The following is a 55,688-nucleotide window of genomic DNA, read 5'->3' as shown; positions in this document are numbered from 1 at the left end:
TAAATTTCATGGCTTGACTTAAAATCTGTTCTAAATCTCTGCTCTGTTCAATTGAGGGACAAATGGATTCTGCATTCTGAATCACACTTTTTTTATTACTAAACCCATAAGTTCATATTTTCTATAGACACTTTAATTGTATGTATACAGCTGTTTAAGTTTTTTTGTCATTTGTTTGTTTGTCTGTACAGTAATATTAATGGAACTAAGCTTACAAAAGATTTTGAGAATCCTGAGAAATGAGGAAAGTGACACCCAACTTCAATTGTGCAAAACTTTCCTTTGTTGCTTATTCTTTCCCGGCTTTGGTTGTGGTCAGCCGGTTAAGGAAGTTAGCTCAATGGCTTCGTTTACATGCAACCTTAACATGTGAAAAAAACATGGAACAACCTGACCCATATATATATATTCAATACAAGAAGAGGGGATTTTCACTAAGGAAATTGTTTAATTTGTTTTGTAATTTTTGTCTTGTACAGTAATTGTAATGGGAACTCAGCCCACGAACGATTTGGTAAAGTCAAAGAAAAGAGGAGTGGTACAAAACATAATTGTGCAAAAGTCATTGTATTTCATTGTCTTTACTGGCTTTGGTTGTGGTCAGCTTACTAAGAAATGTTGTCATTCTACCACACAACTCAGTTTACTTAGTTTACACACGACACTACCTGCAACATTGGAAGTGAATGACTAAAGTATGTAAAAAAATGGCTTTATCTCCTGAGTCAGGATCAATCACACAACAATTGTGTGTACACTGTTAAGCAAATGAACAACTGAAAATGATTTGAGGGTTATTTTTATTTTGGGGGGCGGGGGGGGGGGGGGGTGGTACAGAGGTGATCCATAGTTCTATGGCACTACTTGGTTTAAGACGTACCAACAAGGACATCAGAGTTTATACCAACAGAAACACTGCTGGGTCCTATAGCTGTGTCACTGAGTGGCGTGTGAAAAAGAATGATGGCCTGACAGAATCTATTGACCAAAACAAGCCAGGGATAAATATGCAATAAAATTAGCTGTACAATTTTGTGTCACTTTCCTCTTTTCTTTGACTTCTCAAAATAATATGTGGGATGTTGTTTAGTTGCCTTTATAGTATCCACACATTAAAAACAGAAATGTGGTTGGTTGTTATTTTGTTTGTTTTCCAGAAGCTAAACAAAAAGACTTCATTATTATTATTATTATTATTATTATTTATTTCTTAGCAGACGCCCTTATCCAGGGCGACTTACAGTCGTAAACAAAAATACATTTCAAGAATCACAGTACAAGTAATAATACAATTAAGAGCAAGATAAATACAATGACTTTGGTTCTGGGAAGTACAAGTATGACAAAATACAATTCAGTTACAGAGCAAATAACAGCGTCAGTGATAGTTACATCAGGATATAATTAAATACAAAATACTACAGATTAAATAACACTTGACAGATTATAGTAGTCTAAAGTACATGATTAAATGCAGTAAAATAGGGGGCAGATAAGAGCAAGTAAAGCAAGTTAAGGAAGAGTGATAAGTGTCCAGAGGGAAAAAAGAGGAGTTCTACAGGTGTATGATTAATAGGAAGCCTTTGTATTCCACTTATCAATAATAACAACTAGAATTCAGTAATTGTGTAGTTTGTAAATCTTTATTGTGTGCAAGAATTTAACATCTATTTATACATTAATGCTGTTCAGAAAATAACCACTGAACAGACAAAACAAGTGTTCTTAAACATTCCAAGTACATACAGAAATAATTCAATAAATAAATATTATTTTTAAAAAGAACATTTATACATATAATACAAAAAATGATTTTCCTTTTGATTTAACAAAACAAAGTGAATCAAACTTCTTCCCAGCAAAAAGTACCATGACTTACAGATCTCCTGAGTCAAGATCAATCACACAACAAGTTATTTACAATAAATTAAAATGCGCATGGAAAAATGCAAGATGGCATATGGTTGAAAGTCTCATGGAACTCAAAAGTGTCACATCACAATCGGCTTTCAACCTCGGTCCGTTCACTTCTACCTGACATTCCATCCTACACAGACCTTTGCCATCCTATAACCCTATACTATACTCCATCACAGCCTGTCTAACCAATCAGGTTGCTCCATTGCTATAGATTATGTCACAATACAGACAGTGGTATACGAAATGGAACTATGGGCCCTATTCACAAACCTTGTGATTGTTTTAGGGCTGTTTTTTTAGGACTGTTTTTAGAATGTTTATAAATAAAATATCATAGATTAAACAGTACCATGAGAGAAAATAAATCTCTAAAACAGAAGAAAAAATGTTTCATGAACTATCAACCTGATTAAAATATAAAGGGCTTTAAAAAAATGTCCTTAATAAAACATTTGTTATAACAGTGCCTAAAGTTTTGTGAACATCCACCGCATATTTAGTACTTGTGTAAGAATCCCTCATCAGCTTTACGCTATAGAGTTGATTGCACCATTTCCTTCTGGTATGTTTCTAAAAACATTCCTTTACATCACTGATAGTTTCCGGTTCCAAGCTCAAAGATAGATATATAAAGAGAGAAATGTTTCTCATGGACCCAGATAACGCAGTATCAAGCTCTTTCTGAAGACATCTGACAAACTCTAAAGACATTCATCACAAGATGCCAGAACAGACTGAGCTTATACACACTTTCAATGGCATTCCATTTTCTACAAGAGTATCAAAAGAGCTCCTTCAGTCCCTGGACACCTTTGAAGCCAGAGAAGATGACGTGTTATTAGTTTCATATCCAAAATCAGGTAAGACACATTTTTGAATATTATTTGATATCTTCCCATGTACCTTAATAACTATTTAAAGTTGGTCTATCAGAAACAGGTAGATCAGTATACACAGACTGCTTGACTGATGTGTGTTTTGAAACTCTTCCTAGGCACGCACTGGCTTACAGAGATTATGAAGAATCTGTACCACAGCCACAGTGAAGCCAATGGGGTTAGCAAAGTGACTCTGACATCACCTCTGGAGTTTGGAGATCTCTCCAGATTCGATGAGCTGAGAAACCTCCCCAACAAGAGGCTCATCCCAACACACCTCAACTATGAGATGATCCCAGTGCAGTTCAAAACGAAAAAATGCAAGGTAACAGAAAACAGCCATTATGTTTATTGCTTTATCAAATAACACGACCATGAAATCATAATGGCAAAGTATCACAGCAGTGCAGTAATAAAGGATACTTCTTTTCAACATGACGCTGTGCAAACACTAAATTATTAAGTCTGAGCTTGTGTATGAATTACACAAACTAAAACTATTATCTCGTTCTTGTTTACAGATGATTTATGTGATCAGAAATCCTAAGGACACCGCTGTTTCATTGTACCATTATTACAAGCAGAACCCCAATCTGCCCAAGATTGAGAAATGGTCCACCTTTTTGGAAATGTTCTTGAAAGGAGAAGGTAAATAAGTGTAATGTTTAGATATAGATTGAAAAATGTGAAGAACATGAATTAAATCTGCATGCAGTTAAAATAGTTACCACCATGTCATTTTATATTTTACATGGGACATGAAAGTCAGTTTGATATATGATGCATAAATCTTAATTCAATACAATAATTTGCTTTGCCTGTATTTGTATTGCAGTTGTGTGCGGCTCCTGGATTGACCATGTCCTTAGCTGGGAAAAGAGTAAAACTGATGAAAATGTCCTTGTTCTGTACTATGAGTCCTTAAAGGAGGTGAGTTCAAAATGGAGCACAGACATGGACATCATCCATTTGATATTGTCTTTCATTAGGGTAGAACTAAATCATCAACAACTAAAAAGTCACTTTGAGGAATCAAGTTAACCGGAACAATCCCTCTTATATTTTTCCATAGCAGATACATGTTGGGAAATTTGTAGAAAACATTATTTAGATTCTTTTGAACATGATGGTCTGACTTTTTTCTTTTCCATGCTGTCCCACTGGGGTTAATTCAATCCATTACCACCAATATATTTAGCCATTCCCTCAATGTAAAACTAAACTATCAAATGTATGTTTTTCATAGGATCTTCCAAAACATGTCAAGGAGATCAGCACATTTCTGGGCATCAACGTCACTGAAGATCAAGTCAAAGACATTTCAAAGAAATCTTCCTTCAGTGAAATGAAGGAAAAGGCAGAGAAGGAGAAAGTGAATCCAAACCACACGGTCTGTGTACTGACTTCCAACAAGAAGCTGATATTTAGGAAAGGTAAGAGTTTCATCACCACTGAACTAAAACTAAAGCAGTGTAATGCTAAAAGAGAGGGCATTAATAAGCCCAGAAGGACAGGTTATTCATTGACTTGTGCAAATAATACATTCAAATACTTTATGTCTTTCAGGTACTGTTGGTGACTGGAAAAATCATTTCACTTCCAAGCAGAATGCCAAGTTTGATGAGCTGTTCAAGGAAAAAATCAACTCCAGTGAATTAGCAAGACGTGTGGAATATGAGAGTTAGAATAGAATGCATTTATTATATTAATTGTATTAGTTAATACTTAAAAATTGTAGTATGATTGTCAGGTGAAATGTCACTTGTTTTATATTGCCTCTGAAAAAATTACACTACTTTTGTATTTCCTGATTGTATAGCTGCCACCTCTTCATTATGATTTAGAGACCAAATGCACTTTTTTGTCTTTTGACAACTTGGACTCATAAGGAGGTTCAATATTGCATTTATTTACTTTAGAAATATGTATTTTGTTAGTGAATGTACTTAATTTACTTCAAGTATAAACTTATTTGTGTGAAATTCAACTTTGCAATTAGTATGCCATATGTATATATTTTTGTATTGTTGTGTTAAGTAAAAATCAGTCACTTTAGCTAGCACTTCATTTTTGCTGAACCCAAGAACAGGATAGAGTTTCAAACCACTATGTTTTATATAGTATTATATAATTATATACACCTGTCTTTACATTTACATTTAGTAGCATTAATATATTTATTTTTCTTTGTGCGGGGTACATTTAACACTTGTTTTTTCAGTCCAGTTTGACATTTCTAAACAGGATTAATGTAGATAGCTAAATGCCATGTATTTTATACTTAACTTATTTGTGTAATGAATTAAGATGTATCAACAACATAAAACAGTAAAGATGCTGAATAAATTATTTTGATTTTTATTTAATAATTATTAAAAAAGGGATTCAAATGGATTGCATTGTCTTTACAAAGTGGAAATACAAGGAAGATAGTGATTGTGGTAATCTTTAAATCTTATTACTCATCATTCACTTTGGCCAAGTTTCATAGTTTCATGATAATTGGATAAGCCTACAGAAATCTGAAATTTTACCATGAATAACAATTGCATTAATTAAAACATGTTTTTAAAAATAACAAAGTTTTATTAAAAACTAAAACTCAAATATGCAGAACTGGGGGCGGGGAGTAATTTATAATCCTGTACAGTATGTTTATAAATTACTGGGTCATTCTGAGGAAGCCATTTCTCTTTTTCCTTCTCAAGACGGTATGGTGAACCTCTGTGTTCAGCTGAGCATGTTGATAGAAAAGAGCTTCTCGAGTCACACAACGGTTATGCACTTCAGTTCCACTTGGGACCTCCACCCTTTCGAGGAATCACGAATAATTTCGTGACAGACCCTCTCCAGGCCTCGGTACTTCAGAACGAAGTGGCCGCCTTGCTGTGCGGAGGTGGGGCCTCATAGACCCCACCTCCCACTGAGAGGGGTACTACTCGAGGTACTTTCTGGTGCCCAAAAAAGATGCTGACTTTCGCCCCATCCTAGACCTGAGGCTTCTCAACGGGTTCTTAAAATAAAGGAGTTTCCAGATGCTCCAGTCAGTCCGGCCGGGTGACTGGTTCACCACCGTGGACTTATGGGACACGTACTTTCACATTCCCATCCGTACAGAGCACAGGAAGTATCTCCGCTTTGCCTTTCAGGGAAGTGTTTACGAGTTCACTGTGCTGCCATTCGGCCTCTCCCTAGCTCCTCGTACATTTTCAAAGTGTGTGGACACTATCCTGACCCCCTTGCGGCTGAAGGGGCTCAGAATAATAAATGATTTCTTTGACTGGTTGATCTGTTCCCAGTCTCAACGTACTTGGGGCTCCGGCTGGACTCCAGTACGATGCACGCATTCCTGTCTTACGACAGAGTAGCAGCTATCTAAGAGAGCCTCTCTTTGTTTCAACAGGGATCGCAGGTCACTCTTGTTTTGTGCCAGAAACTACTGGGTCTGATGGCCGCATCCATATCAGCCATTCAGCTGGGTCTACTTTGCATGCGCCCGCTTCAAGTGTGGCTCAATGTGTTCCACCTCCATCCCAAGCGCGACAGACACTGTTGGCTGACAGTGTCTCATACGTGCTTGGCAGGCCTACGCTGGTGGATGACCTCTCACCTGCACGAGGGTGTGTGGATGGGAGTAGTGTTAAACCGCCAAGTGGTGACGACAGACTCGTCCACCTCCCTTTTTCTCCACCACTTCCTCCCGGTGCTGCGGGGTACACATGTGTTGATCCGGATGGACAACATGACAGTGGTGGCGTATGTTATTATTATTATTATTTATTTCTTAGCAGACGCCCTTATCCAGGGCGACTTACAATTGTTACAAGATTTCACATTATTATTTTTTTTTACATACAATTACCCATTTATACAGTTGGGTTTTTACTGGAGCAATCTAGGTAAAGTACCTTGCTCAAGGGTACAGCAGCAGTGTTCCCCACTGGGGATTGAACCCACGACCCTCCGGTCAAGAGTCCAGAGCCCTAACCACTACTCCACACTGCTGCCCTGGCAGTATGTCAACTGCCAGGGTGGCCTACGGTCCCCGGGGTTGGATCGCATGGTCTTAAGGCTACTGACATGGGCTCAGAGGAACTTGCTGTCCCTGCAGGTGACGCACATTCCCGGAGTGGTGAACTGGGCAGCGGACCTCCACTCCAGGGAGGGTCCGCATCCGTCGGAATGGTGACTCCATCCTCAGGTAGTGGAGCGCATTTGGGAACGATTCGGGAAGGCACAGGTCGAGACGACACATTGCCCCCTGTGGTACTCGCTCCACCGCTTTCTCGAAAATGTCGGGTTAGAGAAAGCAGCAGTTCTCCTAGTGGCCCCTCAACCCTAAGTCAGCTCATACAAGGCCAGCCCTGGGAGATCCCACTTCGCATGGATCTCCTCAGTCAGACGAGAGGCACTCTTTGGCACCCAGAAGCGGGCAGGTTCCACCTATGGGTCTGGCCCATGACTGCTAGTTAGCCCTAGGGATATCAGATGCAGTTGTGGGTACCATGCAGAACGCTAGGGCAGACTCCACTAGGTCGTTCTATACCTACAAGTGAAAGTATTTTCAAGCTTGGTGTCTGGCTAGAAGCCAAGACCCAATCTCTTGCCCTATGCCAGTTATCTTACAGTTTCTGCAAGAACTGCTTGATGCTGGTAGGTCACCTTCCACTTTGAAGGTGTATTTAGCGGCTATTTCTGCATGCCATTCCCCCGTAGATTCGGTGTCTCCGGGTGCGCGTTTTTTGTCTACCCGATTTCTTAAAGGTGCTCGGCGATTACGCCCTCCCAGGAGGGCCGTTCTCCCTGAATGAAGCCTTGATATTGTATTGGAGGCTCTCACGAAGGCCCTGTTTGAGCCCATATACTCCACAGAGTTGAAGTATCTGTCTATGAAGACAGCTTTCCTCATGGCTATCACCTCCGCTAAGCGGGTCAGTGAGCTGCAGGCGCTGTCCGTGCACAGCTCCTGCAGCTCTCCTGCATGCGTATTTGGGAGGATGGCAGCAGGGTGTCTCTGTGCACCAACCCTGCTTTCCTCCCCAGGGTGATCACAGCCTTCCACATTAATAAGTCTGTGGAACTGGAGTCCTTCCATCCACCCCCGTTTTCTTCAACAGAGGATGAGAGATTGAATTTCCTCTGTCCAGTCCAGGCATTGCATTGAGATGCTACATGGATGGGACAAGAGCTATGCGACAGTCTGTCCAGCTCTTTGTCTGTCACAGGACATGGACACTAAGACAGCCCCTCTCAAAGCAAAGTCTGGCACATTGGATTGTGGACACAGACTTGACTTCGTATGATGGTGCTGGCTTGCCCCCACCGGGGTCTCACTGTCCGATATTTGTACTGTGGCAAGCTGGGCTATGCCGCATACTTTCTCCAGGTTCTACTGCCTTAATGTGGTAGATCCTGCCCTGCCTTCATTAGGCATGAGGGTCCTTGAGGGTGTAAGCTCACACCGCTAACCCTTGGGTTATGTGGTTCTGATGCGTCCCTTATATGCTGCCATTCCTTCTCCCTTGCGACAGCTCTGGTATACATTATTATTATTATTATTATTTATTTCTTAGCAGACGCCCTTATCCAGGGCGAAATGTCTTTGGTGGTTGTCTTTGAATTGAAAGGGAACGTTAGGTTACTTACTGTACTTACCGTAACCCTGGTTCGATGGAAAAAGAGGAAACCCTGGTTCGATGGAAAAAATGGCTTCCTCAGAATGACGGTTTTAATCCCTCCGTGGGCGGGACAGCGTGCGTCATCCCAGGAAGGGGCCTATTGGCAGCTCTGGTATAGAGAGCTCAGCGATACCTACCCAATGGGCAGGCATATCCCATACATAATGTCGTTGGTGGTCGTCTTCTCTTTCAGGGAACCAGGGTTATGGTAAGTAACCTAACGTTATTTGAGAACAGTAGGCATACACAGCGCAGTTCGCTTGTGTCAAGCAAATACAGCGAAACAAGTTTTAATCACATTTAACCATAATTGATGTCTCCTTTATTGTAAAATAATAATAATAATAATAATAATAATAATAATAATAATAATAATAATAATACATCTGAATTTCAAAGGTTTTCAGTCTTTAGAAGACCATGAGCTATCCGCCGCACTACAATCTAGTCACCGGGGCTATCTCCGTTTTCGGGAGTCATAAGGACAGATTCCCCAGGTAGAAGCACGATTTTAGTTCAGTTAAAAAACAGAGCTCTGTGCTGCTGCTGGGAGTTGGGCTACGATACATTTTATTACAGCTGCATTTCTATTAAGTCGAGTTACAAGAACACGAATCACAGCATCCCCATGCAGTTAAATAGTCATTATACTGTTGTTTTATTTCTGTTTAGATTTGCCCGAATGTATAAGAGGATCAAAATAAATTGCTCAGATGAAACTAAACAGAGTCTGCGTTCACGTTAATATTTATGCAAATGAGGATTGATTTGCGTGGTTTGTTTATTTAATTTAGTAATACGAATAAATAAATAAATAAATACAAATGCAACGCGTGTTTAGCTAAATCACAATACATGTATTTTAATTCAGTTTGCCTTAGAATGTGCGCTAGCAGTCAATAAAGTGGCAAGCAATTAATAGGGGGGTAGTTCATGGCATAGTCTATGAGAATGCCTGCTTGTACCACTGAAATTTACTTTATTTTGAAGACAAATGCCCGCATTAAATAAAAGGATACCACACTTGGCACATACAGACTATCAATGTGATTTCACCCTTTGAGTGTGAGCTAATTCCATAAGTAACTGTGCGAATAAATAACTAACTTCAGCCCGGTTTAAAACAAAAGGCCTGTCAAGTCAACATTAACTGCTTACCTAAGCTCTGTCACCAAGACTCGTAAAGTTGTTTTGTTTTTTGGTATTTTTTTACTAGATCGGCACCCATCCTTTATTCAGGTCGTAATAAGGGTCTTTCTGATTGGCTCGTGTTATTTAAAGCTACATTCGATTGGGGTCATTTTTTTTTTGTCTGCGAGGTGGGCAGGCTTGTTGTGTTTGGAGAGAAACAACGAAAGAAAAAAATAAAACCCAGGATACAAAGATTTTATTAAATATTTATGTTTTCATTTTATTGTTAATTTATTAAATTTACTTTCGGAAGACATGTCAGCTGCACGAGGCGGTGAAAATACTAACTTTTTGGATCTGCTGAATAAATTTGAGAAACTGTCAGGGAGGCCTTCTCTGAGAGCAGCAGGTCAGTTTAAAAATGATGTCTTGCTATTTTTATTAAAATATGAGAGAGATTTCTTAGTCACTGAACACTGGAAGTATACTTTACATGGTTTTTTTTTGTTTGTTTTACGACCAGCGCGGGCCTGTAAAATTTGGACTGATGAGGCTTCAGTCAGGCTCATGTGAAATTATAATTTAATCATTGCTTGTTTGCAGCATTTACTAAATAAAATTATACATTTCTTATTTTTATTATGCTTTATTTGCACATGCTCTTTAAATACCGGTTATTATACAGTACCTGCACACTGTAGTATGTTATATATTGGCCAATGTAATGACAATGGCAAGAATTACATTGACTTTTGTTGCTTCGTTACTTTATTTTTCAAATATTTAATAAAAATAAACACATTTGGGACATTTAAATATAAAGCTAATTGTGTGTCAAGTTGTAGAGTTTTAGCAGAAGGGCATATTCATTTGTTAACTTGCTTAACAATTACCAGAATCTGGTGTTAAAAGAAGGTGCAGGTGTGTTAGAAATTGGTATGTTGTCAGAATGTGGTACCTGTAGCACAACTTGGCCCCTGTAATGTCAAAAAGTGATACTGTCACATTGAAAGTGGTACGCTGTCAGATTTTGGTACAGGTGCAATCAATTACGATCTGATGGGTGTTTTCCTACTGTCAAACAGAGGTACATTTACCATTAATTATACATATTTATTTTTTTGCAAACTTAAACTAGAAACAATTTCTTTAAAGAATAAAAAACTATTCACTAGGAATAAGACTAAATGACAAGTCCACCGCAGAGTTGCACAAGTAAAATAAATGTGCAACACCCAGTGTATTGCATATGATACATATAAACATGCTGTTTTCTTAATCGTGAAAAAATATGATAAATTATTTTTAAAAACAATGTAAAAGACTGGAAAATATGGAAAATTTAATATAAAAAGATGTGAAAGACTGAAAACAGCATACCGTACCAGATTTGAATGGGCGATTCCCTGTTTTTCTTAGCAGATGGTGTTTAGGCATTCACGAGCAAGCGCAGTGCACTGCATACCACTTTTTAGCACGTACCTGAAAATAACACACCAGTTTCCTTTGTATGCCACATTTGCCTCTTTACATTCAGAACTACCACAATTGTGATTTAAACTTCTTAGGACATTCTTTACCACTATATATATATATATATATATATATATATATATATATATATATATATATATAAATAATTGAGATCTTTTATTTCATAATTGTAGACACTACTGATGTAATGATATTGCAAGTGTCTACCGGAAGGCGTAATAGTAGTACAGTATTTCATGTTAGATTTTGAAATGTCATGTTTTTCATTATATGGAGAACTACGAAGTGGTGTAATTCAACATGTTAACGTAGCATTATTCAGCAGGTTTTATTCGACTTTATTAAGCAAAATTAGTTAATTCTTTAGGGTGATGCAAAACATCTGGCCATAGCTGTAGGTCATGGTGGTCTATACTTTGAGGCCTCACACTATATGTGAACCTTTATGCAGGGCTCTCAAACTTTCCCATTGACAGTCCTGGACTCTCAACTAAAAAAACTGAAGGGAAGGCCCCTTATAAACTTGGGGGTCCCAATAAAGTACAAATACCGGTTTATGATATAGTATTGATGGTTCTAACTTTACCCAAATGCATTCTGTTTTGAACTTACAAAGGCCTATACCTCAAACAGGCCTTTACCTATAGAATTATTGGTGAAAATACATGTGCAAGACAATCTGTTGGCATTTAACAAATATTGGCACATGCACCAAGGGTCAGGTTAAATATGAATATACATTAGGTAATTCTGATCATAGAAACATTGTTAGAATTTGGAAAGCACCTGTATCGGACCAAACAGCTAATGCTGACATTGCATAACAAATATGGGGGGAAAAATTGTGTTTAACTTTTTACATTAATCAGTCAAGAAATGCATGTATATGGGCTACATTAATACTTCCTTGTTAGTAACTAACTAGCAGCTTTCCCCAAGATGCTATGCAGCCAGTATGATGCTTGACCCCAGACACTGCTGAAGTGAAATGACCCAGGGAGCTCAAGTGTAACAGATTTTATGAAAGGCAAGCAAACTGAGTACTTTTATCTATTTAATGTTGTGTAGTTCAAAATAAAAAAATATATTTGTAGTGCTGGGACAAATATCTGAATATTCAAACAAATATTTTTTGACGTGTATTCGGATACAAAAATCAGATGTTCGTATTCACCTAGGAATGACAAAAATACCTTGCACTTACTTACCGCCTCACCAGAAAATGAAAAACAGCTCTTTTGAGCCTCTTTTAAAAGTTTTAGTCAGCAAAAAGTAAAACCAGATTTGTGATCTCTGTGGAAAGCCACCTGGGTCAAAAAAGCGTTGCGCTCCTTTTAGAGCAAATCAGAATCTCATAGGACAGAAAAAAGGCAAGCATTCTGAAATGGCTCACTTAAACCGTGCTCATCTTGCTGGAAGTGTAGTGATATTTATATAGATTGTATATGTTTTTTGTTGCAACTTTTATGTGGAATGTAATAAGTGAGAACCAAAATGGTGAGGTTTTTTTTCCCCTTCGCTTTACAACACCATTTCCACGTTTTTATTTTATTTGACGTGTTTAAAATTAAATTTCAGTTTTCATTTGCTTGTGCAGCTACAAAAAGGCACAAGTAAACCTCATGTTGTTACTTAATGAAAACGTGCCTTTGGCCACTGTTTACTGTGAAGAAACGGCAATGGCAAGGAATGAAAAAAATAAGTAAGCTTTATGTACTATTTATTTTGGGAATGTAGTTTTGTAGTTAATCATTGGGGTACAGTAAGTCCTACACAACGTATTCTTTACTCCTGGGATATTTTTTTTACTTTAACGTGTTGCATAGTGCAACGTCTTGCTGTAAAATAAAGGCACATATGGGCCACGCCCTCTGCCTCTGCTGCTGTGCTGTCTCTGCCTGCGTTCTGAACAATATAATGGCTTTTATTACTTTTTGAAAATAAACAAATATTTAAATTGAGCGAATATCCGAACATGAAAATCCTGTGTTCGTCCCAGCACTAAATGTTTGACGTATTGTTTCTTTCTAAAATACACATTTATTTTAAGAACATGCATTATTCAAGGTAGTCGTCTCTTATAAGTTAATAACTTATTTTGTTGTGTTTTACAGTATAACAAATAGTCTGGGTATACTTGTATCAGATTTCTCTTTGTAGTTGAGCCAGGTGTTGTAAAATGGTAAAATAGAGTTCTAAAAATTGTTTCATATAATTTAGAAATTGTGAGAATTCTGTACTGTAAAATGACTTGTGTCCTTTTCATTGTGCTTCCCATCACAGTAGATCTGTATCAAATAAATAAAGTATAGGTGGAGGGTTTCTTGTGACTCCTCTTGTAATGCACTACCTCGTGGAGAGCAGAGTTATGCAAGCAGGAAATTGCTGGTTGCCAGTCTTGGCTGTGGGGGATTTTGACTGGTAGGCCACAGGGAGAGCTGTATTGTGATTCAGTGACCACTACTGGTGGCAGGTACCTGATGAAGATAGGCTGAGCGTAGCCAGGTTGGACCTTGCATCCATGTACATACAGGCATTTAATGTGTTAATTCCAAAACACATTGGTGCATACAGCACAATAGTTGCTGCTGGAAATTGAAAGACATGCCGCCTCCAAGGTTTTGCATGTATAACCTAGTAGGCAAAATCCATGAGTTGTTTCAAGGAGTCTGCTCCTTAAAGGAGTTCCAAAGGCTGATGGGAGATGAGCTTCTGAGATTTTAGTCCTTTTAAATTAGGTCCTCATCTCTGCCCCACCTGTCAAAGTTGTCCTAGCTTTAAAAGACCATAACTACTGTACTTGTCTCGCTTTAAAATAAAAAATAAAAAAGCATGCAAAACCTTTAACCGTTCTCCTGGTTTGTGGTATGTTTTTTGATGCCCTGCTGTCTGTGTGACTGACTCATTACTGGTAATTGTGGTGACAGGCTCTAAGAAGAGAGTACGGTGGCTGCCGGCTAGGAGAAACTTCAGTCAACCATGCCCAAGCCTCAGGATCCCTAAAAGGTTTTTAAGAGAAGGTGGGTGATTTTTGCCAGATGAAAAACAAAAAAATCAGCACTTATTGGTGAGAGTCACTGCAGCTTTTAGTCGTTAAATATACAGTAGGGCATTCTTCTATTGCACTGGTCCTTATTTTTTATTTTCTTATGTAGGGCTATTTTTTGTTTTAAATGTGCTGTCTGGTATTTAGATATCTGCTGTTTTCCTCGACTTTCTCACTTTTCCACTGAAGTAATGAGAGATACTGTACTGCCTCCAAATGCTTCCAAATCAAAATTGTCATCCTCTAGATTGCTTCAGACGGTTGTTGATTAATAACTGATCACTATTGAAATGTGTTATCCTGAGAATTGTGGACTTTGGGCAAAATTACTAGGATTATTGGTAGACTTTTTTTGTGATGTTTTGATAAACTGCAGTATTTAGTGGCTAATGTTGAAACATGAAAGGCTGTCTTCAGTAGCACTATTGTAATACTGCCCTCTGCTTAATTGGCAGCATGCTTGAATGCTTTACATACAATGTGTTGCAACAACTATCTTTTTATCTTTTTTTCAAGTTGTCGGGTATATGTTCTAGATGTGGTTTTTAAAGCCAAACTGGTGTGATTCAGGAGATTAAGAGGTTATTTTTAGTATGTTTAATCCAAAGTTAACACACTCAATGGTGCTAACAGATAAATGTTTTGACTAAGTCTCAATGTCAGCAGAAAGACCTGTTGTCGATTTAGTTTGCCATTTAATTGAGTTTAAAGGTTGAATGTGTAATTTAGCTGTGGTTAAGTGTCTTGTTTAGCAAGGAAATGCTATAAATGTTGATGAGGAATCTATGATATACTGAATAACAGGCCTATATACAGTAGTAGATTCAGAAGGTGTATTTTGCAGTGATCGGTACAAGTAATCAACATTCTTAACTAAGTAGCAGTATTTGGATAACGGGGCTTTAACCTTTCCATCCATTTAACCATCAGTGCTAATGGATGGGGAAAATCCACTGGCCCCACACACATTCTACTGGCCCAGTATAATGTTTATTGATAGTTCACCAAAAAAGCAGAGTTTGCATTGCAATTTATGTTTAATATATTAAATGGGAACAAGAGAAACATTTTTTAAGAACGTAACTATTGGAACATGTAAAACTTAATTAATCGTGACCAACTTAAACTCTTGGAACTAAAGTGTTCAAATCAACAAACGCTTAAATAAACCATTTACAGTTGTGCTTGTCGCTACTGTAACTCAAACAAGACTGAAAAGCTGCTATAGACACTTGCTAAAACTATGTACTACTGGAGGCTGTATGCTGTGGCTACATATTAACATTGATTATTTCAGTTTTCATGTGTGTTGATTTGAAATACTTTAATACTACAGTAGCAATTACTAAAAGGCATACAGTGTACAGAATAATAGTACATGGCAGAGAAGACAGCAGCACTAAAATAGTGTGAAATTTTGGTTTAATTAAATAAGGAGTATGGATCGATGCTTAAATGTGAAAAGGAATATGGCAATGTTATAGTATCCTTTGTTCATTGATAGATATATTGACATATCATGTTAATAGTTAAAATATTCTTTACTCTGGGTTGTTCTAAATGTGGTGCTGGATGCTACAAAATATTTACGATATTATTGCAGGCAATGCAGAGTTCATGCTCGTACATAAACTAAGGTTAACAGGAGAAAAGTTGTGTGCAGTGCGGTGTCTGGGGGCAAGGCCACACCTCCAGCACTCCCACTTCCAGCGTCCTTGGGCACAAAACAAAACAGCAACAAAAACAGATACGCCACTGAGGTGTGTTTGTATGTGAAATTTACCTGCCACAGGTAAATTAGTTGGGGTGCTAATTTCGAACTCTGGGATACTAAAGGTATTTTATTACCTCCCATCAGCATTCCTAGGATTCTATACTGAACATATCTTTCATTTTGGAATGTATTTGCATAATTATAAACAGGATGTTACTGTAGGTTTTCGGTATCCGTTTGAAATATGTTTCTTCTCTTCCAGTTGTAATAATACTTTGTATCCTCTGCAAATATTGGATTGTACATTGGAAATGTCACAATAGGTCAGAACGTGGGGAGAATAATAATTAAAAATAAATAAAAATCAGGGTTTGTTAAATGCATTTCTCTACCTGTTTCTTGTAACATTTTAATGTGGTTGTTATTTACATTTAAGGAGCCTCCCTCCCAAAAGCTGGACCCTACCAACAATGGTACATGGATGACGAGACAGCGTTAAACATTAACCAATTGAGGCTCACCGTTCTGTGCAAACAACAGTTGCACTATAGAAAATGTGGTTGTCCTATTAAAAGAACAGTGCATCTCTTGTATTTTAATGTTTTGTTTCTCTCCTCCTCTCTCCAGGTAACCGCCCGCCCCCTGCTCGGAGCGGACACCGCTGTGTTGCAGACAATGTTAACCTGTACGTGTTTGGAGGGTACAATCCTGACTTTGACGAGTCGGGAGGATCTGAAAATGAAGACTACCCCTTGTTTCGGGAGCTCTGGAGGTATCACTTTGCAACTGGAACATGGCAGCAAATGAGAACAGAAGGGTACATGCCCAGAGAGTTAGCATCCATGTCGGGTAGGTGATACTTGTATATTAACTCAAGGTGTCTCGCACTCAAGTTATACTCGTGTATCCTGCCGCAGTACTGTTCCCTGTGTTACACGTAATGGGACCTCCACCTGACAAAACATAACTTCCTGTGCTCAGCAGAACGTAGGGTCTTAACGGTATTACCTGTAACACAGGAAGTTAACCTATGGTGTTGTGGCTGGAACAGTTGGCTTCACCTAATTCAAAGTTAATGCCAGTGTCAGTAACATCAGTAACACCCCCCTCTGTATCTCTCATTACTACAGCAGCTCTCTTGATATGATAGTTGATGACCATGACAGTATGTACAGAATAGTATACAATAAGAATTAGTAATACCATTTTTAATCACAATTTGCAAAAAAGATATCATTTCATAATTAAACTCAGTAGTGCTCAATTTATACTAGAAGAACCCTAATACATTTAAATGAGAAATGTTTAGACTAGACATTGAGACAGATTTTGACAGATACATTCAATGGATGGGTATGTACTGCCATATACCCCCAGAATCTGATGCTCTAAATATTGTTAATACCAAGTTTCATGACAATTGGATAAGCAGCTGTCCAGATATATGCAAAAATGTATCATACAGGCAGATGGATTCAATGCCCTCTGGAGCCAAAAGCATCTGAACTGTATCCAGTGTGGCGATGGCTTTATTTTGTGGTAGGAGGCTCTGGATGTTCAGTTGTCAGATTATCCACTAGTCTTTTTTAATAGTTTGTATCTCTTCGTTACTAGTAATAAGTATCGAGTTACAAGTAAAGCGTGGTGTCAGATTAAAGAGGCAGGATGCATATTTTATATAGAGAAAATCTGGGACCAAGACTGTCAAATTAAGCAAAGGTGTTGAGTTGTCCACCAGTCGAGTTAACCGTGTTTTTTTGACAACAGCTTTTTTAAACCACTCACTGTTGCAAGTCATTCTTTTGAACCTTGACAAAGTCCATCATAGTCTTGTTTCAGTGAGGCAAAATATGTTTGCTGAGCTTCACCAAGTAACTGCCTCAAGATAAAATAATTTTACAGACTCCTTCTGCTGTTCATACCAAGACATGAATCCTCGCATCTGTAGCACTGCTGTCTTGTTGTCGGCTCCATAGGTTAGACTGACGCATGCGTCTTTGAGTGTGTGTTTGTGTGTGCACCACATGCATTAAGTCTAAACTGACAATGTACTGGATTTCAGAGATAAAACTCGTCGGGAGCCGTGGATAAATGAGGTTCTACTGCACTTGTATGTCACTTGGTTTACCTGAGTGATGATGATTTACAGAACTGAGAAATGGAGCATGAGAGGTGGACAGACTTATGGAAGGGACTATACAGGAGGCTGTGTGGTCCAGTGGTTAAAGAAAAGGGCTTGTAATGAGGAGGTCCCCAGTTCAAATCCCAGCTCAGCCACTGACTCATTGTGTGACCCTGAGCAAGTCACTTAACCTCCTTGTGCTCGGTCTTTCGGGTGAGACGTTGTTGTAAGTGACTCTGCAGCTGATGCATAGTTCACACACTAGTCTCTAAGTCGCCTTGGATAAAGGTGTGTGCTAAATAAAGAAATAATAATGATAATGATCATAACTAGAACTGCCAGACAGTTTTACGGTTTCCAAGGTCAGTACCAGTTGGAAATTTTGGCAAGCTGCAGCATTGCAGCACAAGTGTCGACAACAGATCAGTTTTATGAATTTCAATTCAAAATACTGCATTAGTTCATTATCTCACAATGCTTTATAACTTTAAACCATAGTAACAATGACCCTATCTACACACAGTAAGGAGTTATAAGCTAATTTTACTTTTAACCTTAAGGAGAGGTCAAAAGTCACGATCAAGGTAATTTTTGAATAGAGCATATATGGGTTCCTCAATGTGTTGTGTAGTAACCATAACCCTTTGTGCACTGTAAGGAGTTATAAGCTAGTTTTACATTTGATCTTAGAGATCAAAGGTCACAGGCAAGGTGATTTTTGGATAGAGCATATATGGGTTCCTATCTGTTCTATAGTAACCATTAACCTATATACACTCTGTCAGGAGTTTATAAGCTAGTTTTAAATTTTAACTTGAGAGGTCAAAGGTCGCAGGCAAGGTCATTTTTGGTTGGAGCACATATGGTTTTCTGTATGTGTTCCATAGTAACCATTAACCTATCTGCACTTTGTAAGGATTTATAAGCAAATTTTACATTTGATGAAAGATTTTTGAAAGGTTTTTAAAGAAATGTGTCAGGTGGCCATATTGGTTTACGCACAAACACCATTTTTGAAAAAGTCAATTGTATTGACACAGGGATAATGCTTGTCAACTTTGGAGTTAATCAACTAAACTGTGTTCAACTGAAGCGGTTTTAAAATTACAATTTTTCCTTTCCAGTCCGATGTCGGACCCTGTCATCAAAAAGATGTCATGTCCCTAGTCGTTTTTTTCTCCGGAAAAAGTCGAGAAAAGCTTTCAATGGCCGAGAGAAGCTGAAAAAAAAACAAAAAAAAGAGGCGGACCTGAGCAATACACATAGTCCCTTCACCACAGATATTAACACGGAAATAAACAAACAAGATAGCTGCTTCCGCATCCAGCGCTCAAAGAAAATCGCGGACATTTGCCAAGCTTTTTAAGATGTTATAGTAATAAAATAATTACTTGGATAGCATTATTGAGTGATAAATCGAGTGATCAGGAGATGATTTATCAGTATGCACTACTATGAAGAGATATGTGATAAATACTGCAAACAAAGAGTGGGGCAGGGCTGGAGATGCAGTACTGAGTTTCCTTTTGATATGCAGTGCCGTTTTAAACCTGTTTTACTGTGAATAAAATTACTTTTAAACAGCAAGTGTAAAATAAACGGCTTGTGTGAAAAATACTGAATAAATGGATCACAAAGGGTTAAATTTAAGAACAAAACGTAGGTTTGGCCACCATCTTGTTTTACGAAAGAACACCATTTTGCCATATTTTAATTCCATTGTCCTTAGGATGACGCCTACCAAGTTAGGAGTTAGTTGGTTAAACGGTTTGCAAACATAAGCAGTTTGATGTTTGGCTGCGTTTTGGTGGCAGCCATTTTGATAGTAAAATATATCGCAGCAACTTCTGCTTCGCAAACTTTAAGTGGGTTTGGTTGCTGATGACACATGCAAAGTTTCAGATCAACCGGTTCCCAAGAAGAAGATTTTGAAAGGTTTTTCCAAAAAATTCCAAAAAATGTGTCAGGCTGCCATCTTGGTTGACGCAGAAGTGCAATTGTTTTTGCATCTGAACTGTAATCTACACAGGATGATAGCGGCCAAGTTTTCATGTTGATTGGTTACACCGCGTGCGAATAGGAGCAGTTTAAAGTTTTGGTAGGAAAAACGACAATAATACTTATTGTGTTTTTTTCTTTTTTTTTTTTTTTTTTTTTTAATTAAAAAAATAAATTAAATAATAATAATAATAATAATAATAATAATAATAATAATAATAATAATAATAATAAATTTAAAAAAAACTCTTTACAATAACAATAGGCTTCCCCAGCTAACTTGGAAGCCTACTAATAATAATCCTGCACCTTTTACTAAACTTCGCTTTGCATTGTAGATAATATTGCCTGTCTGGTAGCTACTATAACTGTGCAAGTCACATGCTGAGTAGTATAACTGCAGATGTTATTGACTACAGCTGTAGGGCTGTGTTAAAAGGTTTGTTCAAAGGAATTCAAAGGTTGTTCTAAACCTTCGATGGTTCGTCAGGCGGCATTAATGCATTGTCGGATGTTTTAACAGAAACCGTTTGACAAATGAGTATACTATAAATAACACATTAAATGTCACTCGCATGCAAAAGTCGATATTTTGATTTGTATAATGCCCATTAAAAAAAAGTTGTATTAAAATGCACTACCAAATCGTTCTATGTAGCTCCTATTTTATCAATGACATCCCTGCTGTGCATTGGAGCCAGGGTATTCCAGGGTATTGCACCAAATATCTGAGGGAGTACCTATAGCGGCTGTATTGCTTCAATAAAATATGTACTGAATACATAGTGTGCAAGATGTAAGAAGTGTTCTGGTAGAATAAGTATGAAACCCAAAATATACACTAATAATTTTTATTTCGAAAACTGAGCTCTGAGTAGGCTAAAGCAATTAACCTGTTAAAATAAATAAACCAGAGTTGAAAGGTCACAGCATGGAGGCAGGCACCTCTACAGTGTCTAATAAATGGGTTTCAGAAAGGATTTAAGACAGAAAAAAAGACAACAAATAAGGAACCTCTCATCTACAGTTTGCAAAAAGATGTTCACCCTGCCTGGAGTATTTCATGTTTCGTTCTGGAGAAAATTGGCATTTATTTTCAACAAACTGGGACCAGGGGAATAAATATTGTTCGAACCTTCGTTCAGTAATGTGTTGTGAACCTTTAAATGTCAAAATGTACCTTTCGTTACAGCCCTGTGCACCTGTACCTTAAATTTTACTTGTAACGAAAGTATAAGTATTTCTCTCCCCCCACCCCCCACCCCCCCCCCCCACCCCCCCCCCCTCCCCTTCAGCTGTTTTACACGGGAACAACTTGCTGGTGTTTGGTGGCACTGGAATTCCATTTGGTGAGAGCAATGGAAATGATGTCCATGTTTGTAATGTTAAATACAAACGTTGGTCTCTACTCAGTTGTCGTGGAAAGAAACCTAACCGAATTTATGGGCAGGTACAGTGTTTAATTTTGTATTGTAGAGTTTGTTATTGCTGTTTTGTAGTGTTACGCTACTACTAGGGGTGGAGACAAGTTTTTATAAATGTGTTCTTGTGGTGATTTGACATCCACAAAGCATTACTCAACCTTGATTAGAAAGCAAACGTAATTTATGGGGAAAGTGTGCAGTTATATTTATTAATTGCATGAATTCACATTGACAGCATAGCTCAATCGAGAGAACTCCTGCAGAAAGTGTATTTGTCCACATTTTGTAGAATGTGACTAGAGGTTGTGGACAATTTTAAGTTGGGATAGTAATATATAATTTAAATGATTTATTTTTTGTTTTTATTTTGAAGGCAATGGCAATTATAAATGGCTACTTGTATGTATTTGGAGGAACAACAGGTTATATTTACAGCACAGATCTTCATAGATTAGACCTGACCACACGTGAGTGGATTCATCTTAAACCAAACAACCCCCCAGATGACCTGCCTGAAGAAAGGTGAGAAATGCTGGGTTCTCATCCAAGCTAACATGTAAACTGGTATTTTTAGTGTAAATAATCTGTCAGTTTTTGTATATTTTATGTGCCAACATATTTTTTTTTGCTACAAAATAGTCACTTATGGTTGTCCTTATCTTTTTATACAAAGGTACAGACATGAAATTACACATGATGGACAAAAGATATACATCCTTGGAGGGGGAACATCGTGGACATCTTATCCTTTGGATAAGGTACTGTACGAGACAGAGGTTTTACCTGCCTGCTCACTGAAAGAGAAAACATTCTACAAACTTATTTTGCCTCAGATATAAATGTGCATTGATACAGTGCTCTGGACAAATCAAGAATATTCAGAGATGTGTATAATACGTGTGTTAAAACATCCCAGGTCCTTTATTGAACTAGTAGCTGACACATTTTTAATGACTTGCAATGCTTAATATGAAACCATCTCTGAAAATCCCTTTTATTGTTTAGAGCGTGTATAAACTTAATTTCCCTAGTATTTTAATCAGTTCGCATCAGTCAGTAAACATTATTGGTTCCAGGTATAAAAGAGCAGGGTGTAGAAAGAAAATTGACTTGAATAGCTACAGTGCTGTGAAAAAGTATTTGCCCCCTGTCTGATTTTCTGCATTTTTGCACATTTTTCACATTCTATTTGGTCAGATTTTTTTGTGGGTTGTAGTACTATATAGGGGGTCTGAGAGAAAAAATGACACCAAAGTTTGGTGCTTCTTTCATTTGTTTGGTGTGCAAGGTAATCAAACATGCAATCTTCAGGTGTGAAAGTTATTACCCCCCCCCCCCCCCCCCCCCCAGTTAACTCAACCCAGTTAAAGGGATAATTAGGGTCAGCTGTTTGAGTACTTTGGTTCATGACTCCACCATCAGAAAGACACTGGGCAAAAATGGGATTCATGGCAGAGTAGCAAGGCGGAAACCATTGCTCACTAAGAAGAACATGAATGCTCGTCTCAAGTTTGCCAAAAAGCACCTGGATGATCCTCAAGAGTTCTGGAACAATGTTCTATGGACAGGAGTCAAAAGTGGAACTTTTTGGCCGACATGGGCCCTGTTATGTCTGGCGAAAAACAAACACTGCATTCCACAGTAAGAACCTCATACCAACTGTCAAGCATGGTTGTGGTAGTGTCATGGTTTGGGGATGCTTTGCTGCATCAGGACCTGGACGCCTTGCCATCATTGAAGGAACCATGAATTTTGCTCTGTATCAGAGAATTCTACATGAGAATGTCAGGCCATCCATCCGTGAGCTGAAGCTGAAGCGCAGCTGGTTCATGCAGCAAGACAATGATCTGAAACACACAAGCAAGTCTACATCAGAATGGTTGAAGAACAAGAAATGTAAAGTTTTGGAATGGCCTAGTCAAAGTCCAGACCTAAACCCCATTGAGATGTTGTGGCAGGACCTGAAACGAGCAGTTCATGCTTGAAAACCCACAAATGTCACAGAGTTGAAGCAGTTCTGCATGGAGGAGTGGGCCAAAATTCCTCCACGGCACTGTGAGAGACTAATCAATAACTACAGGAAGCGTTTGGTTTCAGTTATTGCTGCTAAAGGTGGCGTAACCAGTTACTGAGGCTAAAGGGAGCGATTACTTTTTCACACGGGCATTGGGTGTTGCATAACTTTAATAAATAAATGAAATATGTATCAAATGTTTGTTTGTTTATTTGTTCACTTTTATCTAATATTAGGTTTTGGTTGAAGATCTGATGACAGTCTGTGTCAAAAATATGCAAAAATGCAGAAAATCAGATAGGGGGCATATACTTTTTCACGGCACTGTATATTGTTTATGCCTACACTTTAGGAGCATGGAATGGTGTTATATGTTGTGAAATGAGACTCTGAGTCAGGAAGCTGCAGTGAAAGCGTTAATGCACACATTTATTAATAAAATAAACAAAAACACAAGATCCACTAAAATAAAAGGTTTAAACAAAACAAATCCTTACTTTCCAGGCTGGGCAGCACCTTTGGAACTTCTCCTTTCAAATTCATCCTGTTTAGGCTGGGCATCCCTTTTATACCAAGTGGCTTGGACTTGATTCGTGATCAATTATCCAATTAAGACCCAGCAACATTACACACGTGCATTTGGCGGGGATAGAATTAACTCCATCCCTGCCAAACTTCAATACAAATACAGTAATCCGTCGCATATCCGACTGTGATGGGAGCAGAGTAAGGGCAGATATGTAAAAAGGCAGATAAATGAATCCTCTTTTAAATACCATTATACACAGCTGTAACAATTTTCTGTACTAATATTATTATTTTGAGATTCATTAGGGAGCTCCCCTAAATCCCTTGTTTAGAAAGATACAGGGTATTAATGCATGTGACAAAGTAGCCGTCTGGGTGCACGAATTTGCTGCCGAGTGAGGCAGGAGATTGAGACGTAGGTTGAAGTTGATATGCCCCGCAGGCGAACAGGATTTATTTACATCAGGGGTGTCAGACTCAGTTCCTGGAGGGCCGCAGTGTCTTCGGCTTTCATTCCACCCAAGCTCTCAATTACTTAATTGGTCTAATTATTTGATTAACTGGACACATTTAACACTTCTCTAAAGGCTTCAAAATATTTCATAGTGTACCTTGAATCAAGTGCATTTTTAAAACCATCAACTGTAAAAGACCTTGAAAAATATGAAGTATGTCAAATTCAAACAAATAATTAGATCAATTATGTTAATTGAGAGCTTAAGTTGGAATGAAAACCAGAAGACCCTGCGGCCCTCAGACTGGAGTTTGACACCCCTGATTTACATTGTAGCGCTGAGCTGCGAGGTTTTCAGGATATAATGACAGACAAGAGTTGTGGTTCAAAGCAGTAGGAAATCTTTCTTTCTTTCTTTCTTTCTTTCTTTCTTTCTTTCTTTCTTTCTTTCTTTCTTTCTTTGTTTCTTTTCTCCTGCTGCCAGGTCCCTCTTCTGTCTTTCAAGCTTATCGCCACCCACCCAAGTCCCTCCCCCTTCCTCACTCATTGGTCCAGCACTCCCTATTTCTGACTGGTCGTGTCAGACCCTCAGTGACGCACTCACACAAACACCAAAACACACACACAGCATATTATTTATGCTGTGTGTGTGGCAATGTAAAGTTTATCCTAGTGACTAGATTTTATTGTTGTTGACATTTTATAGATTTCATTTTTTTCAGATACATGCCTACAATTTAGAAACCAATTCATGGGAAGAAATAACAACTAAGCCACACGACAAAATAGGTATGTGTCTAATGAAACATTAGTGATAAGCATGTACAATGGTGTGAATTTTTTTTTTCTTCTTTTGAGCCATTTGTTTAGGAGGCCAATTGGGACTTTGATGTATTTGTTAAAATGAAGGAATTTGTTTGTCTGACTCTATGTATTTATTTATTTATTTATTTATTTATTTAAGGATTTCCTGCAGCAAGGAGATGTCACAGCTGTGTACAGATAGGAAGTGGTAAGATGCAATTTAGCATTCTCTGTCTGGTAAACATAATTAGTGGTCTTGGTGAAATAATGTATGAATGAAAGCTAAAATTGTTTCTCAGATTATGGTGTTTGAATACTTTTCAGACAATTCAGTTGTATAACAAAATAGTGTGCTGTAAACAGTCATTTTAGCGTGTTTAAAGCTGGTTTTACAGAGCTTGGTTAGCAGTAATCTTGGACCACCTAATGTGGTAACGTAATAAGATTAGTACTAATCGGCGTCTGTGAAACCAACCATTAATCCTTTTTTTTTTTTTTTTTTTTCTTTTAAGATGTATTTATATGTGGCGGCTATAATGGGGAATTGATACTAGGAGATCTTTGGAAAATGAATTTACAAACATTCCAATGGACAAAACTACCAGCAGCCATGCCGGAGCCTGCCTATTTTCACTGTGCAGCTGTAACTCCAGTAAGTAACACCTGCAGTGTATGTTGGACCACTTTTGCATCTGTGCATTTGTTGCTTTTATAAACTCCCAAAAGATTTTTAGGTGATATGATTGGACTTTGACAAAGTGAACACAAGTTAACTCTGTAGGCTAACTTGATGTACTACAAACTCTTAAACGCCTGTTTTATCACATTTGCTTTCAGGCTGGCTGTATGTATGTCCATGGCGGAGTGGTAAACATTCATGAAAACAGGAGGACTGGCTCCCTGTTTAAGATCTGGCTGGTAGTACCCAGCTTGTTGGAACTGTGTTGGGAGAAACTTCTGAAGTCTTTTCCCCAGCTAGCACAACTCTCTACAACACAGCTCATAAACCTTGGCCTCACACAGGAACTCATAGAGAGATTGAAATAAAACATTTTGGGAGTGTCTTCAGGAGTAAGCTATACATGTACAGCAAGGACAGACTATGGGCACTATATTGGGGGGGGGGGGGGGGGGGAGCTATTTAAAAAAATTACTTTCCAAGCCTTACTACATAAAAACATTGGAGGCCTTTTTTCGTTTGCACTTTTTTTTTAAATTAAATTTTTTTTTAGGAAGTGGAATGTACCTAGTTTGTTAAATCAATTGACAACCTCGCCTATTTTTCTAGTATGTTAAAGTCCATGAAAACTGCTTGTGTTAACTTTGGTGCATACCTACAGAATGACCTCTGAAGACTGGTAGTCCTTTAGGTAGGTGTGTTGAACTAGTATAGTTCAACCATTCATTTTCCTTCTGGTTTCTCTTCGCTGTTAATTAAGGAGACCAATGCAGAAGTAGTTTGCACTTGATCTATGCCTGCTTAACACCAAATATATGATTTGCTGATGAATTACCTGTGAACTGGTAGGAAACATGATTTTATACGTGCTGCTTCCAGTCTTGCAGGTTACAATGAAATCTTCAATTCAAGTCTAAAGATGTTTTGGTTGGTTGTGCCATTTAACTAGAAAATTACACAAGCTTAAATTTTTTCATTGGGCAAAGATTTGGAGAATTCCAAAGCTTGCTTACTGTCGCAAGCATTTTATTTCCACATCTTCCTAAATTTTGTAAAAATGTGATTAAGCAAACTGCTGGTGTCTAGGGAGAATGTTTTTAGATTGAATTAAGAATATGTGTAGATTAAAAGGCATGCATGTTTGGCTGGTACTTTTCAGTATACACATTCAGTAGAGACAAATTATTGATGAATTTACATTATTTGCTCTAAAAAGGGAAACAAATGACTGCAGTTAACTGTTACCTTCAAATTTTTAAAATTGTGCTTCTTTCCATTGCACTTTAGCTATATGAAAGAAACGCTCCAATCCAACACTGATATTCTAATGTACTGGTGGTTCCTGTACTGCCCCCTTGTGGACAGCATTTTATTTTGTCTACCTCCGTTATCGTAGCAACTCCCTTCTGTCTCCTGATTACTAAAATATCCTGCAAATAAAATATCACTGTGAACAAGGTGCTTCTAATTTAAACATGTATTTTACTTTTTCCTTTAGCCATAATTAGAAATATGCTAAGGACATTTAATAGCATTTTATTTTCATATACTTTTTAAATTCAGTTCAACAGTTCAAAGTTTTACTAAACAATAATTATGGTTATGGTATAATTTGATAGTTAAGTTTTTAATGTGTGTGGTTTTTTTTTTTTTTTTCCCCCACGCAAATATTGCCTTTTTTCAGTGCCTATTCACACTAACTTTTTAAAATGAAAATAGTGGAGCAACTTTGTTTTTTTGTATCTGTTCCTTTTAATGTTTTTAAATAATTGAATGGGTAGATACCTACTAAAAACTAGCGTCCTTTTAAAATATGAAACTAGGTTTTATATTTCTAATATGTGCATTGAAACAGCGGAGGAAGACAAAGTGAGCCAGAATTGGCAATTATGTATGATTAGATGATGCTATCTGATTTATAAAGCAAAACCCTGCACAATTGTATACAAACTAAGATTGTTTTTAAAATCTTTTTGGCATTGATTTATCCATAGGTGTTTCCATTGATTTTACGCTGCTACTGTAAATTCAGGTGTACAGTAATACCATCTTTTAAGTTGAGATATAACAATTTAACAAAAATGTAATGCAAAGAGTGAAAGATTGGATTGCAAGTATCCATGCAGCACACCTCCCCCCCCCCCCCCGTTAATGTTAGAGGGGCTATTTGTATGATATTGTGCACCATTTATATATATTTTTTTTTAATCTACCACTGTAGGCATATATGTCTTGCATATATTTAAACACCAACATTTATTTTCAATGCTGCATGACGTGTATAATGTTTATATTCAACCAAAGAATTGTTTTAATTCTGATCTCTCCTGGGGAGATGGATTCAAACATAAGTTAATGTTCCACACTAGAGAAGTGTACTGCACATTGTAAAACTGCAGTAGGGACACAGCACATAAGAGCTTTAAACAATGTTCTGTCAAAACAAGAAAAATAATTGCATATGCCACCTAAATACTTGGAACCTAGACTCTTCACACATGTGCATTTGTTAGAGGTAACCCTGCCAACCCCCACCCATCACCACCAGCAAGAAACAGCAGTAAAAGTTGAGGTCTAATTTGACATGTATGTTTATATTTAAGTACCCACAAGCATGGTCTTCAGGAAGAGCTCTTCAGTGGCAAATCTGATGGAGGTTATTTCCAGGATTGATAGTGGAAAGAGTTAAAGGGAACTTACCTCCACTTCACTTGTTAACTTCCAACCAGGGGGTGACCTTTAGACTATACAGTAATTGTCATGTATTGGTAGATAAAGTGTTAAGTACTAAGTGTTTAAAAATCAAATAACGGATTCATAGCTTCCGAATATGCTGAAATATTTGTAAGAACAAACCTTTTATTTTTTTTTATTTTTTTTTTAATTTTATCTTTAAATGTCAGTAGTCTCTAAACAACTGATCAGTTTTAGTTGGGAGTAGGAGGGTTCTTTCTTTGAATACGATGATTGGTCTGCTCTGCTTTGTGGTAGGACTGTACATGCCAAACTGCTTACCTTATTTTTGTTATGCCATACCTTTAATTGCTGCATGGGAACTAAATTATAACCTGGAGTCTCTTGTGCTTGAATCCTTGTGGTGTACAGAAAGGTTCTAAGTCAATTGCTAACTGTTTGTGTGTAATTGTCCAGTGTTTTGGCTGTTTGTTTGTTTGTTTGTTTGTTTGACAAATCAATAAAAGATATATTGTAAATCATTGTTCACTGGTCATTTGTAAGTTTTTTAGTTCTTCAGCATCTAAACATGGTAATAACTGATTTAAAATTAAACTTTGATTACTGCTGTAGTATTGGACTCTGCTTTTTTAAATGGCTTATAACTATCCCAGAAATGTTCATTTGAACCTGTCTGTCATTTATGAAGGCTGTATGGTGCTTTGCTAGCAGGGATGTGTTTGACTTTTATTCGCCCCATGTTCGGTGAAATCAAAAACAAATAAAAGCACAAACGTGCTGAACCAGTAAACCCATAATGTCAGCAAATACAGTGGCTCTCAAAAGTATTCACCCCCTTGGACTTTTCCACATTTTATTGTGTTACAACATGGAATCAGAATGGATTTAATTAGGAGTTTTTGCCACTAATCAACACAAAAAGTCCATAATGTCAAAGTGAAAAATAAAATCTACAAATTGTTCTAAATTAATTACAAATATAAAACAGAAAATAATTGATTGTATAAGTATTCACTGCTTTTGCTATGACACACCTAAAAAAAGCTCTGGTGCAACCAATTGTCTTTAGAAGTCACATAATTAGTTGAATGGAGTCCACCTGTGTGCAATTAAGTTGTTTCACATGATTTCAGGTTAAATACACCTGTCTCTGGGAGGTCCCACAGTTGGTTAGTACATTTCCTAACAAACTACATCATGAAGACGAACGAACATTCAAAGTAAATCCGGAATAAGGTTCTTCAAAAGCACCAATCGGGTAGGATATAAGAACATTTCCAAGGCATTGAATATCCCCCGGAGCACAGTAAAGTCCATTATTAAGAAATGGAGAGAATATGGCACAACTGTGAATCTGTCTAGAACAGGCCGTCCTCAAAAACTGAGTATCCGAGCGAGAAGAGTACTAGTCAGGGAGGCCACCAAGAGGCCTATGGCAACTCTAAAGGAGTTAGTCTTCCACGGCTGAGCCGGGAGACACTGCATACGACAACAATAAGCCTGGGTGCTTCACAAAACTGGCCTATATGGGGGAGTAGCAAAAAGAAAGCCATTGTTGAAAAAAACTCGCATCAAATCTCAGCTAGTGTTTGCCAGAAGGCATGTGGGAGACCAAGTGGAAGAAGATTCTATGGTCTCATGAGACCAAAATAGAGCTTTTTGGCCTCAACGCTAAGCGCTATGTTTGGCGCAAGCCTAACACCGCACATCATCCTGAGAACACCATCCCTACCGTGAAGCATGGTGGTGGCAGCATCATGCCATGGGGATGCTTCTCTGCGTCAGGGCCTGGAAAGCTCGTGAAGATAGAGGGCAAAATGGATGCAGCAAAGTACAGAGAAATCCTAGAGGAAAACCTGCTGAAGTCTGCAAGAGACCTGGGACTTGGGAGAAGATTCGTCTTCCAGCAGGACAATGACCCCAAACATACAGCCAAAGCCACACTGGAGTGGCTTAAAAACAAATAGGTCAATGTCCCGGAGTGGCCCAGTCAAAGCCCGGACCTCAATCCAATTGTGAATATGTGGAAAGAGTTGAAAATTGCTGTTTACCAAAGGTCCCCATCCAACTTGACGGAGCTTGAGCAATTTTGCAAAGAAGAATGGGCAAGAATTGCAGTGTCCAGATGTGCAAAGCTGATAGAGACTTCTCCAAATAGACTCATGGCTGTAATTGCTGCCATAGGTACCTCTACCAACTATTGATTCAAGGGGGTGAATACTTATGCAATCAATTATTCTCTGTTTTGTATTTGTAATTAATTTAGAACAATTTGTAGATTTTATTTTTCACTTTGACATTATGGACTTTTTTTGTGTTGATCAGTGGCAAAAACTCCTAATTAAATCCATTTTGATTCCATGTTGTAACACAATAAAATGTGGAAAAGTCCAAGGGGGGTGAATACTTTTGAGAGCCACTGTATTGTTAAATTCACTTAAAAATCTTTCTTTGTAGCTCTAAATTTGCAACAGTGGGTTTACCTTACTCATTTACATCTAATCTGCATATATTCACTTTTTTGAGATCTAGAACACAATTTCGATGCAATTAATAAAGTGCCGCCTGTTGGTTCATATATGAAATGGTGCAGTTTTGTGTTCGTTTCAACACCACAAGAGGTGAAATTACCAAATTTAAGCTTTTCCTGAAACCACACCTACCTTTCTTTTGACGGTTACCTTGAGTTGGTGAATTTGTAAAGTTCGAACAGCAATGCTGTTCTCCAATTTATTTTATTTATGTTTTTAATCACAAATGCAAATAGTTAAAAATTTGGAAAGGTGATCAAATTCTTCAAACCTGTCCAAGGTTTCGCTATAGTGGCAATAGAACCGTTGAAATAGCCCCTCATCGATCCCAAAAAGCTAAAATATCTCATGTATTTAAAACAACTGTTTTCTGGAATTCAGCTGCCATTTCATTTCAATGTACATGGGTAAACCACACCTCAGTTGCCAAGGAAATCTGCAAAACACCTGCAATAACCATTGCAGCACCCAAAGCAGGGAGCAAAATACCAAAACGATGCTTTGTCTGTCTGGCCTTCACACAACTCACAAAGTAGGTTATGAAGGTCATTAAACATACAGTGTATATAGGGATTGTGAGGAAAAGGTTGACTTTTTAACTCCAGAGCAAGGTCATAGAAAACCAAGTTGCTTCTCTGTTTGACGTTCTCACGATGGGAGTAGAACCGATGATCCAATTTAGATACAATTTATGAAGCTGCTAGCCCATCGTCCTTCTGACCAAGACTAAGCATCATCTTCAATACAAAGTGACCCCAAGGAGTAGAGAATCCAGCCCTCATGCTGTTCAAGACAAATAACCTGAAAGCAATGGCATATTGAAGCTGAAAAGGAACATGGGATTTCACAAATAAACAAGTCCTTGGATGCAATACAAGAATCTCCACTGAAGAGAAGGAAATTGTCACAACAAGTATATGCAGCTCACAAGGTAAAGAAGGTCAGAGAAGCAATGAAGAGAAAGCTAAGAAAGGTTTTCCCACAAACAGAAGTGGAAGACCGTGAAACAATCAAGGAGCAGGCTCAGTCATATCAAGAGATGATGGACCAGCTGAAGGAATAATTTAATTCAAATATCAGTCGAAGTCAGCAAGTTCATATTTTGAAAGCTGTCCCAATGTCTTGGTCTATATATACAGAGGACTGCTGCTGAGTTTGGTGCTACCTACCAAATGTCCAGGACAGCCAAGGCTTTACAGGAAGAGACAGGATGCCTATCGGATCCAAATCCAAAAATCGAAGGGAGAACGCTAACAGAGGAGATTGCTCAAATGGTAAAATTGTTCTACAAGAGGGAAGATGTTAGCCGACTCGTGGCCGGAAAGAAAGATTTTGTTTCTGTTTACAATAAAGAGTCGGGAAGGAGGGAGCACCAACACAAACATGTGTTCACTTTAATCTTTCAGAGGCCTGTCGTTTCTTCAGATTACAGCATCCTGACATTACGATTGGAGTGTGTATTGGCAGGCAGTAGCCAGAATGTGAAGCTGTTGTTAATTTGTTCTAAGCTTCCACAACTGAGTGCGTCAGAAGTGCCTTTGAATCACTACTGGCATTGCTTATCTTATCTCATGTGTCTCCCACCTAACGTCGATTGTCACTTAGGAAGGACAAAGGTCACAGATTCACAAAACTTTATCATCTTGTATTTCACATCAATTTTGATGTAATGATGTAAGTCCTATATATAGATAGTCCTATTTCAGACCTTTAAAATTACACCAACACCAGCTTTCTATGTCAATTACGGAGGAAGTTATGACCATGTAAAGGTTGGGTGGGTGTCCAAATCAGGTCAGGCTTTGATGACCTGTATCTCATGAATGGGAGGTCACAGGCATACAATTCACAGTGTAACCATTTCTTTAATATGTGCAAAAGTTTATTAAAATCAGAGGCGGTCAAGTGAAAAATTTGAATTTTTTGATTGATTTCATATGGAAATACCCTTCTCACTTAATTGTTTAGTAAGAAATGTACCTTTAGTAAGAACTTCCTAATTGCAGAGGCATACATTTTTTGTTACTAATACTAAAGCTGACAATATTTTCTCTAATGCCAGATGAGAGTTTGTGGGTTACACGATCAAAGAATCTTGTTTTTCAGATCCTGATCAGGGCTGCTGGTAAAAATAAAAGCTGGTAGTAAAACACAAATGTTTATTCTCAGGTTACTAAATTAAAGTGGACTTATATTTTTTTCAAGCTTTCAGTAGGAGAGCCCCCTGAACAGAATTGGTCAGGATGAGAGCACTGTAGATGAAAACAGTTTCTTCCCAGATGGATTTTCAGCATGCCTCTGGTCTTCAACACTGAAGAGTTGATAGTCTAATGCAACCTACAACAAACAACTTTCCCCTAAATCAGGCAACAACCCCAAAAAATTTGTTTCAGGTCTAATGTTGGCAAGGATGTCACCCCAAGGAGTGGTTACATGTACATTCCTACAAGTCTTGGGGTGACACATCTGCCTGTAACAAATGGGCTAAATACAATAGCCCAGGACAAAAATAAATAAATAAAAAAATAAAAAACAGTGTATGCGAGAAAAAAAACTTTTCCCATTTTAATATTTTAGAAATCAGGCGGAACTTAATAAGAACCACGGAGATCCATAAATTCAGCTTGACATAATAGGAACAATAGACATTGCCTCAAGCTGTTACTCCAAGTGAGAACTCCTGTGGGTCTGTCGAATGAGAACATGCACCAGACCAAGCAATAGGTTTCAAATCAACTGGAGGCTGTGTGGTCCAGTGGTTAAAGAAAAGGGCTTGTAACCAGCAGGTCCCCAGTTCAAATCCCACCTCAGCCACTGCCTCAGTGTGTGACCCTGAGCAAGTCACTTAACCTCCTTGTGCTCCGTCTTTCGGGTGAGACGTAATTGTAAGTGACTCTGCAGCTGATGCATAGTTCACACACCCTCGTCTCTGTAAGTCACCCTGGATAAAGGCGTCTGCTAAATAATAATAATACTGCTTCACATGCCAAAGTTTAGCTGAATTGAAAGCATGAATGGCTTTATCAGATAAACAGATGATGTAATAATCACAAGGCTAGAGTAGTCCAGAATGAATTGTGGAACAGCTGCAACCTTCTTAATGAGGGGGATACAGCGATACAATTCTGTTACAGTTTTTAAGTATTGACTGGATATTAGGCTATACCTGGCTAGATTCACACACAAATTGGAAGACAAATTCCATGATCTCAGTCAGGGCTGAATACCAATCCTTTTTTTTTTTTACCTGAATTAAGACTAGTAATAATGTGGCTACGAAAATTAAAACAGAAAAGTACCAAATCTCCTAGCCAAGCTAACCATACACTCAAAGTCAAATTAAATGCAAAGGCTTTGCTCCAACACCCACAGATAAGAAACAATTCTAACACTGTACCTCAGTCACTGCTTCCTGGTTTGATGGCCTACGCATAGAAAATTCCAGCCGCAATGAAAATGCAGACAAATAAAATTGCAGAATTTTTATTTTAATAAAAATTCCAAATTATTGGGCTACCAAATTAAATTGGGTAGTTTTGAGCTCTCCTCTGCTGGGGTAATTTGAGGAATTGGCATTTTTGCTCCATACAGAGACCAATATCAGCAAAACTTTATCAGGCATGTTTTTGGTGCAAATCTAATATTAGTTGCTAGATTGTTAACAATTTAACTCTGCTGTATGTAACTTATAGAAAGACTAATGTAAATTCTGGAAGAAAAAAATGGGCAAATAGTGGTCTGCAATTTTAAGTGGCATGCCTGAAATACAACAATATCAAAATCTAGAATGCAAAATTCATATTTTCTGCCGACAACTGTATTGCACTAGTCCTAACTTACTGGTTACATAAATGGGTGTAAATTCCTATTTTAAAAAGTAACAGTCATTGCTGAAATCTGGTGACCCCATACTGTTTAAGACTGTAAAAATTAGGTGATTTGGATATTAAATTACAGATTTCTAACACTCTATATATTATTATTATTTGTTTATTTAGCAGACACCTTTATCCAAGGTGACTTACAGAGACTAGGGTGTGTGAACCATGCATCAGCTGCAGAGTCACAACAACATCGCATCCGAAAGACGGAGCACAAGGAGGTTAAGTGACTTGTTTAAACCGGGACCTCCTGGTTATAAGCCCTTTTCTTTAACCACTGGACCACACAGCCTCCTAAAATTATTTTTAAATATTTGGATATTAAATTACTGATTTCTAACACTCGATATATAATTATAAATGTTGAATGTAAAAATAAGGATATTATTGTAAATGTAACGTGATGCTATTGCATGTCACTACACATTTCTAATGTATGTGATGCTAAATGGCATTGCAAATGTCTAAGTCTGTGGGATGTTAAATTCAATGCATCTTAGAATTCTGTTTCCTTCTTGCCACACACCCATAATACTGACAACGAACATTAATGTAGCATCCAATGAACACTACAAAACGTTATAAATGATTACAGAACATCGCTATTTTTACCTAAACATTTAAATATTTTTCGGATTTCGAAAGACATTCAATATTTATATAAACCATACTTTTAAAAGAAAAACACAAACACTTGACTTGTTTATTCAGTCTTACCTTGCCAAGTCTTTGCTTTAGCATAACTTGTTTTAAACAATCCAGGGAAAATATTTTAAGACTGTTTATCTTCTATAGGATCTTTTCTGTTCGTTTTGTTGAATGTGTATTTAATCTCAATTAGATTACACAAACGACACGAGATGAATATGGGAACTGACAAATATGACCACCATCATTTTATTAAAGGAGACAATTGTCTAGTAAGGCTGCATGTCAGATTCAAATCTAAATGAAAGGAAATCTATTTTTAAATCATTTGATGTTAAAGAAAAAATGGTCTAAACACATCTTGTCTGTTTTTTTTTTTCTTCATATCATGTACAAAACTCCTATATAAACTCAAGATAACACAGTTATCCCAATAACACAAAAACAGGTTATGGCTTTTCCAAAATGTAATACTTTCAAGTGTTCTGTTGTTTTCAGTTTATTTTTATAAATGAACATTTTTAATTTGAGTTTACATTTCTCTTGCCTCGTTTTATAAAAATGTACCATTAACTCATACAAGAGTGCTAAAAGTTGCCACTGCCCCAAATGCCACAGGTTTGCACAGTAGCTGTGTGTAAAGTATTAGTTTCTACTATGCATTTCTAACAAATTACATATAATAGGAGTAAGTGAAAGTTGTTTAGTTTATGGAGTACTTATACGAGACATTGGGTCCTATTTATAAACATTTTCTAATGAGTTGTTATGTGTGCCTTTATATTTACTATACCACAGCATTATCAATGTGGAAGTATACAAAGCTTTTTTGTTTTACTGCTCTTTGCTCAGACATAAAATGTGTAATTAGTGATCATGTGCAATAATTTAAACTTTAATGTTGTTTTGCCATCTCTTTGGTTCCTTAGAAACATGTGTTATCGTGACCTTTCAACTCTGCTGGCAATCATTTTTTCATAGTACAGTATAGTGTGGAAGCAGGTGGAGAAAAAAAAGATCACAATATCACATGGTTTCTTAAGAAGGAGGAACCAAAGAGACATGGGAATACAGCAGCCAAGAACAGGTGCAAACATCATAAAAAGACCAGGAAGGGGTTTGAAGAACACAAGCAAGGCAAGTTACTCAGCCTTCACTATGTTTATGAATGGATGAATATTTGTGTTCCATGTATTCCTTTAAGAGTTAAAACGGTCTACAGCTTTGGTTTGAAAAACTCCACCAGGCAGGGTGAGATATCGGCTTCGATTGATTCAAGTACGACTAATCGGCATGAGTGTCAAGGTGTTTCCAGTAAATACAACGAGGTGGGCAAAGAAATCTGCAAACATTCAGTGCAAAAAAGAACTTGTCAATGCTCGCACTCATACTCACTTGCTGCTGTTATATTTTGTTACATAAATAAAGATCTCCTTGCAGTCCTTGAATATTGTAGTTGATACATCCTTTATATTGAGAAAATCAAACACCAGTGACTCCAACTGACTCCTCTTAATAAAAGGCATGTCATATGCAGACAGGCTAAAAGAATTGAATCTATTCAGTCTTGAACAAACAAGACTACACGGCAATCTGATTCAAACATTCAAAATCTTAAAAGGTATACACAATGTCGACCCAGGGGACTTTTTTGACCTGAAAAAAAGAAACAAGGACCAGGGGTCACAAATGGAGATTAGATAAAGGGGCATTCAGAACAGAAAATAGGAGGCACTTTTTTACACAGAGAATTGTGAGGGTCTGGAACCAACTCCCCAATAATGTTTTTGAAGCTGACACCCTAGGATTCTTCAAGAAGCTGCTTGATGAGATTCTGGGATCAATAAGCTACTAACAACCAAAACAAGCAAGATGGGCTGAATGGCCTCCTCTCGTTTGTAAACTTTCTTATGTTCTTATGTTCTTATGACAATTTCATATTTTGATGGGAGGCAGGGTCAGTTTTTGGAATATCATTACATTATAAGTGCACAGAAAATAAAAGGTCTACAAGGACAAAGAAAGCTATTTATTATTTACATGTACAAAAATACAACTGATTTTATATAGCTTTAACAGTACTTGTGAAAATTAAATTATAACAAGGGATTGACAATGAATGCTAGATTTATTATTTGGGGTAAATGAATAAAAACAATATACAGCCCCAGGAGATTACCATTTTATTCCATATTGTCAGCAGTTAAATCTTATATTCTGTTTTTATGTAGTTTTATCAGAAAGAACACAGATCAAAACAGAATTATGAAAATGTGTTCTCCCTACCTTGAAATAACCCCCCTGATACCCTTAAGACACATGACTTAGGACATACTTCACTCCGATTTGAATTTAACAACAAAACCACAAACCAAAAACAACAACAACAAAAAAAAGGATTATTTTGTCCTTGAAAAACCTTTTTTTAAAATAAAGTCTTAAGGTGGCATTTACATAGAAAACATTAACATATTATAAAAAAGTGAAGAATACTTACAGTAAGATTCGATGTGTTTCAATTTGTATTGTTAGTACTGAAGGACACGCTACGATAGGACTTGTGAAAGTGTAGACCACTCTTAAAACATAAACCTCTGCATTATAGACCAATCTTCTCTCATATACAAACATTTTAGGCTTTTGTGGCTACACTCATTTTCTGAATATGAAACACACTAGGACTAAGCGGGCCAAATGGACCAAACCACTACAGCAAGTTATTAGTTTATTTAGCAGACACCTTTATCCAAGGTGACTTACAGAGACTAGGGTGTGTGAACTATGCAGAGTCACTTACAACTACATCTCACCCGAAAGACGGAGCACAGGGTCACACAATGAGGCAGTGGCTGAGGTGGGATTACAAGCCCGTTTCTTTAACCACTGGACCACACAGCCTCCAGTTGATTTGAAACCTATTGCTTGGTCTGGTGCATGTTCTCATTCGACAGACCCACAGGAGTTCTCACTTGGAAACCAAAGCTACATTTCCACTGCCCAGTGCTGCTGGGCTTTTTTAAACTAAACCTGCAGTTAAAAGTAATTATTTCCATTTGCAGGTATGTTCTAAAAGGAGAACATTGATGGGCCAAAAATGTAACATATGGGACCCCTTTCATACCAAACTGACACATGTTCCCCGTTGTCCTGCGTGTGCTCACTTAGCTTGCACCGGAATGCTTTACTGATCATTCTCATCTAAATGCGCGTGCTTGCAGAGGCGAAAGCTATCTCTGGGACGTCCCGCTCACTGAGAATTATTTCTGGAATCAGGTTTCGGGCAGAAGAAACACAATTACAGTAAATTCTTTGCTTTTCTGTTTCAGTGATTGCATATTGGAACTCATTTCCATAATTCATAACATATAAAAAGGGGTCTCTTAAATTGCGCTGCTGTTTAAATAATTGAAAAGAAAAAACCTCTTTGGGTATCAAAGTTAGACCCAACTGCGCATGTTAAGTCTCTTTAGTGTATTTCTGTCTGTAGAAATATGTAAAATGACAGGGATGTCCAAATTTAATAATTTAAATGAAGGTGGTATTTAGATTAGCCATTGAGAAGAATTGATTAAATAAATGTACCTAGCTCTCCTTATATAGATTAATTACATCCCTTTAAAAAAAAAACATTAGAATGCACTGTGTTACTACAGACACATGCATATTGATTACAACAAAAGTTAACATATAAAAATAACCCTTTTGCTATAAACTTTTACAGGTACAATCTCTGTGTACCACAATATCAATATGACATCACACACGCTGTATATGAACTGTATCTGTAGGTCAATTTCACACTGCCTTAATAAAAGGTCATTAATAAGAATGACTACGGTAAAATTGCCAAAGACACCATTCAGTTTTCATGGTAGAATCATTGATTGCAGACATGACCCAGGCCTGATTGATCTGCTAGTGCCTTTAAAATGAGGCCTCTGCAGATGACTGGCACTGACAAAGACATCAGCTGAAACATTTGCCTAATTTGCCTAATTGTTTATGGATGTTACAAGATGGTTTAGCTTCAACAAGCAACCATAGTCTATTCAGCTGACCAAGTGAACAGGCTCTAGAAGGGATTCCCATCCCTAAAAGATATTATCACTGTGAAATATTCACTTCACTCCTACATTTTTAAACAATAAATTATTAAAATAGATTTTTGTTTTCCCTCACTTTCAATGCTGTGGTTGTGAATGCCAACTAATGCCAAATTGAAAGTACTGGTACTTGTGATCAAGCTGTGTAGTCCAACAAACAGTAAACCCAACTGAAATAGCATAACCCAATTATGCAACTCATTTAAAAAAAAACTTAATTTGTTCTGTTCTTCAGACTTTGTCTACACTAGCCTAGCATCTCAATTCCTACTACAGTAACATCGGTAATATATTATTTACTGCACAAAATAACGGGTTTATGTAAACTATATGAAATACATCATATACAGAGAAAGTAAAAACATATGGCAATACAAATGAAGCCTCACTCAAACCATTATATCCTTAAAAGTTAGATCAATGAACAATGGTCTTATTTTATAAGCCTAATTATTCTATCATCAAGCAAAATTTAGGACAAGTGTACGTTTATACACAGCTCCAATTAGGCCTTTGAACAATTAGGCCTTTGAACATTCTTCAATGATACTGTTTTGAACAGTTAACCATATGCCTTCGAACACACTATATCAACTTGCATTAAACTCTTTGTGAAAAGAAAGCTATCCACAGACCTGTAATGGAGCAAGATTCATCCAATGCTGAAACTCAGAGCAGTTCATTCATCGTCAGTTACTCGTTTCCCTTCATCAGCAAGCAAAAGGGGATCTCAACTGTTCTGAATGCAGAAGTGTGTACACAGCTAACTGCTCTCATATGACACAATTGGTTGATTGTTTGCCACCTTGCAAGGCATGTTTCCAGCAAGTTCCACTTCCTTAAATATTTATGTTTTTACTGTATTTTAACAGCAAGACGTTGTTTAAAATAAACCACAAGGTGGCGCTGCTAAATACTTTTTTTGTAATCCTCAGTTGCCAGATACAGTATCTACAGCATTTCTACTAGGCTTTCCAAGTCACCAAGTATCAAAAAGCACGAGTCACACTTCTGGAAATTAGAAAAAATAAAAACACCAGGCTCTGTCTTAGAACTGTTTGTTCGTTGAGTTTTTTCCTTTTGCTAGAACTGTAACCCTATACATTTTTAAAAATAAAAAATAGGCAGCTCTGTTTCATACAATACTAAATAATTGGATAAAATGAAATCCATAATCTAAATATCCAAAGTGAAAAGACAACAGACAATCCTAAGCAAACATAAATCTTCATGACAGGGCAAAGCAAGGTTGTGGGTTTCCATGATGAGTGTCTTCTTGTCACAGAATAAGGGTCCAGCAGCCCAGAGCTTCAACTGTAGAAATGGTTCCAAGCTGTCATCTTCAGCACATGACTTTTGCATGAATAGAAATACCTCTCTGGGCTGTGTAAACCTAAACTGACACATCAGATCAAACATTAAATATTGTTAAGGATACAATTATTATTACTGATAATCCTTGTTTTCAAACAAAGATTGGCTGTATATTGGAAGTCTCCTGCCATGCTATGTAATGACGTATATAGTTTAAAAAAAGTACTGGTCCCTTTTGAGAGCTTGAGTGAGAAATCTGATTGTTCGTAGCACTCTGGTATTTTCCTTTATGGCTTCACCAACAGTTCACTGGGTGTAAAAATCAACGTACTGGCAGTTTCTTCTGTATTCAGAGAATAGATGTGATACACATATTTTTGGTAGTTTGAAGTGGTTACCTGCAACCCTTCCCTTTTCTACTGGCTAACCTGGCCTTCTAAAACTACCCCCCGCCCGCCCAAATCGTTTCAGTTTGTTTTTTTGTTTTTAATATATTGGAAAAAAGGGAGGGGTCGAACTAAAAAGCATCCAGCGCTTTCTGCTACAGCAAAGGGCACTCAGAAGTCTGAATCTGTATCCATTAGTTCTGCATCCATTAGGTTGGTTCTGGAATGGATGGGTGCCAGGCCAGCTCTTCTCCCTTGAGTTCTGGGCACATAAGACATATTCCCATTGGGCAAAGAGGCAGGCTCCACCTCCCCAGTGGAGTGGCGGAACGATCCATTGTACTGCCTCAGTTGGGGGTGGAAGCGTCCACTGTTCACAAACCCGAGGTCCTCCTGGAACCTGCTGTCCGCAGACAAGGGGTTTGCAATCATGTTCAGCGCAGTATGTCTTCTGTAATCTGAAGGGCCGCTGAAGACTGCATTGGAATTTTGCTCCTGGTATGGTGGTGGTGCGGTTGGTCTGAACTCTGGGAAGGAGCCAGGCAGGACTTCCTCAGGGGAGACAGGCTCCCAGGTCTTGGCCACCAGGCTCTTCTGGCAGGGCAGCCTGGGGAGGCGCGGTACGGCGCTGGAGGCCCTTTCATAACCCATGTTGTAACCCTCCGCCGTCGGGCCCAGGGGGCGCACTTCCTTTTTCCTCCTCTTTTTCTTTTTCTTCTTGTGGAGCTCAGGAGGAATCTCTGCTTCCACTATCCAAAGGTTCTTCCTGCTGTCCTCAGGTGGCGCTATTTGAACCAGAGAGCAAACAGCACATGTCAACAACACAGGTTACACTGAATAACATTTGTAATGCTCTGCTTTTCCAATATATTAAAACATGTTAAACAGTTCTACAGGTGGCAAATCCTAAATTAGAGAAAAAATTTAAGTGTTAAGGACAGACATCTCCAAGGTTCTGGTGCTATAGCAGTTTTTATTGCAACTGGATATGCATTTCTCTAGATATATGTAAAATTCTAAAGTGGGATGTGTACATAGCCACCTCCACTTTATCCCAGTCACAGGAGACACGCATCCGTAGCAGGGAGTAGGGTATATTCTTTCCAGCCAAACAACATGTACCCAAGGCTGGGTGTCTAATTTCCCCTTGCCTAATCCTACTAACCAAACAGCCTTTAAACTCTAAATTTCTGATTAGCTTACTTGGTGTTCCTGTGGGAGTGACAGAGATATCTTGAGGCAGAATGGCTCCTCGCCTGGCAACCATCTTGGTGACATGTTGGGCCCAGGCAGAGGACATTTCCACAGAAGGTTCATTCAATTCAAAGTTTAAACCAGCTGTGGGGCAACACAAACAATGTATGCCGATTACATACATCAAAACTGTTGCAATTAATTGTTAAACAATAGGACAAGTCTTCTGATACTGAATCATGCTACTACTGCCTGCGATTCTGTAGAAACAATATATTGGGTAGTTTGTTTGCAGTTTACAGCACTCAGGTACCACTACTTAACTCTCAGCTCCTAACAATGCTTGTAATTAACTGTTAAAGACCATAATAAGACCAGATAACTGTGCAGTCTTTCAGCCAGACAGCCAAACCTGGTTGTGAATGTATATGCTCACCTACAGGTCCATCATGAGAGACAGTCTGCATGCTGAAGGACAGTTCTTTCTCAGGATTCTTCATTAACTCCTTTCGTTTGGAGAACGCTTTAGCAATCATCTTGCTTTTCTTTATCCGCTTCGGTTCATCATCGCTCCGACCAATAACCCTAAAAACCCAGGGATGGAAGTGAACATCTTCAACAAGGGCAGGCTAAATGATTAAAAATCACAATGTACAGTGAATAACTTTCAAAACGCTGGACAACCATAGTTTGTGGAATGTGAAACCAATATAAACCTTTAATTTTTATCATAGATGCCAAAATACATTTTGCACTGGATTCAGGTTATTTGTGTAGTTATTGAATATTGTGACCAGATTAACAGGTACTCGACCATGGGAAATACATTATTAAGAACAGAAAATGTAAGTAAAAGCAGCTGTTTTCCTCAAAGTTCAAGTTCCCCAAACACAGCCCTTTGGGTCAGATGCAAGTCGTGATGCTCGTAGATTTGCCATGGTTATTGGGTCTCCATGGGAACCGCTGGTTACCTGCACCAGGTGCGTTTCCAGATGAGGACTGTGGCTTTGGTCCACACCCACGTACTCATGGCGATGCCGGTCCCAAACATAGCGAAGAGGTTGATCTTCTCCACCAGCAGGCTAGGCCGGTTCTTGATGGCACATTCCGGCACTGGCTTGTTGGCTTGGTGTGCAATTGTCACATTTGCTTCACACCTGGGTATGGGTAAATAAAATAAAAGGTGTCAAATTAGAAATGTAGGTACTGTATATACAATCTAAACTACATTGGCATTGGAAATGCAAAAAATACACAGTTATGTCCTCTCCAATAGGGTACAGTAATTTGATGACCTGACTAACTGTTTTTTATTGCCCCTGCCCCCATAGCACCACATCAAAAGCATTCATACAACTTTTCCCAGGGCTGACATTCAGGGGGGTTCCCTGTGCATTTTTGCAATAATTATTATAAAAATAATAATTAATAAGAAAATCAAGGAACCAGGCAAAAAAGGCAACAAACAAACACATGTACAACCCTTACGTGGTTCAAATGGTTAATATTGTGGTGAAGGGAGTAGGCCCAGGGGGTCTGCATCCTGTGTCTACCCACTTCACTAAATGAGCAAAACATGCACTCTGAAGTCATGTTGGGTGCCTTCCATTAACACAGACTTTGTTTGTGAAGTTCATGCACAGCGTTGCTATAGATACACTTCTCCCAGTGGGAGGGTAGATTCCAGATCTTAGAGGTCTGGATAGACGAGGCAGCCATGCTTTAGATGAAACAAAAATAGTTTTTAAACATGTAGACTGGGAGAACTCTGGAACAACCTGAATAAATACTCAGACTTAGCTGTAACTGGTTTTAAGTTAACATACTCAGAATATTAATGTTTAATAAGTTTGAGAGTTCCAAAAAAATAAAAAATAAATAAATACTTGTTTTCTCAAATAGGTTTGAAAATGTTGCTTCCCTGGCATGCATGCATTTTGAATGCCAAAATAAACATTTTGACATCAGTTCCAGTTTGAATAATACAAATATTATTATTATTTTATTGAAATCATTCTGACTTGGTTATATACTTACAACACATATTCTCTAAAGCTTCTCTCCCATTCAGCCTGGTTGAAGAAGTCATAGAAGTGGCAGCCAAATGTAATAAAAACAAAGCCGAAGGCCAGGAATCCAAATATACCTGATACAACACAAAAAATAATAACAGAACCAAGAGCTGCTTTCTAAAATATAAACTGACCAGCACATTATCTCTAGTCCCAAATAACAGGTCAGAGTTTAATATGAAAAGCAATACTGGAAGAAAAGATCAAAATCAATGCTCTTCCCCCCCACCCCCCCACCCCCCCTTTGAAAAAGTGTTACATAAACACATTTTCCTCACCATGTTAGGCTAAACCAGAGGTCAAATAAAAATGTTTAGCCCTTTAAAATACTAGTTTGCCCAGATTCTGAATTATTCACTGCCAATCAGATAATGAGAATGAAAACAACAGAATAAGGACAGCAGTCAGGATGAGTGTTCTTCTGTGTGTTGCAGGTTGGGATATGCATATGGATTTTTTTTTTTATATATATTTGCAGATTCATTACCTTTTATATTACTCTTGCCTGACCATATACTGTATATCAATATACAATATCTGTTCTTTGGCTTTATTAGCAGGATAGACCAGTTTTTTATTGGAGTCCCATAGTTGTAAATATAAAGTTACATATACATGTCATATTATTAAAGAATCCATTTCTACGCTGTACATTTATTTATCATTGAAAACAAAATGGCTTCATTAAACAAAACATGTAGAAAACAGTAAAAATCAGTAACGGCAATCAATAATATATATATATATATATATATATATATATATATATATATATACACACACATACATATATATACACATACATATATATACACACACACACATATATATAGTACTGTGCAAAAGTTTTAGGCAGGTGTGAAAAAATGCTGTAAAGTAAGAATGCTTTCAAAAATAGACATGTTAATAGTTTATATTTATCAATTAACAAAATGAAAAATCTACATCAAATCAATATTTGGTGTGACCACCCTTTGCCTTCAAAACACCATCAATCCTTCTCGGTACACTTGCACACAGTTTTTGAAGGAACTCGGCAGGTAGGTTGGCCCAAACATCTTGGAGAACTAACCACAGTTCTTCTGTGGATTTAGGCAGCCTCAGTTGCTTCTCTCTCTTCATGTAATCCCAGACAGACTCGATGATGTTGAGATCAGGCTCTGTGGGGGCCATACCATCACTTCCAGGACTCCTTGTTCTTCTTTACGCTGAAGATAGTTCTTAATGACTTTCACTGTATGTTTGGGGTCGTTGTCATGCTGCAGAATAAATTTGGGGCCAATCAGATGCCTCCCTGATGGTACTGCATGATGGATAAGTATCTGCCTGTACTTCTCAGCATTGAGGAGACCATTAATTCTGACCAAATCCCCAACTCCATTTGCAGAAATGCAGCCCCAAACTTGCAAGGAACCTTCACCATGCTTCACTGTTGCCTGCAGACACTCATTCGTGTACCGCTCTCCAGCCCTTCGGCAAACAAACTGCCTTCTGCTACAGCCAAATATTTCAAATTTTGACTCATCAGTCCAGAGCACCTGCTGCCATTTTTCTGCACCCCAGTTCCTGTGTTTTCGTGCATAGTTGAGTCGCTTGGCCTTGTTTCCACGTCGGTGGTATGGCTTTTTGGCCGCAAGTCTTCCATGAAGGCCACTTCTGACCAGACTGCTCCGGACAGTAGATGGGTGTACCAGGGTCCCACTGTTTTCTGCCAATTCTGAGCTGATGACACTGCTGGACATCTTCCGATTGCGAAGGGAAGTAAGCATGATGTGTCTTTCATCTGCTGCAGTAAGTTTCCTTGGCCGACCACTGCGTCTAAGGTCCTCAACCTTGCCCGTTTCTTTGTGCTTCTTCAAAAGAGCTTGGACAGCACATCTGGAAACCCCTGTCTGCCTTGAAATTTCTGCCTGGGAGAGACCTTGCTGATGCAGTATAACTACCTTGTGTCTTGTTGCTGTGCTCAGTCTTGCCATGGTGTATGACTTTTGACAGTAAACTATCTTCAGCAACCTCACCTTGTTAGCTGAGTTTGGCTGTTCCTCACCCAGTTTTATTCCTCCTACACAGCTGTTTCTGTTTCAGTTAATGATTGTGTTTCAACCTACATATTGAATTGATGATCATTAGCACCTGTTTGGTATAATTGTTTAATCATACACCTGACTATATGCCTACAAAATCCCTGACTTTGTGCAAGTGTACCTAGAAGAATTGATGCTGTTTTGAAGGCAAAGGGTGGTCACACCAAATATGGATTTGATTTAGATTTTTCTTCTGTTCACTCACTTTGCATTTAGTTAATTGATAAATATAATCTATTAACATGTCTATTTTTGAAAGCATTCTTACTTTACAGCATTTTTTCACACCTGCCTAAAACTTTTGCACAGTACTGTATATTGTACTAAGTCTACCTTGGGCAACTTTACCTCCCACTACAGCCAAGTTGACAAGAAAACAAAGTCCCTGCTTGAACCTTACCGAGCCTGAGCATGGTTTCATTAATTTTGCTGGCTGCCTTTTCACTCAGAAGCCCAGGATGGTTACTCTTAATTGAGAACAACGTCATGACACCTTAAAAAAAAAAAAAAAGTACATTGTAGAATACTGTTAAAAGTGTTCAAGGCTTGACAGTAAAACAATTAGAATAGGTGGTGGGATAGAAGGGTCGATCTTTGTCAAAGGAAACTCACCTCGAATAAGAAAGTAGCCACCAACAATCAAGACAAGCCCAATGGGAGCCAGCACAAAGCCCGCTCTGTAGTGGTAGTGCTTGTAGCCAACAAAGCAGATTCCACTAACTGAGTCTCCATCCACCTGACACAAAAAAATAAACATTGCAGTACAAATAAGCAGGAGGTCGAAACTCAACTTGCCATTAGTTCCAGGAACGGTCTTCCTTCTTTGGGATAAAATTAACTTTGACAGTCGTTTTAGTTTGCAGTATCCCGACGCAGGTTTCTAACAATGGGTAGGTAGGTAGGTAGGTAGGTAGGTAGGTAGGTAGGTAGGAGATTTTTTTTTAAATATATTTTCTTTCTGTTAAGTTAAACACATGAATATTAAGTTGTCCGTTTCAGGTTTATTGAAAACTGTAATGGGAGAAACTGCCTTTACAGGTTTATTTCATTCTAATAAAAATAAGAGAAATAAATAAAATAAACACAGCGATCTGCAATTCCAACTCGGAATCCCCCAACTCTTTAAAAGACCCTCTTGCTTTACCTGGCTAGCCCGGCCACATTAAGTGCTTGGTCAACAGCGGTAAATAATGTTTTTATTTTTATGAATCTCAATATTATTACTATTTTGACTCTGCTATGTATCTAAGCATATGTTTTTATGATTGATTTCATTTTTATTTATTTACTTCGGTACAGATTGTATATTTTATTCTGATGTTTTGCTAATGTAAAAATATAAACAAATAAAAAATTGTTCACAAAAAAAAAACACTCTTGCTAATTTAACCAAATAGAGAAATACTACTACACTATAAAAAGCATTACAACACTTACAGCATGTAATGGGGTTGCCAATGTTCATGTTATTTAAATATATAACAAAAGGCAGCTATAACAAAATGAAAACTGGTATACGCTCGGTACGTACCTCAGCCATTGCCAATATTGCCACAGTCAGCACAAAAGGAATGGACCATGTAACCAAGTGGAAGTAGGACGTCTTGCCAGCCAGAGGCTGGTAAGTGGTGCCAAGTGCTTTAAAGGAAGTGTGCCAGGCATAGGTCAGTATAACGAACCAGATGACCCCCGACATCAGGGAGTAATAGACGATCACAAAGATAATCACACAGGAAAGAGTCTCTGTAGACCTGAGAGGAACAAGGATTGTTAGATTGGGTTCTATTGTGAACAGTTTTTATAGTAATAAAACCACGCTTTAGTTTATACTTTGAGGCTAACCAGGAATCTGCATTTTCAATTAAAAACTGCAAAATTATTATTTAGCAGTACAGGTAAATTAAGAAATTACTTTTTAGTAGTACTGGAAAATGATTATTTAGCAGTGCTGGTAAATTAAGAAATGATTTTTTAGCAGTACTGGAAAATGATTATTTAGCAGTGCTGGTAAATTAAGAAATGATTATTTAGCAGTGCTGGTAAATTAAGAAATGATTATTTAGCAGTGCTGCTAAATTAAGAAATAATTATTTAGCAGTGCTGGTAAATCAAGAAATGATTATTTAGCAGTGCTGGTAAATTAAGAAATGATTATTTAGCAGTGCTGGTAAATTAAGAAATGATTATTTAGCAGTGCTGGTAAATTAAGAAATGATTATTTAGCAGTACTGGAAAATGATTATTTAGCAGTGCTGGTAAATTAAGAAAACAGTTTCTGTAAGAATACACAGCAGACAAACCAGTATCTAGTTTTCATAATATTTCAAAAGGACATTGATAAGCAAATTCATTTTAAATACAGAACACAAAGTAGTAGAAACCAAACGGTTTGAAATGTAGTATTCATTTTGCCAGTCAGAACTTATCTAGGTATTGCAACTCCTCTGTTTACCACACGTACGTTGGCTCGCCAAGTCTCATGGTCCCATCTCCTTTACACACAATCTCTCCACGGGCACCGTCCATGAACTGTGCCAGCCAGCCAATACTTCCGATGAAGAAACAAGCGTTGACATAAAACAGAATGACGGCAGGATAGCGGTTTGAGTTCTTCCAGTCAGCTACAAAAGTGGCCTAAAGGAATGAACAAAAAGAAAAGTGAAGAGATCAGATCAGTGCAGTGGATCAGCTGGAGGTGATTCCATGTTTCCTATACCCCTTTCTCTAGCAGCAGAGAGGACTACTGAGACACGACATGCTACGACATGATTTGTAAAACTAATTGATATTGATATATATATATAGGCTATATTTGCATCCTGAGCCATTCGAAGAAAAGGCATAATACCACAGTAGTGACGTCAAAAAGTGATAATTCCTCTAGAGACCCATTCGACTCCTCGAGACCATGACTTTCAATTCAAACACAACATTTCTCGTTTCAATCATTCTACAACACCCACAGTACAGAAATGTTCATTAATGATCAGCAAAATGAGAATACGTTAAAAAAAATGATGTAAAGCTGATACATTCGTATCTCAGAGAAACTGGAGAGGAACGGGGAATTAAAACAAGGCAAAGGCAATCACCCAAATAAAGCTGAAGCACTACTGGATAACGACATAGAACATCTGTACAGCACTGAAACACTACGTTTAAAAAAAACTCAACTGTACCGCTGAACCTCATCTTCTTTAATATTAGCATCACAAGGTATCCATGTATTATAATATAAAAAATAATAGACAGGCCTCTTCAGTGAGATACAGGAAAACAATTCCATCTCGGGTTTCTGTGACAGTTTATAAATTACTGGACCTTCAGTCTCATAATTTATGATGTCACAGAAACCCTAGATGGAATTATTTTCCTGTAACTCACTGCAGCCCATCTCTATTATATATATATATATATATATATTAATTTAATTTAATTTAATTTAATTTAATTTAATTTAAAATATATATTTATAAAAGGAAAGAGTAGAAATTCACCTACATTGAATCATAAATCAACATCTTATTCTAGTAGGCAATTGAAAAGGATATAAATAAAATTAAGTAATAAAACAAGCACCTCCCAATAGGAGATTAGAAGTCAAACTGTCATTTTTTTTCAGAAGCACACATTCAGATAGGCAATTTGTTTCCATACCAGTGTGAAGAAGGTACAGAAGATGGTGATGGAGCCAAAGATAGCGATATAGACGTGCATGTCCCTGTGCTCTTCCTCAGTGAACAGCGGGTTATGACACTGAATACCACAGCCCTCCACGTCCTCATACCAGCTGTTCGGGTTGTCTGTCTTCACCAGAGGGGACTCGCATTGCCCGGAGCTGTTGAACTTGATGTTCTGAACCTCATTCTGTGACAAATAAAAGTGTGCTGCCATTACCGATCTGTTTTTACAACTATATATATATATCTTCACAATGCATTGTGTCACAATGCACAGCTGAACAGCAATAATTTTATTTAAAGCATGATAGAAAGCCTGGCCAGCACTAATGGCTCGGGATGAGGACTCCAGGTCAAGATTCTAGAACTTGCATAGAACCCTACATGCATCATGTCTGACAATAGACAGTGCTATTAGACCCCCATCTTTCATAAGAACTAACTTCACAAAACATACATTAAGAGTCAAAACATGGTGACTGTATAACACATAAAACACAGTTTCTGTTTCTAAGTGATCAGAGAACACAAGATATTGAACGCACCGGACATCCTACGGGAAATTTATCAGTAGTGCACTTCAGGAAGTCTGGCCAGCCTCTCTCCCGCTCCACAATGGCGCAGGGTCCTCTGGTCTTATGGCAGAGGCTCTGGCTGGGCAGTTCCACCTTCCCATTGTCACACTTGGGCATGTAGACAGAACACAGCAAGGGCTGAATGACTTCCCAGCAGCGAGGAGCGTTCCTCAGACCTGAAAGAGTCACAGAAAGACAGTTTGGCACATCAGCAATGATTTGCATTATTTCTGATTTAAGGTAATACAATATTTACCCATGAGATGTAATTTTAAAAATGTGATTTTCAGTTTTGTACTGCAGTGGAATTTGTATATTTTGGTTAGCTTTAAGGTTAGATTTTCTCGCATGCAGAGAAAACTTTAAGGACTCTTTTTTAATCAAGTTGACTAAACTAATAACCTTGTCTAAAACAGAAGAAATAGGTTTTATAAATTGCAAACTTGATTAATCAAAATTACAGTAAAAAAACGTTCTTTTTTTTTAAAATGGGCCCATAGCATTATTTGTTTATACTTTGTTCTTAGAATTTTTGCATTGTTTATTTAACATATTATTGTAAGTGCAGCTACAATGAAACCTCGCTTACAGGCCACCCTTCAATAAAGGCCTTATTTTTACAGTCCCAATTGCATTAACTTCAGTGCTAATAGAACTTTAATATTTTACGAGAACATTTAATTTTTTTAAGTATTATTTAACTATTAACTGTTGGATACAACAAACCCAGACCTGGAACACAGACAACCTTGCCAAGGTAAATTTCGATTAGTGTCATGTAGATGTTGTGGATAATCTTCACAGGAGAACACAAATATAATCTGAGGATTTGTTTTATGTATGGCATTCTCCTGTCACAAACACCTTATCTCTAGCTCAAGTGTTTATCAAAGTAATCTCACCTTGGTCATTCCAAATCAAATGGACTAATGGTCCCCACTGCTTTCCTTCTCCTGAGACCTACAATGTGAGATTGATTTCTGGTTGGATAGCCTATACTAAGTCTGACCACTTACTATAAGCGTATATTTAGCAGGATTGCTTCTATTGCTGGCACATGCTTATTTTTTATATTATTAAAAAAATAATAATAATAAATAGCAGACTCAAACTTTAAGAAAGCCCTTTCTGTACTTTTTCTGTTAAGGACTGCTTTTAAGTCCTTTTAATTGATTAAATCAAGTTTGCAGTTTGCATTTTCAACCTTTTAGGACAGGGTTAAAAAGGGTTTAACCTAAGCGACTGTTTATAAATACTCTTCAAAAATCATTCCTTAAACAGTCCTTAAAGTTTAATGAACAGGGCCCTTAAAAATTAATTACCAGTTGATTGAACCACTGACAGCTGTATATTCTTGGGAACTGTTCTTTCAGTTTGTAAAAAAATATGCAAGTGATTTTTATTATTTTTTTGTGAGATGCTATTCCTCTACTGTACATGCCATAGATCACAGTCATGGTGAATAATTATTATTATTGTTTGTTTATTTAGCAGACTATGCATCAGCTGCAGAGTCACTTACAATTACGTCTCACCTGAAAGACGGAGCACAAGGAGGTTAAGTGACTTGCTCAGGGTCACACACTGAGGCAGTGGCTGAGGTGGGATTTGAACCGGGGACCTCCTGGTTACAAGCTCATTTCTTTAACCACTGGACCACACAGCCTCCTATACTAATACTAACATGTGTACTATGTTGTGTATATGCTTTACAAATGATCATTGACGTTACTGACACCAAAAAAACAGCACTGGTTGGTTTGCTGGGTATAGTAAATTATTGTCCAAGTAAAGTTATATGTCTACAGTACAATGTGTCTATTCAGCACTGATGCTGAATGTGCAGTACCAGCAATAATTTATCCTCACAGATTTAAATGGGACTCTGACAAAAGGATGCTGCAACTCAGCAGTGTTTTTTTTAAACTTTTTCATTCACAGTGCTGTTAAAACTATTCACCCAGGACGGGAGTGTCCTACTGAGATGCATCCTATAGTTTCCAGTTTACAACAGGGTTGGGCCAAGACAAAAGGATATAATGACTTTCTACTGCTAAGACAAGACAACTTATACAATCTGCTGTTGTCATCAACCATACAATCCAAAATATTTAATGACAGCCATCTGCAAATAATTAGTTGGCTTGTGTAATTAAAATGTACAAAATAACAAAACAAACAACTGCAACTATGGTGTTTTTTGTTGGGGTTGCACTGTTAGAATTAAATAATTGCACATAGCTACAATGTTTTTGGGGTTTTTTTTTTTGTTTTTTTTTTGTTAATTGATAACTTATCTAGTATAAGGATAGCAGCGCCATAATTAGAATTGAATCCTGGAGTATTAAGTGCAATTGTGATACTGCATAGTTTTTCCAAAGATCATGTAATTTTATACAAACACATTAATAAATACTTAAGCATTTTAGTCAATTCAATAGACTTGCTTTAGCTTTGCAAATTTGAAATGTGTAATTCGCTAAATACATACATACATAAATACACACATACATACATACATACATACATACATACATACATACATACATACATTCATAAATAAATAAATAAACCAATTTTAAACTTTTATAAATGTAAGCAGATAAAGTTGATAGAATTAGAACATAAGAACATACAAAAGTATACAAACGGAAGGAGGTCATTTGGCACATCTTGCTCGTTCGGTTGTTAGTAGCTTATTGATCCCAGAGTCTCATCAAGCAGCTTCTTGAAGGATCCCAGAGTGTCAGTTTCAACAACATTACTGGGGAGTTGGTTCCAGACTCCCACAATTCTCTGTGTAAAAAAAGTACCTCCTACTTTCTGTTCTGAATGCCCCTTTATCTAATCTCCATTACATTTGATCAGTTACATTTGATTCCGAGTAACTTCCATGCTCAATACGTTCTATAGTTCTAAAAAGACAATGTTTATCAACAAATCACAAGAAAAAAAAAAACTTACCTGACCACATGGTCAGTTTTTCCAATGCTTCTTCTTGAGAGTTGGAATCTTCAGCCAGAATAACAGAGGTGTAAGTGTAGGGCAATGGCGAGCCAAGACATGTGTTGTATTTCAAAGCTTCACAAGTTGACGTTTTCTTACAGTGTTCGAATAACCCACTGTTGTTTTGCAGCGCTTTGCCCAAATAAATTGGGAAAAAGAAATACCCCAATACCAAAAACATCCCAAATCTTTCAACAAAGGCACATCCTCGGGAAGACATCTTGGAAAGCCTAACTATGCAACACCGTATCCACAAGAATTAAACTTCCCCTTTTCTGTTGTAGTGTATGGCAAAATATTTCTTCAACCGCGTTGCATGTCCTGGGGATAAAAAAAAAAAAAAAACTGCTTCTAAACTAATAGTACCAATAAAGGAAATCCTGTATTTTCTCCGAGCTTCCCATTATCCAAACTTCTCATCAACGCCATATCAATCAGTTTTGTATACAAGTCAACGACACCCGATTTTGGTCAATTTACTACTTTCTCCAGAAAATGCATGTGAAGTCAGGTTTGAAGTTTTTGCAAAGTTAAGCATAACAAATAAAATAAGTGTATCGGCGACGCCGTGCATTGTTGTAGTTTGAATCGTTTTCCAAACTCGCAGAAGCATCCACCATCCCCCACTTTTGTGGAAGAAAAGAACTTTTGACATGAGAGGTCTGGAATACTGTAATACGACCCCTAGACGGTTTACTCCTTCCTAGAAAATTATTTTCTTTACGTTAGTAAGAAAAGTTACTGTAACTTTACAGGGCGATTTAAAAGTTGGCAAACCCTATATATTTTTCTGACTCTGATACGAGGATTTTTACTTTTTTTTCTTACTCGCTGCTCTGTCTGCTATTTTTTTTCCCTATGGAATGTACATGGTGCGGTGAGACAAACAAAACCCGCTCCCCTCCCCCTCTTTAGAAAAGAGGGAGGAATTTGGGAGAGGGATGGATATTAAAACAATCACTTATTTGAAGATGATCATTATGTATTTTCATGATCTTCGTTTCAGAGTTGTGTTGGTTTTGTTTAGCTTTTTATTTCTTCTGTCAGTTATATTGTGGATAAAAGTTATGCCAATTTTACTTACAATAAAGTATTTTAGTTTGGGAACCAATTTCATGCTTTTAAAATATTCAGTTGAATATTGTATTTGTAATCGTTTAGATACAGACATTGCTGCTTAAGGTATGTTGAATTCATAAAGGATTAATAAAATATCATACTGGTAGTTAAAACTATCAATGCAGTTAGATATTTATAACAGAGAGTACAGCGTGTGAAATAATCAACCAGTTTAAAAGGTTTATCTGGGTTTTAAAATGTAGAAACATGGTAGTTTGCAATATTTTCTACACCAGTCAGGTTGTAATGCATTCTAATTGGAAAATCCTGGGCCCCATTGCTGATTTTAATTGTTTCTATTTTTTATTTTTTTTTTCACAACAGTTACAAGTAAAATTGACAATATTGTCTAGCCTCTGACAAAAACACGAGGCCAAATATTTATCGTCATGTTCACAATTGTATACAAGGGGAAAACAAATACCGAGTTGGGAATTAGCATTTAATACTACGTACAGTGCTCACCCTTTATAACGCTATAGTGGGGAGCCATAGTAACAAAACCGTGCTATTTGTG

At 37.6% G+C, this 55,688-nt stretch overlaps 3 protein-coding genes across 5 annotated transcripts; 2 read left to right on the top strand and 1 right to left on the bottom strand.

Moving 5' to 3' along the window:
• Nucleotides 1-2,436: 2,436 nt before the first annotated feature.
• On the top strand, nucleotides 2,437-5,092 carry LOC117419336 (sulfotransferase 6B1-like). The gene is made up of 6 exons (XM_034031991.3): nucleotides 2,437-2,780; nucleotides 2,915-3,123; nucleotides 3,320-3,446; nucleotides 3,634-3,728; nucleotides 4,045-4,231; nucleotides 4,365-5,092. Exons 1-6 carry the CDS (start codon nucleotides 2,642-2,644, stop codon nucleotides 4,481-4,483), a joined length of 876 nt encoding a protein of 291 aa, XP_033887882.3. The 5' UTR covers nucleotides 2,437-2,641; the 3' UTR covers nucleotides 4,484-5,092.
• A 4,677-nt stretch (nucleotides 5,093-9,769) lies between these two features.
• On the top strand, nucleotides 9,770-29,101 carry LOC117420158 (kelch domain-containing protein 10-like). Of its 2 annotated transcripts, XM_034033737.3 has the most exons (10): nucleotides 9,770-10,016; nucleotides 14,029-14,121; nucleotides 16,489-16,710; nucleotides 21,277-21,431; nucleotides 21,779-21,927; nucleotides 22,079-22,163; nucleotides 25,124-25,190; nucleotides 25,366-25,413; nucleotides 25,718-25,857; nucleotides 26,043-29,101. In XM_034033737.3, exons 1-10 carry the CDS (start codon nucleotides 9,923-9,925, stop codon nucleotides 26,250-26,252), a joined length of 1,263 nt encoding a protein of 420 aa, XP_033889628.1. In that variant the 5' UTR covers nucleotides 9,770-9,922; the 3' UTR covers nucleotides 26,253-29,101. The 2 variants fall into 2 exon arrangements, with proteins under 2 accessions (XP_033889628.1, XP_033889629.1); XM_034033738.3 differs by lacking the exon at nucleotides 14,029-14,121 and having other exon boundaries at nucleotides 9,772-10,016.
• LOC117419379 (protein smoothened-like) lies at nucleotides 22,747-54,932 on the bottom strand. 2 transcript variants are annotated; one of them, XR_009307270.1, is made up of 13 exons: nucleotides 54,011-54,932; nucleotides 51,017-51,222; nucleotides 50,449-50,658; nucleotides 49,253-49,425; nucleotides 48,323-48,542; nucleotides 47,404-47,527; nucleotides 47,192-47,284; nucleotides 44,673-44,781; nucleotides 43,607-43,792; nucleotides 43,072-43,220; nucleotides 42,645-42,779; nucleotides 40,377-42,226; nucleotides 22,747-23,252 (listed from the first exon to the last, which is right to left on the bottom strand). XR_009307270.1 is itself a non-coding variant. In XM_034032081.3 (12 exons), the coding sequence occupies exons 1-12, from the start codon at nucleotides 54,270-54,272 to the stop codon at nucleotides 41,613-41,615; spliced, it is 2,481 nt and encodes an 826-aa protein (XP_033887972.1). In that variant the 5' UTR covers nucleotides 54,273-54,932; the 3' UTR covers nucleotides 32,961-41,612. The 2 variants fall into 2 exon arrangements, 1 of the variants encoding a protein (XP_033887972.1); XM_034032081.3 differs by lacking the exon at nucleotides 22,747-23,252 and having other exon boundaries at nucleotides 32,961-42,226.
• Nucleotides 54,933-55,688: the final 756 nt, after the last annotated feature.

This window comes from Acipenser ruthenus, chromosome 14 (assembly GCF_902713425.1).
Source record: "Acipenser ruthenus chromosome 14, fAciRut3.2 maternal haplotype, whole genome shotgun sequence".
NCBI classification, from domain to species: Eukaryota; Metazoa; Chordata; class Actinopteri; order Acipenseriformes; family Acipenseridae; genus Acipenser; species Acipenser ruthenus.
The sequence above is the reverse complement of the archived record's forward strand: the minus strand, read 5'-3'. Positions and strand labels throughout refer to the sequence as shown.

What these genes read in the sequence shown, in the direction of transcription:
- LOC117419336 (XM_034031991.3), top strand. Translation starts at nt 2,642, where the DNA reads ATGCCAGAACAGACTGAGCTTATACACACTTTCAATGGCATTCCATTT. An exon ending in AGTTTCATATCCAAAATCAG is followed by an intron (nt 2,781 to 2,914) that starts GTAAGACACATT and finishes AACTCTTCCTAG; the next exon opens with GCACGCACTGGCTTACAGAG. An exon ending in AATGTTCTTGAAAGGAGAAG is followed by an intron (nt 3,447 to 3,633) that starts GTAAATAAGTGT and finishes TTTGTATTGCAG; the next exon opens with TTGTGTGCGGCTCCTGGATT.
- LOC117419379 (XM_034032081.3), bottom strand. Translation starts at nt 54,272, where the DNA reads ATGTCTTCCCGAGGATGTGCCTTTGTTGAAAGATTTGGGATGTTTTTG. An exon ending in AAAACTGACCATGTGGTCAG is followed by an intron (nt 51,223 to 54,010) that starts GTAAGTTTTTTT and finishes TGACTCTTTCAG; the next exon opens with GTCTGAGGAACGCTCCTCGC. An exon ending in AGCTTTAGAGAATATGTGTT is followed by an intron (nt 43,793 to 44,672) that starts GTAAGTATATAA and finishes ACCCATACCCAG; the next exon opens with GTGTGAAGCAAATGTGACAA.
- LOC117420158 (XM_034033737.3), top strand. Translation starts at nt 9,923, where the DNA reads ATGTCAGCTGCACGAGGCGGTGAAAATACTAACTTTTTGGATCTGCTG. An exon ending in TAAAAGGTTTTTAAGAGAAG is followed by an intron (nt 14,122 to 16,488) that starts GTGGGTGATTTT and finishes TCCTCTCTCCAG; the next exon opens with GTAACCGCCCGCCCCCTGCT. An exon ending in CATCTTATCCTTTGGATAAG is followed by an intron (nt 22,164 to 25,123) that starts GTACTGTACGAG and finishes CATTTTTTTCAG; the next exon opens with ATACATGCCTACAATTTAGA.